Below are 72,089 nucleotides of genomic sequence, written 5' to 3' on the forward strand. Positions count from 1 at the left end.
ATAAAATCATTTACTAACCAACATCCATAGGAAATATTAGAATGGGCTTCCAAAATTTTAGTATGTGTCTCTTGTTTTACATCTTTTCCAAGGAATCCTCAAAAGGGGTCCACACTGGTAAGGAACACCAGTATGCAAATTGTTTATTTCTTATGTACCAAAAATACAGTAGTATTGGAGAGGAAATATATTTCTCCTATCATCTAAAAGACCTAGCATTTGTACTTTCAGTAACTTTGTTACATCAATTGGTTACATTAGTAATTTCAGATATAATGTACAGCATGCGCGCCGCTCTAGATTCAAGCAAAACGTTCATGACACGGGTAAATTTTAAATTTTTGGGGCTATTTTGTAATAATGATATACTCTATTAGCTGCAACGTAATTTCTACTGTTTTTATATGCCTGGTTATTTAATAGGTATGACATAATATTGTTATAATCATTTCTTGATGATATTCTTTGTTTACTAAGTTTTATATATATCTATAGTATTGAGCCAGTTCTGGAACTTTGATTTGCTTAATTGTTCAGTTTGGATATTTTTTTGCTACAGAAATTCCAAAAATGGGGGGTGGGGTAAATGGGCTGAATTGAGTATATCTGTGTCCCCCTGACTTTCCAAGTTTAATTCAATTTTTCATTTATTTGTTTGTGTAGTATCACTAACTATACTAATAGTTATAAGTAAAATTCAAAAGTCTAGGTTCAAAATTCATTGAAAATTTAAATTTTATTTCCAAACTGTTTCAATCTCTCATAATTTTTCTTCAGATCTTCATTTCGATACGAGTACACAGCTTGCAGTAATACCTAGAAGACCATCCATGCAGCGAGCAACTCCATTTTGAATCAACCGTTATGGACATGTAGCTTTTCCCAAAAAATGTAAAATTTTGAAAAATATGTATAAATGAACATTACATAGAAATATGATGCATACCGGATTGACCACTGTCTTCCGTGCTGCATTCAGCTTCCCTTGACAAACACATAACCATTTGACTGAACTACCCAATATTGCATATTGATATTTACGCACTAGGACAATCGGAGTGTTGAAGGTATTTTTGCTTGTATTTTAATAAATATTTGGTAGCAATTTTTAGTATACGAGAGAAGTAGCCTTCATCTCTCGTCTTTGATACACAGACACTTTGATCAACTGAACAGTTGGGTGAGATTTTAAGTTGAAAAAAATCAACATTACACATATGTTTATAATATAGCTTATCACAGGAACACATATCTCAGAGAGTGATTACACAGAAGATGTTTTTGTCACGATTATGACACAGGGGCTTGTGGGCAGGCTATGAGCAAAGGGGTCATAAGGTCAGCACAGGGAGGAGAGGGGGGAGGGGGGGGGGGGGGGAGGGGTACATGTCAAGAAGTCTGGTGACTTAGAATATTTAGAATATGATGTGTATTTTCATTTCAATGATATGTAGTAAACCCTTCTCTGAATTCGCGGTGATACTAACCCTGTGATTATAGAGTTATTCAAGCCTAATAATCTCCTCTTTCCCTGAATCTTATCTATTTATCATAATCACTATTCTATTTATCTGTATATGTAAGTCAAAGAATATTTATATATAAATTCATCAAATTGGATATAGGGTTGTTTGTGTTCTGTAAAATAAAACAGTATAAGTCTTCTTTTTCAAAATTAAATGTTAAGACTGGTCAGGAATAGTTACGGTTAATCAGATTCAGTCTGTAGGAACGGTGGTTTTTTATTTTGATACTCTGGGTTCTCTCTTTCCTCCAAGTATTGACAACATCTTCATTGGCCCTTAACCTCGGCGCATAACTAACCCTACATCGATCTAATATAAAACACTTTCTGTTTTTTGTGTTCCAGGCTTAATTAATCAGCTATTTAACTCTTTCATTTTAGTCATTTATTTATTTAATAATTATACATTTTCTTCTGTTTTCCACGGACAGCCGAGCTTTGACCCATGGTACCCTTTTGGGGACCCGACCTAGTTATGTTTTAAAAAACACCTTTTTTTTTTTCCAGACACTGAAGACAGCGCCAAGGGGAGCGTTAACACCTCATTTCATCATGAAAATACTTAGACTATAGAGTTACCTTTTCCATAATTGACCCTGAGTATTTTAATTGTGAGTTAATAATTTGGTATTGTTTTTTTTTTTTTCTCTATATATATTTCTCTCATAATACCTCTTTGGTTTAACAAGTATCAGTGTTATTAATTTATTCGAGATCGATAGTCGAGTGAATTCATTTCGAGGTTATCTCCCCTTCCCGGTTAGCCATTGTCTGTACATTTGTAGGGTCTCTGGTAAACGGGTTTTTTTTTTTAGCAGTCTGAGATTGGTGCAAAATTTAGAGGTGAATTTTGAGTGTAATCTTTCTTTTCACTTCCAGATCTTGTAACTAACTGACTAGGTGTATACATGCAATATGTGGAATGAAGGAAAAGTTTAATTCTATTTTTCAAAAAAATTCATTTTCTTTCTAATAGCCACGATTCTTCATTCTATCGCATTCTTTCCCCAGTTTTTTTTCGGGTTCAAATGTTTGCTCTAGCATTTGATTTTATCTTGTTCTTGTGGAATCCTCTATCAGCCAGGTTAATCATATTCCCTTTTTATTACATCAATTTGGTATAACATTTGTAATTATTAGAATTCAGCGGATCAGAAAAATCATGGGACAACATTTTAAAATTTTTGGGGCTATTTTTGTATCCATATTTTTATTATAGCTGGCACCGTTAATTCTCATGGGGTTTTCTCTGTGTATTTATATCAGGATATATTATGACATATATGTTCATATATCATTCTTCTTTATGATATTCTATTGTTTACTAAGTTATATTGCTATAGTATTGAGCCAGTTCTGGAACTTTGATTTGCTTAATTGTTCAAGTTCTGGATATTTTTTTTTTTGCCTAGAAATTCCAAAAATGGGGGACGGTTGGGGGTAAAGCATATGAGTTATCTCCCCCTGACCCTCCAAGGTTTAATTCAATTGGTCATAGATTTCCTTGTAGTACACTAACTATTACTATAGTTATAAGTAAAAGTCAAAGTCTAATCTAGGTTCAATTATTTCATTGAAATATTTAAATTTTTATTTCAAAAACTGTTTCAATGTCTCATAATATTTTTTATTCTTACAGGAATCTTCATTGTCGATTACGAGAGTACACAGCTTGCAGTACAGAACCAGACCAAACCCATGTTTTGCAGCGAGCAAACTCCCATTTTGGAATCAGACCTTATGGACATGTAGCTTTCCAAAAATGGTAAATTTGAAAAATATGTAAAATGCTATAGGATGACAACCGGATATGACGTTTCCGTCATTCAGCGTCCCTGGACACCATTTGACTGAACCCAAATTGCATGTATTTGATGGAAATCGAGTTGAGTGTTGAAGGTATTTTGCTTGTATTTTATAAATATTTGGTAGCTATTTTTAGTACGGAGGCCTTTCTGTCTTGATAACGACACTGTAAATGGTGGATTTTGTTGAAAAAAATCACATTACAACATTATTGTAACATAAGATGTTAATATAGCAAGTGATTTCAAAGCACATGAACCAATATCTTAGAGAGTGATTACACAGAAGATGTTTTTTGTCACGATTATGACACAGGGGCTTGGGGGCAGTATGACACAGGGGCTAGGGTCTGGCCCCGGGGGGGGGGGGGGGACGGGAGGGGGGGGGGGGGGGGGGGGGGGGGGGGGGGTACATGTAAGAAAGAAAAGTCTGGTGACTTAGAATATTTTAGAATATGATGTGTAATTTCAATGATTATTTAGTAAACTTCTCTGAATTCGCGTGTGTGATACTCTGTGATTAGGAGTTGATTCAAGCCTAATAATCTCTTTCCCTGTATTTATCTATTTATCATGATCACTATTCTATTTATCTGTATATGTAAGTCAAATATTTTATATATAAATTCATCAAATGGATATTAGTGTTGTTTGGTTCTGTAAAATAAACAGTATAGTCTTCTTGTTTTCAAAATTGAAAAAATGTTTAAGACTGGTCAGGAATAGGTAATAGATTCAGGCTGTAGGTCGGTGGTTTTTATTTTGATACTCTGGGTTCCTCCAAGTATTTGACACATACTTTCAAATGGCCATGAACCCAAAACCCTAAAAATCGATCTAATATATAAAAACACTTTCTGTCTTTTGTGTTCATTAATCAGCTATTTAACTCTTTCATTTTAGTCAGTTTTGTATTTATTAATTTATTACATTTCTTCTGTTTCAGCCGAGCTTTGACCATGGTACCTTTTGGGCGACCGACCAGTTTTTAACAGCTTTTTTTTTTTTCCTGACATGAAAGACAGCGCCATAGGGGAGTTAACTCATTTCATGAAAATAACCTAGACAGTGTTTACCTTTCCATAATTGACCTGAGTATTTAATTGTAGTATAGATTTGTTTTTTTTTTTTTTTTTTTCTATATATTTTTCTCATATACCTCTTTGGTTCAATTATCGTGTTATTTAATTTTATTCGAGATCGATAGTCGAGTGAAATTCGAGTTTTCGCCCTTCCATTGTCTGTACATTTGTAGGTCTCTCTGGTAAACGGGTTTTTTTTTTAGCAGTGAGATGGTGCAAATTTAGAGGTGAATTGTGTAATTCTTTCACTTCCAGATCTTGTAAAAACTGACTAGTATACATCAATATGTGAATGAAGGATAAGTTTAATTCTATTTTTCAAAATCATTTTCTTTCTAATAGCCACGATTCTTTAGTTCTGTCCAGTTTTTTTCGGGTTCAAATGTTGCTCTAGATTTGATTTTATCTGTCCTTGGAATCCTTCAGAGGTTTAATAATTCCCTTTTTTACATCAATTGGTATACATTTGTAATTTTAGAATCATCTGATTCAGAAAATCAGGGACAAATTTTAAATTTTTGGGGCTATTTTGTATCCATATTTTATTAGCTGCACCGTAATTTCTCTGTGTTATATCAGATTATATTATGACATTAATATGTTATAATCATTTCTTTATGATATTCTATTGTTTACTAAGTTATATATCTATAGTATTGAGCCAGTTCTGGAACTTTGATTTGCTTAATTGTTCAGTTCTGGATATTTTTTGCTAGAAATTCCAAAAATGGGGGGGTGGGGGGTAAAGAATATGAGTTATCTCCCCCTGACCTCCAAGTTTAATTCAATTGGTCATATTTCCTTGTAGTACACTAACTATACTATAGTTATAAGTAAAAGTCAAAAGTCTAGGTTCAAATTTCATTGAAATATTTAAATTTTTATTTCAAAACTGTTTCAATTCTCATAATTTTTCTTACAGGAATCTTCATTGTCGATACGAGTACACAGCTTGCAGTACCAGACCAACCCATGCAGCGAGCAAACTCCCATTTTGGAATCAGACCTTATGGACATGTAGCTTTCCAAAAATGGTAAATTTGAAAAATATGTAAAATGCTATAGGGACCGCAGAATCAAACCAAAAATAGATTCCTGGAAATCCCCTTTTGGGCACAAGATTTCATAGAGAGGTGAATGTTTCGGAGCCTGCTGATTGGGTATCCAGGGTGCATCAGTTTCAAAATGTTTAAATGTGTGGGTTGGGCAATACATGTAGATGTAAAATATATAAAGAAATTTTAAAATTCTGTCAATGTGTGTGTCTGACAGGGGGGGGGAGGTAATCAATATTTGAATTTCATGAATATTTTGGTCAATTTTTGGTGCGGAAATCAACATAAGATGGCACCCCCCACACATAAAAGTTTAGCAAGTTGGTAGATCTTTATTTCTTTTTATTCACAGGTATGCGAGATGCCATTCTTCAAAATTAGTGACAGGTGACCAGACTTGAAAACTCCATTTAACCCTTGACAGAGCGGCAAAACGTTAATATATCGTATATAGCGAAATCATTTGGTTTCTGCGGTCTCTATAGGATGACAACCCGGATATGACGTTTCCGTCATTCAGCGTCCCTGGACACCATTTGAATGAACCCAAATTGCATGTATTTGACTGGAAATCGAGTGTTGAAGGTATTTTGCTTGTATTTTATAAATATTTGGTAGCTATTTTTAGTACGGAGGCCTTTCTGTCTTGATAACGACACTGTAAATTGGTGGATTTTGTTGAAAAAAAAATCACATTACACATATGTTGTTAATATAGCTTAGCACATGAACCAATATCTTAGAGAGTGATTACACAGAAGATGTTTTTGTCACGATTATGACACAGGGGCTTGGGGGCAGTATGACACAGGGGCTAGGGTCCTGGCCGTGGGGGGGGGGGGGGGGGGTACATGTAAGAAGTCTGGTGACTTAGAATATTTAGAATATGATGTGTATTTCAATGATATTTAGTAAACTTCTCTGAATTCGCGTGATACTCTGTGATTAGGAGTTATTCAAGCCTAATAATCTCTTTCCCTGTATTTATCTATTTATCATGATCACTATTCTATTTATCTGTATATGTAAGTCAAATATTTTATATATAAATTCATCAAATGGATATAGTGTTGTTTGGTTCTGTAAAATAAACAGTATAGTCTTCTTTTTCAAAATTAAATGTTTAAGACTGGTCAGGAATAGGTAATAGATTCAGGCTGTAGGACGGTGGTTTTTATTTTGATACTCTGGGTTCCTCCAAGTATTGACACATCCTTAAATGGCCATGAACCCTAATCGATCTATATAAAACACTTTCTGTTTTTGTGTTCATTAATCAGCTATTTAACTCTTTCATTTTAGTCATTTATTTATTAATTTATATCATTTCTTCTGTTTCAGCCGAGCTTTGACCATGGTACCTTTTGGGCCGACCAGTTTAACAGCTTTTTCCTGACATGAAGACAGCGCCAAGGGGAGTTAACTCATTTCATGAAAATACTAGACAGAGTTACCTTTCCATAATTGACCTGAGTATTTAATTGTGAGTATAATTTGTTTTTTTTTCTCTATATATTTCTCTCATATACCTCTTTGGTTCAATTATCAGTGTATTATTAATTTATTCGAGATCGATAGTCGAGTGAAATTCGAGTTATCTCCCTTCCATTGTCTGTACATTTGTAGGTCTCTGGTAAACGGGTTTTTTTTAGCAGTGAGATGGTGCAAATTTAGAGGTGAATTGTGTAATTCTTTCACTTCCAGATCTTGTAACTGACTAGTATACATCAATATGTGAATGAAGGATAAGTTTAATTCTATTTTTCAAAATCATTTTCTTTCTAATAGCCACGATTCTTTAGTTCTGTCCAGTTTTTCGGGTTCAAATGTTGCTCTAGATTTGATTTTTATCTGTCCTTGGAATCCTTCAGAGGTTAATAATTCCCTTTTTTACATCAATTGGTATACATTTGTAATTTTAGAATCATCTGATTCAGAAAATCAGGACAAATTTTAAATTTTTGGGGCTATTTTGTATCCATATTTTATTAGCTGCACCGTAATTTCTCTGTGTTATATCAGATATATTATGACATAATATGTTATAATCATTTCTTTATGATATTCTATTGTTTACTAAGTTATATATCTATAGTATTGAGCCAGTTCTGGAACTTTGATTTGCTTAATTGTTCAGTTCTGGATATTTTTTGCTAGAAATTCCAAAAAATGGGGGGTGGGGGTAAAGAATATGAGTTATCTCCCCCTGACCTCCAAGTTTAATTCAATTGGTCATATTTCCTTGTAGTACACTAACTATACTATAGTTATAAGTAAAAGTCAAAAGTCTAGGTTCAAATTTCATTGAAATATTTAAATTTTTATTTCAAAACTGTTTCAATTCTCATAATTTTTCTTACAGGAATCTTCATTGTCGATACGAGTACACAGCTTGCAGTACCAGACCAACCCATGCAGCGAGCAAACTCCCATTTTGGAATCAGACCTTATGGACATGTAGCTTTCCAAAAATGGTAAATTTGAAAAATATGTAAAATGCTATAGGGACCGCAGAATCAAACCAAAAATAGATTCCTGGAAATCCCCTTTTGGGCACAAGATTTCATAGAGAGGTGAATGTTTCGGAGCCTGCTGATTGGGTATCCAGGGTGCATCAGTTTCAAATGTTTAATGTGTGGGTTGGGCAATACATGTAGATGTAAAATATATAAAGAAATTTTAAAATTCTGTCAAGTGTGTGTCTGACAGGGGGAGGTAATCAATATTAGAATTTCATGAATATTTTGGTCAATTTTTGGTGCGGAATTCAACATAAGATGGCACCCCCCACATAAAAGTTTAGCAAGATGGTAGATCTTTATTTCTTTTTATTCACAGGTATGCGAGATGCCATTCTTCAAAATTAGTGACAGGTGACCAGACTTGAAAACTCCATTTAACCTTGACAGCGGCAAACGTTAATATATCGTATATAGCGAAATCATTTGGTTCTGCGGTCTCTATAATGCATTAAGTAGCTAGGCCTAAGGTCACTAAAGATGGCTTCAATTAAAAACACACATGGTTACAATTATTATGGTAGTACTTAGCAAATGGAAAGTTTTATCTTTGTTATCATGTACTTTCAGTCAGCATACATACTTAAGACTTAAAACTATAACTGCAATGGATACTTTATATTATAATACTATACTTGCTCGAGATAAATTAAGTTCCTAATTTTTAAGTTTTTTAGATCGCCTGGCCCAAAGGGCTGGTTAGCTTATCATGTCTACTGCGGCGGGAATAGACTTTGTATATATTTTGGGTCTAAACCCCAAGGGCAGCCCTTTGGACCAGGTGAGCTTATGTATGGTGCAGCATATCCGTCCATCAACATTTCCTTTAAATAGCTGCTTGTCATGGAGTTCTGCATGGATTCTAACCAAATTTGGCCAGAACAGCTATCCTTGGGGGAAGGGGGATAGAGGTTGTACAAATTTGGGCTCTGACACCCAGGGGGGCAGGAGGGGCGGGCCTAATAGGGGAAATAGAGGTAAATCTTTTAAATCGCTACTAGTCAGAGTTCTGAATGGAATGCAGATTGTTACCTAATTTTAACCTTAAGAAAGATCCTTGGGAGAAAGGGAACAGAATATGTATAAATTTTGGCTCTAGACCCAAGGAGGGTACTAGCTAGAGTTCTGCATGGATTCTTACCAAATTTGGCCAGAAACATCCTTGGGGGAAGGGGAACACCTAGAAAAGAAAAAATGAACTTGTATTCATAACATAACTTGTTATTACAAACCAAGTGTATCATAATAATTTGAGTCTAAGCTGTATATTTCAGGAGAATTATTCTGATTTCTTGCATGGATTTGGCGTTTATTTGTTATTTGCTTATGTCAATTAGCTACATTTCTGCTTGTATTAGACTCACTCCTCATGAATTCTAGTATCATTTTCAACCATTTTGATGTTTAGAGCTTAAAACATAACATTAAAACTGATGTGCCTAAAAAGGAACACGAACTTCAAAAACCAGTGACGATACAAACCCCATGTAATATGAGCACAAAAATAACTTTATTCCTTCTTCTGAAAAAAATGTACGTTAACAATTATTCCAGGTAAAGGTCAACTAAGCAGTATTAGAATTACCTAAATAAATGGTCTTTATGACAAAATAACCTAATTTCATTGAGATTTACACCGCAGTTTCTTGTGATTAAATTGAATTGTTATTGTTTATTTATACATGTTTTTCCATGTGTCATGCTTGCACTATGTATACATTTGTATAGATCTGTGAAGTGATATCCATTTTCTGTCCTATTTTCCCCTTTTCTATCTCTTATGTTAATTGTTAATTTATTAGTTTATATACCATCCCTCTTCATACCCTTATCCCACTTAACCTCCTTCCCCCCTCCCCATCTGTTTTTTTTCTTACCCCCCTGCCCCCTTTTCATAAATAATAAAAAAAAAAACAATGTAATTTCTAGTGTATGAGAGGAAAATGCCAGAATGGAAGGAAATTGTAGTAATGTGCATGTATATGTGGCAAATGTAGTCTTTGTTAAAACGTTGTTTGGAAAATCAAAAATTAAAAAAAAAAAAAAAAAATTGTTATTGTTAACCACTTTTAGTTGCTTTATTATAAAATTGTCAGCAAAATATCCACAATTTCAGGAAACAGCGTATAACATTGCATACATCTGTTATTTTATATTTTGGAATAATCACTGTTTCACATACTTGCTTACCATACCATTTTTAGGTCACCTGAGACGAAGGCTCAAGTGACCTATTCCAATCGCCTTTTGTCCGTCGTCGTGCGTCGTGCATCGTATGTCCGTAAACAATTTACATTTTCAACTTCTTCTCCAAAACTGCTGAAGCAATTTCAATGAAATTTTGCACAAACCTTCTAAGGCATAAGGCCAATCCAAATTGTGAATTATATGGTCCCCACCCCCCAGGGGGCTGTGGGAGGAGCCAAAAGGGGTAAAATTGAGTAAAATTTCAAAAATCTTCTTCTCTACTCACAGATGTGGTAGAATCAAATACTCTTCATAGATAGAAAGGTCTTAAGGTCCTTTACAAAAATTGTGAATTATATAACCCTGGGGTCTCTAGTTTCACCCTGGGGAGGGGGGTTAAGTTTACTATAGTTTATATTGGGAAAACACATTTTTGCTCATTATTTGGTCATTTGTAATAGGAAATGAGTCAAATGTAGTCAGAATTATTAGTATGAGATGGCCATTTAATCCTATTAACAAATTTTCTATGACTGACCCCCAGGGGCCTTAGGGGCGGGGTCAAAAGGGGTCAAATAGGCTAAAACTTCAAAAATCTTCTTCTGAAATTCTGGAAATGGTAGAATCAAATACTTTTCATAAATAGAAAGGTCTTAAGGTCCTTTACAAAAATTGTGAATTATATAACCCTGGGCTCTCACGTTTCCCCCTGGGGAGGGGGTCAAGTTTACTATAGTTTATATAGGGAAAACACATTTATGAGCATTTTTTGCTCAATTTTTATTGGAAACGGGTCTAACTAGGTTAGAATTATTAGCCTGAGATAGCATTTTAATATCATATCCACATTGGTCTTGGCCGACCCCCTGGGGGCAAAGGAGTGGGGCTAAAAAAGGGTCAAATAGACTAAAACTTCAAAAATCTTCTTCTGAAATTCTGGAAATGGTAGAATCAAGAACTTTTCATAAATAGAAAGGTCTTAAGGTCTTTACAAAAATTGTGAATTATATGATCCTGGACTCAAAAATATTCTTTTAACTTCTGGAAAGGTATAATCAAATACACTTTATAGATGAAAAGGTCTTTAAAGTTGGTTTATAAAAATTGTGAATTATATACCCTGGGGTCTCACGTTTCCCCCTGGGGAGGGGGTCAAGTTTACTATAGTTTATATAGGGAAAACACATTTATGAGCATTTTTTGCTCAATTTTCATTGGAAAGGAGTCAAACTTGGTTAGAATTATTAGCCTGAGATAGCATTTTAATATCATATCCATATTGGTCCAGGCCGACCCCCTGGGGGCAGAGGGGCGGGGCCAAAAAAGGTCAAATAGGCTAAAACTTCAAAAATATTCTTTTAACATTCTGGAAATGGTATAATCAAATACACTTTATAGATGAAAAGATCTTAAAGTTGGTTTATAAAAATTGTAAATTTTATAACCCTGGGGTCTCACGTTTCCCCTTGGGGAGGGGGTCAAGTTTACTATAGTTTATATAGGAAAAACACTTTAATGAGCATTTTTTGCTCAATTTTCATAGGAAAGGAGTCAAACTTGGTTAGAATTATTAGCCTGAGATAGCATTTTAATATCATATCCACATTGGTCCTGGCCGACCCCCTGGGGGCAGAGGGGCGGGGCTAAAAAAGGGTCAAATAGGCTAAAACTTCAAAAATCTTCTAAAATTCTGGATATAGTAGAATCAAATAATTATAGATAGAAAGGTCTTAAGGTGTTTTATAAAAAATTGTGAATTATATGACCTTGAGGTCTCGCGTTACCCCTGAGGAGGGGTCAAGTTTACTTTAGTTTATATAGGAAAAACATATTTGTGAACATTATTTGCCCAATTTTCGTAGGAAATTAATCAACCTTGATTAGAATTATTAGCCTAAGATATAGCATTTTCACATCCATATCCGTCCTCGATGACCCCCTGGGACCAGAGGGGCAGGACCAAACAGGGTCAAAATGATTAAAATTTCAAAAAATACCTCTAAGTTCACAGGTTTGATGGAAGCAAATACTAAATCACTGAACAACTTCAAGGCCCAGCTTATAGTGTTTATATGTCTTTAATTTGTTTCATTATTTGTTTCATTATATATTCTAACTCAGGTGACCGTTAAGGTCCATGGGCCTCTTGTCTTCTTCATGCTTCAATACTCTCATGTGGTTTAATACAGTTCAGGATTTGTCCATTTCTGTTCACAAACTGGTATAAATTCAGCTTTCCAAAGTAACTAGTCGATACACACCAGACCGGTGATCTTTCAAACTTTACATTAAAATATTTCAGGTACATATGGTCACAGCATCTATATTATTAATTTCATGATCCATCATGGGTTACGTCCCCTTGCATCAACATTACGTGAGGGGTCACGTTCTGGTGACCTTTCAAATATGCTAATCAAATTGTTTCTTCCAGATCGTTTCATGAACATTCCTTAAATTCAAGGATTTCCTTTCCTTAACTTTTAAATTCTGCATAGGAAAGCATTACAGATTTTTTTTTTAACTTAAGATTTCCTATGGAGAAGTCTAAGTTAAGGAAAGTTTGAGATACTGGTACCTGAGAATCTTGGAAGTGAATCTCAACGGACTAGATTGTCTAGTTGGGAAAAGATGTCGGAATTATTTTTTTCGTGTACGAAGTCAATTCGCCCAAAGAGCACAACAAAGTCAAAGCCATTCCTAATCTTTGAATAAGTGTATAATTAGCATTGAATTGTTGGTAAAGACTATGATGCGAATTTGGCATAATTCTAAATTTAAAACGGACATGGTTAATTTTCTGATCATTCATGTTAGGCCATACAAAAAATATTTGTGTTTCCGGTAACCCGACCAACTCTATAAAATTAGAGCCTACTCAAAAACTTTTTATCAGTTTTGTCCTCAAGCAAACAAATAACAACCTCAATTTTGTTTGGTTTTGCACAAAATTAGGAATGTGGGTACAAATGCGGTAAATTTAAGACACTAATAATAACCGGGAAATCAAATCCATGGTTTATATAAGGTTGAATAAAGTCTATTTCAGTTTTTTTACTGCAAGAAACTGGGATGAAGAGAAAAAAATATATATATATAAAAAGATTCAAGGGTGTTACCAGAAACAAGAATATTTTTTTATTTGGCCTTAACCTGACCCTGATCAGAACCTGCAGCTCGTTTGCTGCTTTAACTCACTGCAATTAAAGACAACATAATCAAATTGATGTTGAAATGGTCATTTATTTGATGACGTAGTTATCATCAAAAATTGGTTGTCATACAAGTATTGTAATCGCATTACGTTATAAATGAGAAACAGCAAAGATGGGGTTCAAATCTTGCCATCTTGCTGATACAAGATATATCGTGTACATGTATTCATGACCAGGGCTAAAAACCAGAGATAAAAACTGTAACACAGAAAAAACTCTGGAAAACTTTCTGAAAATAGTGAAACATAAAAAGTTATCTTGCTGATACAAGATATATCGTGTACATGTTTTCATGACCAGGGCTAAAAACAGAGATAAAACTGTAACACAGAAAAAACTCTGGAAAACTTTCTGAAAATAGTGAAACATAAAAAGTTGTCATACACAAAGAAAAATATGTAGTACATGCATATAGAAATATAAATGAGAAGCAGCAAAGATGGGGTATAACATATACATCTTGCCATCTTGCTGATGCAAGGATATATTACTCTTGTATTCTTATCCAGGGTTAAAAACCAGAGAAAAAACTGTAATACAGAGAGAAAAAAACTCTGGAAAACTTTTCTGACAATAGTGTAACCACAAAAGTTGTCGCACACAATGACAAAACTAATTCAGTAAACACATATAGTAAGCACTTCCTAAATATATATAAACTAGCATTAAATTAGGACGCGAGTCATAAGTGTGGGTTAATAAGTAATGAAATTAAAATACAAATTTCTTAATCACCGTACAATGGCTTTTTTCTTGAAAAGTTATCTGCAGACTGGGAAGTGACAATGCCCCCCACATGCGGTATATGTAGACACATTGATACAATATAATCTTTTGTATTGATGTCCGAAATAAAAAACCAGAGATAAAACTGTGATACAGAAAAAAACCTCTGGAAAACCTTCTGACATTAGTGTAACGACAAAAGTTGTCATACACAAAGACAAAAATATGAAGTACATACATATAGATATATAAATGAAAAGCAGCAAAGATGGAGTACAAATCTTTCTGATACAATAATATATCACTTTGTATATATCAGAGAAAAACTGTAATACAGAAAAAAAACTCTGGAAAACCCTGACATAGTGTCGAGGTATAAAAAACCAGAGAATACAAAATGTACAAATACATTCAATGATAAAAAACTCTGAGTTAAAAACCAAGAAAATAGTTTACAAAATATAATAGACAAAGCATTAATAGAGAAGCAAATATGGGGTACAAATCTTGCTGATTCAATGATACAATACACTTGTATTCATGTCTGAGGTTTTAAAAACCAGAGATAAAAAACTGTAATATAGAAAAAAAAAACCTCTGGAAATCATGACAATAGTTTTACCATATAAAAGAGAGGCAGCAAATATGGGGTACAAATCTTGCTGATACAATTATACTCTTGTATTCATGTCTGAGGGTTAAAAACCAGAGATAAAACTGTAATTAATACAGAGAAAAAAACTCTAGAAAACCTTCTGACAATAGTGTTACCTAAAAACTTGCAATTATGCAGTACATACATGTACATATAGAAAACCCTTAGATATAAATGGGATGGGAGTCATTAGGGGAAGGGGGTGGGGGTGGGTGGTATTAAATAATTAATAAGTTATGTTGGTAAATTTCATAATCACTGTACACTGGTTATCTCGTTTTCAGATTTCATTGGTCAAATAATCTGCCGCTGATAATATAATATTGTATCTAGTATTCATGTCCAAGGTTAAAAACCAGAGATAAAAAACTGTAACACAGGAAAATAAACCACCTCTAGAAAAACTTGACAATAGTGTAACCTATAAACTTGTCATACATAAAGACAAAAAATGCATATATACATATATATGGGTGGGTTATTAAACAAACAAGTGTTGGAATTAATATATATTTCCTAATTTAGCCGTACAATGGAAATATCTTGAAAATTATCTGCAGCTGGACAAGCGGGGCCCTTTGATTGATTGATTGGGCTTAACGTTCTTGTTCGGCCCTTAAAAATGAGCAGTCCTCATGTAGTCAGATTTCATGGTCAAATAATCTGCCACTGAAACTTTAACTGACCAATGATTAAGTGCAGGATTCAAGGTTTATTTATTCTCTTGACTCATAAAAGTATGAAGCAATCAAAATATTAGTGCTTTTAGCATATATACATGTACATATATAATTGAAAAGTAATCAAGAGGAATTAGGTCAGAAAGGCCACTTGATAAAGATTGATTTTGAATTAGTTTACACAAATTGTCTAGTCTACCTTTTGTAATCTGTTTTACATTAAATATATTAAACTTTCCTTGCATTAGTTCTTGACTTGAATAAGTATTAGTGCATTTATTTTAGAATAAGATTTATTTCTTAAAACATTACTAATTCCTGTGCTCATTTTAAAAAGATAAAATACATTGCCAATGTTGATTTACATAAATTACAATTTCTCTCATTTTGCAGAATACGAACCTTTCTTCGATTCATGATTCTTCATGTAGATTAATATAAAGCGGTTCTAAATGTATACATAATTTTGCTATCATTTCATTAAGTTCTAATAAAATACTTTACTATGTCAAACTGTGTCAATATCATCATACAGTTTCTGAATAAATTGATGAATTGATCTTAAATTCATCTTTTGTAAACTAGCTATTTGATTATATATACAGTGTATTCAAACATTACTTTAAGTCAGCTCTGGATAAAATATCTTTAACATGTGACATTAATTTAAAAGAATTTACAAAAGTTAATTGATCTAATATCTTTAACATGTGACATTAATTTAAAAGAATTTACAAAAGTTAATTGATCTAATATCTTTAACATGTGACATTAATTAAAAGAATTTACAAAAGTTACTTGATCATTTACTTAATGTTATAAGGTTGTGCAAAACATAATTCTGTATTTTATTTCAATAGCAAGCTCGCCAAAGAGCATGAAATTGTTTGTACACTTTCTTAATTTAAGGATGCCTTTACAAAATTGCAAATGTCTTTTTCTATAACATTTGTATTTTCAAATCTTCACACTTTGTATGGATACATTTTCAAAAGAACTGGCATTACAAGTGAATTGAATATCAACAGGAATAGATAAGTTTCTTTTAGATAGCAAATAGATTTACTTGCTCTTTCAGGAGTTTCCTTGCTTTAAAAAAGCTAACATCAAAATAAAAAAATGTATATACCTAGATATGTATACCCTTCTAATAAATCTAATTCTGTATTAAATAGTATACCTAGATATGTATACCCTTCTAATAAATCTAATTCTGTATTAAATAATATACCTTATGTATACCCTTCTAATAAATCTAATTCTGTATTAAATAATGTACCTAGATATGTATACCCTTCTAATAAATCTAATTCTGTATTAAATAATATACCTAGATATGTATACCCTTCTAATAAATCTAATTCTGTATTAAATAATATACCTAGATATGTATACCCTTCTAATAAATCTAATTCTGTATTAAATAATATACCTAGATATGTATACCCTTCTAATAAATCTAATTCTGTATTAGATAATATACCTAGATATGTATACCCTTCTAATAAATCTAATTCTGTATTAAATAATTGAAGTTGTTGGACTGGTTTACAATTTGAGAATATTATGATTGTTCCCCTTGATTAAAGATGCTCCACCGCTGACAGAGCATAAATGATGTTCATCATTTGAACAATAATTTGTGATTAATCTTGTCTATTTATGCCTAATTAACACAAAAAATAATATAAAATAATTTATTTCGCCTTAAGTGCTTGCGCAATCAGTACTTCATTCCATATAGGATAAAGTGCCACAGAATTTTTTCGGGATACAATTAATTATTTTTCATATTTTTAACTTGAAGTAAAATTAAAAGCTCAAACTTTTCAAAGGTGGTAATGGTGTGAAGTAAGTAACTTTTGTAACTGAAGAAAAATACTAAATCGTCTGCTTCTGTTTTTGATAGTGAAAAAAATACCATTTGTCAGCGGTGGAGCATCTTTAAATAGGATTTGACATTTGAATCTATTTGATGTTGATAAAATGATAATTCATTAATGATCTTATTAAAATGATAATTTATTAATTAGTTTAAATAATAATTTATTAATGACATAATTATAAAAAAATTGGTTGTCATACAAGTATTGTAATTGCCTTACATTTCTATTCAGCATTATAAATGAGGAGCAGCAAAGATGGGTTCAAATCTTGCTGATACAAATGTACAATGATAAAATACTCATGTATTCATATCCAAGGTTAAAAACCAGAGATAAGACCAACATAGTAAAAACTCTGGAAAACCTTCTGACAATATTGTAACATAAAACATTGTCACACCAGAAACATATGTTTTTGTTGACGTAAGATGGACCTCTGGTTTATACATTACAGGCATTTTCCCTCGGCTAACTTTAATTCATAGTTTTGCATCAATACAAAGATTAAACATATCATGGTCATGATTTTTGAAAGCATGAAAATAAGAAAAATTATACTTTAATTTTAGACAGTCAGACATTCAAAACTGGAAGTGCATTTTGTATTACATTATTGTATGTAAGTTAAAATGTTATTTTTTTATTTCCAAAGTCTACTAAAACTATCTGAAAATTATTGAACTTTTGTATCATATCAAAGTTATTCTCCTATATTTAACTATTTAAGAGCATATTTAAAGAGCATATATATCGTTAGCCTATACAGAAGTGCATCTGCCAATCTAAAAATGGCCCATATATATATGTTTCTGGTCACACAAAGACAAAAAATGCAATACATACATAGAAAACTCGTGATTTTTGTAGACGCTTGATGATTCTTAACAGATGCATAAGTGCTTTAATTCTTTTGAAACCATACATAAAAATGATATTGGTCAAGGAAGTAATATCAACAGTTATTTTCCATATAACACTGGATCCTTATAGACAAAGGGACAGATCGCCTTGAAAATTCAACAATCTTTTGTCCACACTGTTAGAATTACTTATTTGCCCCATATAAAAATGATATACAATGTACACGTATTTGTTTCAAAATAAAATTCATAAATCCCATAATTTTGATTTTTTGTTCACTTACGTACTGATGACATCTACAGTACCTGTAGGTGATATTTAGAAATAAAGTGAGATAACTCCTTAATTGAATTTGTTATCAACGACAAATTAAGACAGTATAGTTTCAAATTGATCTATCTTACTAAATCTTATTCCATATCATATTGATTTTTCAATGATTATTTTATTACCACACTTTTTTCAATGCTATTTTCTGGTCTACAAGGCAGATGGTCATAACAGCTCAAGCCAGTATGTGTAGAAGGACAATGTTTTCAAAAATAAAAAAATATAATTTTTGAAGTTTATCTTAAAATTATTGACTAAAGAATATAGAAATTAAGTCCTTTGGAGTGAGAATGTGAATTAGTAGTTTTAGTGATAGGGTCAGTTCGTACGCGCCTCCCACGTCAGTCCCGTCTAGTCGTTTGTGTCCTGTCATTTGGGAGGTTTTTCGTCAATGTCTTGCAGAGTGAGTAAAAGGATTAAAGAACTTTACTTTTCTATATTCATTAATTGAATAATATAAAATGAAATTTGGAAAAAAAAAGAAATTATTCCAAAAACAGGCCACACAATGACAATTTTTCCAAAGATTATGATCAAGAATTATTTTTCAAAACATACTTGTTATTGCAAGAGCAAAAAATGACCCTTCTGGCCTTCATAGACTAAAACATAACATTACTAAATGTGTCATTTTTAGAATATGAAATTCTGAATTATTTGGAAAATATAAGTCAATGTAATTTGAAATCAGAGACAAGAATTTGAATTTTTTATCTTCAGTTGTGCAATGTTAGATTTTTTAGAATAAATAGATGTAATTATAATGTATATTCTTAACCTTAAGACTTTATTTTCAAATGATGGGAGGTTTCTGTTTTGATGAAAAAAAGGCATTCGTCTTTTATAAGAATAAACGTGCTAAAAATCTTTTGTCTCCCTTGACACTAGTTCACTAGGTAAGTCTCTTTATCAAAAATAGTTTTCTCCTTCTACCATCATACTGATATGATCTAGTTGCTAAAAACATAAAGATGATCCACCGCTGACATACAGTATTTTTTCTCTATCAAAAACAGGAGCAGATGAATTAGTATTTTTCTTCAGTTACAAAAGTTACTTACACAATTACCACCATTGAAAAGTTTGAGCTTCTTTTTTATTTCAATAGAAAAATATTAAAAATACTCAATTTTGTCCCGAAAGAAATCCATGGCGCTTAAATAATGCCCTATATCGAATGAAGTATTGATTTCGCATGTACCAAAAGCAAAATAAATGATTTAATATGTATTTTTGTATTAGAGACATACATTATTAACATCATTAACTATCATTTACCGTTCAAATAATAATGGGTATCGTTTATGCTCTGTCGGCGGTGGAACATCCCAGAGTAACAAAATTCAATGAAATATTTCGTAAATGATTTTGGCACTAGTGTGAAAACTTTTTTTATTAAATCGATCCTGGTATTAAGGATCTGCTCTGGTTAAAAGTAAAATTTGTCTGACTATACAAACGATAATCTAAAGCAATATTTTGCAAATTAGTTGTCTGATAAGTTTAATATTCATGAAATTGACAAAACCAAAGTTTGTTTTAAAGCAAAAATAATAACACACTGTCAACCCATATTTTTGCTCAGAACAGCTGTGTATGTCCCCCCTACCCCCTAAATTTTGAAGATGAAAATACCTCGTTTTTGCCAGATTGAACGCTTCCCAGAAAAAGTTCTGATGACTGACTTTTTCTAAGATTTTGCAGCTCAAAGTTGTTTCTAAAACCATCATAAAAACAGGGGGTCAGTGTGTTTGATGTTTTGTCCAATTACAAAATGTGTTATTTTTCAGCTTTTCTTGTAAAAAATTAAAAGAAGTTGATCTTTCACTAAAATGTAAAAAATAAAGACCAATATGTTATAATCCCCCCCTTAAATGCTTATCATTGACATCTCAGTGATCATAACAAAACGATTTACAGCAAAAATTAACTCAATGTATCTAAAACTGTTGTTGCACTGACAAGTTAAGTAAAACTATTGAAGCTAACAAGGTGAAATTTCACCTCTCTACAAATTTAAAATGTAAAAAAAATGCACGTTTTCAAAATGGCCGCCAAATCAAACTCATATATGAAAAATTTACAACAAAAAGAAGTCCACTTCGTAACATATTTTTATATAGCAACTTGCTACAAATTAAATGGTGAAAATTAGTTTTTAAAAATCTTTAATTAAAGATGAATCGAGACTTCAACGAGACGGAAACCTCACCAGAGCAGATCCATTAGTGGTATTCAGTTCGTATTGATAGTGTGTATAACTCAAGTATTGACCTTAAAGTTTAATAATTCATTAACATCTTTATCTCTCTTTAATGAGTGAAAAAAAGAAATTGACTTTGATTTAATTTACTAAATTTCATAACAGTACCTGAATGGAAAGGTACCGGTATCTGCCAATCACTATTTATCAGGGATCATCTGCCATCGGGTGTCACTATCCTGATAATTGACACTATCTTGATGGTATCACTATCGAACATTTTGGATTGTCAACAGGAGTCACCAGACTTCCTTCTTTTGAGATGAGATAAGAGAGCCAGGCACCAAATGAGGTGCGCAGATACTGGAGTTGCCATTCGGGTTGTCACTATCCTGGTGGTTGTTACGATCCAATGGTGTCACTATCTTCATGGTTGTCAAATTCCTGATGGTTATGGCTATGGGTTCGAATCCCATGTGGGGCAGTTGCCAGGTACTGACCACTGGCCGGTGATTTTTCCCCGGGTACTCCGGCTTTCCTCCACCAACAAACCTGGCACGTCCTTACATGACCCTGGCTGTTACTATTCTGATGGTTAATTGCCACTAACCTCATGGTGGTCACTATCCTGACGGATGTCACTAACTTGATGGTATCACTTTTCTCCGATGCCTACGTTTTGGGTTTGCCAACAAGAGTCGCCAAACTAAAACTTCCTTGTCTTGGATTGAACAGCCAATGAGTCCAGTGCCTTGCAGAACCCCAAAAGTGGTCAAGATACTGCAGCTGTCATTGGAGAGAAATAGTGAAATCATTCAGTAAAGTGGAAATCATGATATGACATGTTTATAGTTTCTTTTAAAGATTGCGGTTACAAAATTCCACTAATAAAAGATAGCTGCATGTTAGCTACTTGGCAGACATATTTTTCCCAAATTACTACTCAACAAGGGTACTAGGGAAACATATATACAGATAGTATGTTGATTCGAAATAACATGAGCAATAAAACTGCAATTTAACTTTACAATTAGATGTAAGCTTTACACATGAGGTTTTATAGTAAATGTACCTGTTTGGAGCTCTGCTAATCACTAATGGTCACCATCACGGAACGTCTGCCATCGGGCATCACTATCCTGATGGTTGTCATTTTTTTGATTGTGTCACTATAATCCTGATGGTTGTCATTTGTTTGATGGTGTCACTATAATCCTGATGGTTGTCGATATACTGGTTGTCACTATCATGGTGATCATCACAATCCTAAGATGCCAATTATTTTGAATTGCCAACAACAGTTACAATAATAAAACTTCCTTTTCTTGGGGGGTGAACAGCCACTTAGAAGAGTTATGAACCTTGTAGATCACCAAAAGATACTGCAGCTGCCATTTGGGGAGAAAAAGTAAAATCAGTTAGTTTGGTGAAAAACATATGATCTGATTGAACCCAGTGGTTACAAACTTAACTATTTCAAATTCAAATTAGCTGTCTGTTAGCTATTTTAGACATATGAGCCCCAATATGCAATGTGCTCAACAAGGGTACTAGGGAAACCTTTATTCTTGCATGAAAATTGAGAGAGATCCCTTTGTAGTTTTGATAAATTATCAATGGACACAAGAATTCCACGGAAGTGGATGTGTCGCCTGCACAGTATCACAAAAAATAGTTATTTACAGTTGAAAATATTGTTAATTATTAGGGGAAGTTATCAAGTCTCGTAACTCTTGCAAATATGGATGGATTTGGACCAGTATCAAACCACTCCCAGATCTTATTAACCAATATACCAAAGGAGAAGGTACGTTAAGACTCGAATATGGCCTCAAAATTAATTCTCCTGTAAAGAACAACATATTTTGCCATATAACAGCTGAATACATTTGCTAACACATTACATCTCGAAAATATCCCGCATGTGCCAATTATGTTCACTATGACGTCATCAACATGCAGTTTCCCGCCATTTTTTCACAAAAATACTTGAAAAATCATACTTTTTGAGTGGTTTTCTCTAAAAATGAATGTGGCCGCCTTCGTGGAGCAGAAAGAGATTTTCACACGTTGTGTATCGTGTATTTACGCATATCCATGCAAAATGTAAAGTTGCTCCAAGGTGGCGGCCAAATCCATTTCAAGCCTTTTCTAACCTAAAGATGATGAATTTCTAGCAAAATTTGGCGAGAAGAGAAAAATCATCAATTTGATGACGTCATAGGTGGGACACATAGTGTACATGGTTATAAAAAAAATATGTTTTAATGAATGGCAAGTATGAGAGTATTTATTGATATGAAATAGATGGGGATCAGAGTTATTTTTTTCGGCCTGAAAAATTAAAGGCCAAATACTGGTCCTATCATATCTACTCCTTTGGTTGAAATTGGACAATACCAAAGTTATCAAGTGAAAACCATGGATTTATCTGTTTTGACAATTTTAAAGTCCCATTACTCTTGGAAATATTGATGGATTTTGACAATTATTGAACTCATCCGAGATCACATTGATAAAAAGCAATATACCAAATGGTTGAAATTAGGACAATAAATACTAAAGCTATTGAGTGGAAACCATGGATTTATCTATTTTGACAATTTTAAGGTCCCGTAACTCTTGTAAATATTGACAGATTTTGACAATTATCGAACTCGTCTAAATCTTATCGATATAAAGCAATGAACCTTTGATTGAAATCGGACATTAAATATTTAAGTTATCGCACAGAAACCATTTCCCAGACGACGACAGTGCAGACATAGTGATACCTAAGTATTTCCCTTGCATTGTAGGCGACACAAAAATGATGGACGAACGGACACTGGTCCAAGGATAAAAGATAATTTGAATGACCCACCACTTGATGGTGATGGGCACAAAATACACACATGCAGTTGCAATAACACTGTAGTTTAATTTTACAATTCAATTATAGCTTTTTTTTAATATAAGTTTTTAATAGTAAATGTACCTGAATGGAGCTCTGCTAATCACTACTAGTCACCATTACGTCTGCCATTGGGTGTCATTATTCTGATGGTTCTCAATATTGATGGTTGTCACTATCCTGGTGGTTGTCTCTATCCTGATGGTTGTCACTGTCCTGATTGAATCACTATCCTGGTCCAGATGCTCTGCTAAGCATTATGGGTCGCTATCAAAGAACGTTTGCTATCTAGTGTCACTGTCCTGATGGTTGTCGCATATCTTCATGGATCACTATCCTGGTGGTTGTCTCTATATGTTGTTCAATGGTATCACTATCCTGGTCCAGATGCTCTGCTAAGCATTATGGGTCGCTATCAAAGAATGTTTGCTATCTTCATGGTATCACTATCCTGGTGGTTGTCACTATCCTGATGGTTGTCACTATCCTGGTGGTTGTCTCTATCCTGATGGTTGTCACTGTCCTGATTGAATCACTATCCTGGTCCAGATGCTCTGCTAAGCATTATGGGTCGCTATCAAAGGAGGTTTGTCCTGATGGTTGTCGCATATCTTCATGGTATCACTATCCTGAAAAATATGAAAATATTTGAAATTATTATGACATCAGGATCATGTCATGTATTGCCATTGTGAATTTTTTTATTTACAATATTTACATTTTTATTTACAATATTAACTTTTTTTTTTTTTTTTTTTTTTTTTTTTTTTTTTTTTTTTTTTTTTTTTTTTTTTTTTTTTTTTTTTTTTTTTTTTTTCATTTTTTTTTTTTTTTTGGGGTTTTTTTTTTTTCCATTTTTCATAAAAACACAATTTTAATACCCCAGAACATTTATACATTTGAAAGCTGCCAAGGTTGGGGCCTTGGGGTCAGCCTTTTAAATATAAACAGATGTCCCCTCACAGGGGGGCTTTCATTCGTCACACGTTAACACTAACGATCTTTCTAACTAACTTTCTTTCTAACTTTCTTACAAACTTTCTTAGAAACATTTTTTCAAACTTTCATAAGCTTTCTTACAAACTTTCATCAACTTTCTTACAAACTTCCTTACAAACTTTCTTTCTAACTTTCTTACAAACTTTCTTACAAACTTTCTTTCTAACTTTCTTACAAACTTTCTTACAAACTTTTTCTTTCTTCTAACTTTCTTACAAACTTTCTTACAAACTTTCTTTCTAACTTTCTTTCTAACTTTCTTTCTACAACTTTTCTTACAAACTTTCTTACAAACTTTCTTTCTAACTTTCTTACAAACTTTCTTACAAACTTTCTTTCTAACTTTCTTACAAACTTTCTTACAAACTTTCTTTCTAACTTTCTTACAAACTTTCTTACAAACTTTCTTTCTAACTTTCTTACAAACTTTCTTTCTAACTTTCTTTCTAACTTTCTTACAAACTTTCTTACAAACTTTCTTTCTAACTTTCTTACAAACTTTCTTTCTAGCTTTCATTCCTTTTATTACATACAATTTAATTCTACAACTTCTCTACCTGTTGTCCTGGATTTAGATGGCATTGTGCAGGAACAGGGAGGGAGGGGGATGCAAGGGCAAATGGTTACTTTAGATACCTTAGATACTTTATAAGTAACTTTAGATAACGTGATACTTTATAAGGTCGACCTGAAAGGTCAGGATAACCTAACAATTTCGCAGAAACTTGCCTAAATTTCCAATATGGTCCCAACCAAGTGTTTTTTTCCGGGCCTATGCAAAATCCAAGATGGCCACTACAGTGTCCATTATTTAAAACTACTTCTACTAGTATGATTTAGTAATACTTGTCTGAAATTATCCGGACATGATTTCAAACATATGCTATTTTTTGGATTGATCCGAAATCAAAGATGCCTACCCTGACCACCATCTTCTATCTATCAACGCAACATGTCTAAAACGATCCTGACATTGTCCTTACCAAGTGTACTTTAAAATACATTTTCAAAGATGGGCACAAAAATCGCCATCTTGAAAAAAAATTCATTTCCTTTTTCAATGGAGCCAAGGTTGTTAAATGACTTTATGGTCTCCTGTATTTTAATTAGGGACCTTTCACCTTTTGATGACCAGTTCAAATCCCACGTGGGGCAGTTACCTGGCACTCATTGCTGGTCAACGGCATTTCTTCACCGATGACGCTGGCTGTTAATTTGGTCAACTGCAAGTGTACATATAGAAAGTAGCGGTTAGAATGTTATTTACTAAATGCGTGCTTAATTGTGCTAGGGTATATGGGTAGGGTAATGTGAGTATTGTTAGGGACAGGGACGAAATATTCCTATTAACTACTTTCTGTACACTTCAGTTGAGTCAAAATTAAAGCATTGCAGTCGTATCACTGCAAGTGTTCAGTGTCCTCAAAATCTTAAGTTATACCTCAAATAACAATAATTGGGTCACTGCAAATGGTCAGTATCCTCAAAATCCTGTGATTTACCAAGTCTTGCAGTCGTATCACTGCAAGTGGTCAGTATCCTCAAAATCCTGTGATTTACCAAGTATTGCAGTCGTATCACTGCTAAGTGGTCAGTGTCCTCAAAATCTTAAGTTATACCTCAAATAACAATAATTGGGTCACTGCTAAGTGGTCAGTGTCCTCAGGATCTTAAGTTCTATCTCAAATAACAATAATTGGGTCACTGCAAGTGGGTCTGATTTACCAAGTCTTGTAATTGGGTCACTGCAAGTGGTCAGTATCCTCAAAATCCTGTGATTTACCAAGTATTGCAGTCGTATCACTGCTAAGTGGTCAGTGTCCTCAAGATCTTAAGTTATACCTCAAATAACAATAATTGGGTCACTGCAAGTGGTCAGTATCCTCAAAATCCTGTGATTTACCAAGTATTGCAGTCGTATCACTGCAAGTGGTCCGTGTCCTCAAGATCTTAAGTTATACCTCAAATAACAATAATTGGGTCACTGCTAAGTGGTCAGTGTTCTCAGGATCGCAAGTTCTATCTCATAACAATAATTGGGGTCACTGCAAGTGGTCAGTATAATCCTCAAAATCCTGTGATTTACCAAGTATTGCAGTTGTATCACTGCAAGTGGTCAGTGTCCTCAAGATCTTAAGTAAGTTATACCTCAAATAACAATAATTGGGTCACTGCTAAGTGGTCAGTGTCCTCAAAATCCTGTGCTTTACCAAGTATTGCAGTCGTATCACTGCAAGTGGTCAGTGTCCTCAAGATCTTAAGTTATACCTCAAATAACAATAATTGGGTCACTGCTAAGTGGTCAGTGTCCTCAGGATCTCAAGTTATACCTCAAATAACAATAATTGGGTCACTGTTAAGTGGTCAGTGTCCTCAAGATCTTAAGTTATACCTCAAATAACAATAATTGGGTCACTGCTAAGTGGTCAGTGTCCTCAAGATCTTAAGTTATACCTCAAATAACAATAATTGGGTCACTGCTAAGTGGTCAGTGTCCTCAAAATCTTAAGTTATACCTCAAATAACAATTATTGGGTCACTGCTAAGTGGTCAGCGTCCTCAATATTTTGTGATGTATTTCAATTAATACCTTATTGGGATCACTGCATGAGTTCAGTGTCCCACAAAAACTTTAAACCTTAAAACTATATATATTGTATACCAATTTACAATACCAATAGATCAAAATTTCAGAAATTTCTCAAGAATTTAAAAAGTGGACACTGGCAGCCATCTTTGAATGCAATCCTGGAAAAAACCCTTTATGCACACTCCAAAGAGTATGTCTGTCAAAACCTTATAGCATTACATGATATACCTCAAATAACCGGAAGTTGTATCACTACACATGTTCATGTGTTCCTCACAACCTACCACATAACCATATCACTGAATGCATTCCGTATCCCAAAAAATCTTACAAAAATGTACCTCAAACAACCTTAAGTTGTAATAATAGTAATTTGAAACGGAGCAAAAACAATGTCCCTTCTTCGTTTAGGGTACAAAAGTATGGACCGGAATTTGGGAGGAAATTACCAAATCACCTAAATGGGGACTGATCTTAGATGTTGGAATGATCAACCAATTAATGGTGTATACTACTGTATACATTTTTGGGTGAGGGACAGGAATTGGGACGATTTCTGAGGGGTTACCACATCCTCAAGCAACATCATTCCATGGACAAACAGATAAAGGATATTACATTACAATACATTATATATGACATCACATTACATAATCCTTATGCCAAGCTGGTCTGCGGGTGGCACGACCAGATCTGCGGATAGGAACAGGTGATGCTGGGACTGGTACTGCGGGGACAACAGAGCTGGAGCTAGGCTGGTCAGCAGCAGGGACAGGGAAAACCTCTCCTCGGCAGCAGCAGGTAGCGTACACAACCTGCAAGATCACAAGTACACAGTTCAGTAAACAAGTATAGGCGCATATTACAAAATATTCAGCAGATATACAAGAGAGAATATTGCTGAAATATTGGCCAGATATGTTCATGGTTTATGAAAAAAATGATATCATTTATGAATATGAAAGACTTGTGAGTATGTGAATATGAAGGATATGGATATACTAGTAATCAACTTGAGGGCAAAGAACAATATTTATTTGTACGTCACAATTTATTTTTAAAAACTGTACGTACATTTTTCCATCCCGAGTGCAGATTATCCTTATTCTTCCTACACATACATTAATATGTATATGAAAGGAACCATGGCACAAATAACTTCTCCAAATATTGTATTAGATTTGTGTTCTCAGCCATGTTCCTTTTTGCTCAATTTTGACCTATTGTATTCCATGACGGCCATCGTGGTTTAGGTTACTGGTATATAAAAGTTGCACAAAAAAAGACCTCAAAATAATTTTAGCCGCTAGTAACAATACGATCTATAACTTAAAAACAATAAAAATGAACTTGCTAACGGATCCCTGCTGAGCAGTGAATAAAGAGAGATAACTCTTACTGGTTTTAGAAAATTTGAAACCGTGACAAAATTTGTTATTTTACTCACAATTATGGTATTTTTCACTTTAAAAATTTAGAATTTGATTTAAACATCTTTGATGCTGGTCAAAAAAAATTAAAACGGTCGACACATCTGCAGGTGTCTCCAGAAATGACCTTACAAAATTTCATGGCAATCCAACTTAAAGTTTGAGAAAATGGTCAAAGTCCCGGCAGAAAAAAGAAGACCCAGAAGAAGAATAACTTATTAAGTTAGAAATGTATTAAGAAAATATGTAAGAATCTGAATATAACCTTAACTTGTTAAATAAACTAGATAGACCATTCATACCTAGTCATATTCATATTTTATTTAAAAGTATTAAGGGATGTAAACTTAACGTATTTTTGTCTAATTGAAAAAAATAAATGCTTGGTAATTAACAGAGAGGAAATGGAAGCAACAAGCACGTCTTTAGAAACATGCATACACAGGAAAAGAACAAATATAAAAATACCTTTTCAAAGTTACCAAAGATACATCAATACAATGGTTCCAGTATAGACTACAACACCGTATACTCCCTTTGAATAATTACTTAAAAATTAAAAATATTTCTGAAATAAATTATGTAATATTTGTAATACAGAAGTTGAAACCAAAGAACACATATTTTGGTATTGTCAAAAATCTTTCCAAATATGGCAAGATATGAAAAGAAAAATATATGTAAAAACTAATAATGTTAAAAAACTAATTATGTTATGGAATTTAAATTAGAAACAGTACATGTTTTGGTATTGTCAAAAATCTTTCCAAATATGGCAAGATATGAAAAGAAAAATATATATAAAAACTAATAATGTTGTGGAATTTAAATTAGATACAGTACTCTTTGGTGAGACTGTAAATTTGTCAATACCACTCAATTTTGATATTCTATAATAAATTATGAAGTTTTGTATTTTTTCCTGTATCATGAAAAAAACAAAACATAAATATGGAAGGTTTGATGGAGTTTTTGTTTACAAAATATGATGTTGGAAAAAAAAGCTGTCAATACCAAATAGGTGTATTGAGAAATTTGATCAAATATGGATCAATTGGAAATACATTTTTGAATAGTTCTTGAAATATGCCAATCAATGTTTGTATGATGTTTTATGTTGTAGTACTTAAATATGTATGATTTGAATTCTTTTTGGTTTGTTTGTGTATTGTCTATAATTCTTTCTATGTGTGTCTTTTTTCTATTTTTTGTTTGTTGATACAAACATTACATTCTCTCTAGTTCTACTACAAACATTAATCAAAAACAATAAATTCCAAATCATTGTTATCAGAATACTCAATACACATGTAATTTTTTTTATTTGTTTCTGCAAAAAGTTACATATACATGTCCCTTCAACTAAAATGGCTTTTCAAAATTTTATCTGTAAAAAATATAAATTTATACTTGGCGTGCATGCTTTGGAGGACAATATTACTTGGAAGGAGTTGACCTCAAGGGCACCCAGCTCTAGGCAGCTCTTACACAAGCAAGTTCCCTAGGGACTCTATTGAGGGTTGCAGGGGTGTAGGGGGGGGACTTACAAATTCTGAACTATATGACCCTGGGATCACGTAATCCATAATTTTCTGGGTTGACCTTTTGCGCCATGAGAGGCTTCTGCAAATTTCTAATGAATTTTGGTTAAGTGGTTTAGGAGAAAGTCGTCGAGATATAAATTGTTTATCGCTATACAAACAGAAGGCGATTAGGTCAAGTCTCTTGAGACTCGTCTCACGTGACCTGAACACTTTTTCACGGTAGGGAATAATGAATTTTACATCTAAAATCTTACCACAGCCTCCGCAAGAGAAAGCCCACGGCTAACCACCACTGCGAGCGACGTCGCAACCCGGTCAACCAAACTGCGGAAGGAAGTGTAAAACACAACCTGCAAAGAACAAGAACGACAGAAGTTCAGATAAGATAAAAAAATCAAAGTACTGAAAGTACTGCTGCGGTAAAAACTTCTGGATGATAGGAGTTGATTCGAGTGTTAAAGATTGATAAGTCAATGGTTATATTATCAGTATAACTGCAAATTGGAAAACGATCCAAAGGAAACAGGACTCAAACTAAAGGCTGAAAAACTAATACAAATAATTGTTTTTTTTATTTGGTCGTAATAATTTATCACATTGATTTATTTTCTCACATTTTGTACAGGTCAAGTTATTCTAAATACACATAATGCATTTCAGTGCAGAACCTTCAATCAAAGAGGAAGTATTTATGTTGTCAAGTTTATATAAAGAAAAGTTTCAGCATTATGGTGACTTGTAATGTCAAATTAAATTGATTTTTTTTGTTAAAAACTAAACAGGCATTCTTCAGATATCAAGAAAAAACTTACTGGTTTATATTATATAAAATCTCATATAATGTTTAAGCAATACCATACACGTATTTGACCTTTAATGACTAATATGAATGACATCAAGGATTTCCTGTTTAACAAAAATGTATCTAGCAAGTTTAAGAACACCATACTATCTATAACTACAAAAAATAATGGTTGTCAGACCGTGTAACATATATAACTAACGTATATTGTCATAAAGGATGACTTTCATGCTTCATAACTTCACTAATACTACTTTGGCAACATATCAGGGAGAAAGAGGGGAAAGAGAGGGAAAGAGAGAAAAAAAATCTCTGTCAGCTATCAGCTGTTTACCGGTATATGCTTTATCAAGTTTCAAGTACATCAATGTATATATATTAACTATAAAACTAAATAACCTGAGTTAACTAAACGACATGTAAATGGCAGGAAGGATGTTTTTTGTCAAAACATGTTAATATTTTTTTCTCTATGTCTATCAAGTTTGTATTACATTACAACAAATATACTATCAAACGGTAACGGCACGAGTTACCTAAATGACAGATATTGTCATCAGTGTCCTTTTCTAACTACAATTTGTAAATATCTTCTTATTAAACATTATGGAAAGTTGTTCAGCAAAATTTGGAGCAAGGATAGGTCCAACATTCGGATCGCAAATTCACTCAGAAATTTTACTTTGACATGATAATTTACTTAAATTTGACTATTGGTTCCAAAACTGTTTTCATAAGGCTTGAACATGATAATTTACTTTGAAATATGAATATTGGTAGAAAAACAGTTCTTATAAGGCTTGGTTCAAGAAAAACATAATTGTAGTATATGATTTAATGAAGGATAGTGACACGCTTACTTTTTACTGTTTTGATGAATTGATACAAATCTATCAGATTAGTACTAATTTTGTGGAATATCACGGTTTTATTATCTGCTATCAGAGAATACCTGAATTCGACTGACTCTGAAATATGTCAAATTTGTTTCCTACTTACAATAAATATTTCATATTGATCTGTACAATGTAATGAAAAAATAACATACTCCTACCGGGAGGAGAAGATGGGAAGACTTAATTAGTTCAGTCGAATCATTTGAAATATGGGTTGTTATTTCTAAAATTTCCTTTACAGTAACGAACATTATAAGCTTCAGTGGTTTCAATATATATTATAGCAGATTCACTCAGCAATTTTACTTTGACATGATAATCTACTCTGAAAAAAAAAGCATTGTGTTACAAATTATATTAGTACATTTGCCTAGTACAGAATAGTACGTACATGTATTACAATTTCATTTATATTTTAAACACCTCCGAATTTTTTCATTTAATTTGCATAAACAACCAAACGATAAGATTTCGTTATAAAATGACACTTAACCTTGTGAGTGTGTATATCCAGAGTTAGATGTAGATTTTAGTATTGAGGAAATAGCTGAAGTAATTAAGGCTCTGCCTAAGGGCAAAGCTGCTGGCATCGATATGGTTCTTAACGAATACTTCATTGAATATAAAAAATATGTTTTTACCAGTTTTGTTAAAATTATTTAATACCATGTTACAAATTGGTTATTTTCCAGAGTCATGGGCCCAAGGTGTCATAATTCCTCTGCATAAAAAGGGGGATATTAATAATGTTAACAATTATAGAGGTATAACGTTAATAAGTCATTTAGCTACATTATTTACGTCCTTGTTAAATAAGCGCTTGTTAAAGTGGAGTGCTCGTGAAGATATTGTCACCGATGCACAATTTGGTTTTAAGCCTGGGTTTGGTACTAGTGATGCTATCTTTGCGTTGCAAAGTTTAATTATTAATTCTATAGAGCAAAACAAACGACTATATTGTGCTTTTATTGATTACAGTAAGGCTTTTGATAGTATTAATCATCGATATTTATGGCATAAACTTTGGAAAAATGGTAAGTAGAGGGCGATTACTTAATGTAATTTCATCAATTTATGATAATGTACGTTCATGCGTGAAACTAAATGGTAAACTATCCGCCATGTTCGATTTGCATGTCGGTTTATTACAAGGGGAATCTTTGTCTCCCATGCTATATTCTTTATTTGTAAATGATATGGAAAGTGAATTTATAAACTCGGATTGTCAAAGTTACCCCTTACAGTTACTTAACCTTTTTATGCTAATGTATGCAGATGATACAGTCTTATTTTCCGAAGACGCTACTGACCTCTAGCATATGCTCAACTGTCTACAGACTTATACGGTTAAATGGAATTTAAAAGTAAACACAGATAAAACAAAAATTGTTATATTTAGGAAAAGGAGAAGAATATTACCTGGTGAAAAATGGACTTTCAATGATAAATCTATAGAAATTGTTGATAAGTTTTGTTACCTGGGTTTGGTTTTTAATTTTAATGGAAGATTTGCTGTAGCACAAGATACATTAGCGTCTCAAGGCAGGAAAGCATACTTTCAATTAAAAAGAAAAATGAAAAACTTTAGCCTTAACACAGAAACAAAATTATCCTTATTTGTTACATATGTTACATGCATATTAAATTATGGTTGTGAAGTGTGGGGGCTAGATGTTTCGCCCCAAGTTGAAAAAAATTCACCTCCTTTTCTTTAAAGACATACTTAATGTTAGAAAAACAGTCAATACATCTATGGTGTTTTTCGAAACGGGTAGATATTCATTGTATGTTCAACGTAAGACAGCTGTTATGAAATATTGGTTAAAACTATTGAAAACAAACAATTGCATTCTGAAATCTTGTTATGATGCACTAGTCGAATTGAATAGCAGAAAACCTAATTGTAAAACGAATTGGGTCTATCATATTAAGCACGAACTTTGTAGTTTGGGATTTGGATATGTTTGGAAAAATCAATGTGTTTTTAAATGAAAATCATTTTTTTGCAAATATACCACCAACGTATTAATGATGTTCTTGTTCAAGAATTATATAGTGCGTTTGATGTATCTCCTAAATGTTATTTGTATAAACATATTGTTCATAATTTTTGTACACAGTTCTATTTAATTAAGCCTGTAAATCATAAATTCAAGAAGTTTTTAAGCCAATTCCGTATGCAATGTCATAGTCTTATATCGAATCCGGACGTTATAATAATATTCCTAGAAATCAAAGGACTTGTTCATTATGTGATAAAAATGACGTCGAAGATGAAGTACATTTTGTTCTTCTCTGTCCGGCATATTCTGAATTAAGAGAAAAATACATTAACAGATATTTTTATCATAGACCAAGCGTGCATAAGTTTATAGAATTATTCTCTAGTAAAGATGTTAAAATTTTGAATATGTTGGGTAACTTTTTGTTTCGTGCAACAGAGAAAAGAAAAACTCTGCTCACAATTAATTAAATGATAAAATTGCTTTGTATTTGCCGTCAGCATCAACGTAGGTTCTGTTGTGATCACGTCTTTTATACATATGTAGCTTATTAGTATATTGAAATACTGAAATATTGTCCTCCGCCATCTTATACTTGTATACATTGTATGTCATATTATAATGATAATAATTGTACTGTTCCCTATATGCTTGTTATGCATTTGGATGAAATAAAAACTTGAAAACACTTGAATCCTCTAAACAATAGAACAGCCATCTCTAGATCACTGCTTATTGTTTTGATGTGGTCATGATCAATGTATCACACCTTCACGCTTGGCTGCGCACTGCTACAGATACGAAGAGATGTATATATGGGGGTGGTTATCTATCCTTTAATCTTTGAAATATTTTCTCGAAAACCCAGCTCCCTACCGCTCCGAACCGCTGTAAATGAAAATGTGTATGAGCAAGGGACGTCAGAAACATTATATAACATGTGTCGAGAATATGTATAAACAGTATTTACATTAAAACCTATCTTTCAAAACCACCCAGTGGTCTGAGTAAAAGTGGTCTTAATAGCGAGGTGGTCTTAATTCTGAGGTGGACCAGGTTTCTTCTATGATCATGACGATCAAGAACAGAAACTCTGTATCCTAGCTGACCGGTACATAATATATGTACTGTATTTTTGTTTCAAAATTGAAATTTTATGAAAAATGCAATATACATGTATATATAAATGTATATTATATATATATTTTTTTTTTGTTTTTATTTTTGTTCAATTTTTTGCATTTAACACATTTACAAATACATGGGACATCAACATAAACTTGACATGACATATACATTACATTTATATAAAAAAAACACATAAGAAACATAACATAGCATGCTGAGTATGTACATGTACGTGTGGGGGAAAAAAACAGTTTGATATATTTTGGTTAAGATAAAATTTGCAAATTACTATATTTGATCAATTAGTTTTGTCGGCCATTAGAATCTTAATCATATCATATTTTAATGCATGCGTATCTAATCAAAACCAATAATTTACAAATATTTTTTAAAGTTTGATGAATTATGGACATATAATGACTATACCATTTATTTCTAGAGCATAGACATATTTTTTTCATTAAATAAAGTTAATGGTGTGTGCTTATTTAAATCTTACACTGAATTTCACTGAAGTAATTGTTGACAATCTAAATGAAAATACTTTTTCTAGACATTACTTTCTATTATGTTTTAATTATAATTCAAATACATATCGTTAGTTTGATCAGAGATTTAGATAGTAATTAAATTATCTATGTCTCTGGTTTAATTATCACATAGTATCACCTGAGGTAAATGAGAATCTATGTGTTTTAAAATTGGTATTGATCTGTGTAAATTATTATTAATATTTACGGAAATCGATTTTAATTATCCCGCCATGTGCAATGATTGGTCAAATAATAACTTACGATCACAATCGGTAAAGTGTTTGAAAGACTACTGTGCAATAGTCAAGCGTACTTTTAACTAATGCAAAACACCGATTGTTTACCGCAACAAAATAGATGACACATCTATTGAAATAAGATGATTGACGTACGGTACTTCATAAATATCTGAAATAAGATCAAATATATCTCATACATTAAAGAATTTTAATTCCATTGGCGTTACACGTATGAGAAAGAACTGCCTAAATCGTTCGATCTCGCCACCAGGGCTATCGAAAGAACGTTGCATTACTTGTGGTTTCGATCACGTCAACTGCCAGCCTCCAGCGTCACAAGTATGCAAATGATGGCGATTAACACTCTCCTAGTACAGGTAGTAATAATCTGATAATTAGGTCGACGGAAACAAAAGACTGACTGATGCACCTGCGGGTAGTTGGTCACGGGTTGCTGCGTGCGGGAAGGTGAGGCACAGCGAGGTGTGAAGTCACATGTGCCTGTGGTCATAATCAAAGGGTCAATTAGTGTTAATTTAGTGGTCGTTGGGACTATGAAAATTGGTCGTAAAAACGGAATAAATAGCGGTGTGATTGTATTTCTGAAGAGAAAAAAAATCGGAACTGAAAATAAGTGGCCGTAATAGTGGGATGTTCGTAATTTAGTGTATATGCTATACAGTACATGTCTATGTTTGGAATAAACTTTTGGAAAATAAAAATAAAATAAAACAAAAATAAATATAAAGACAAAATAAAAGAATATTTTCAAGCATGGTGAATTAACAACAAATAAAAATATGAAATAAAAAAAAATAAAAGTAACCTGCCGACGACAAGGATTGAACCCCGGACGTCAGCGTAGAAAGCTCAGGACTTACCACGACACCACTTGTATATGCTGGTTTGCCTTATGAATATTATTAACTTGCTAATGAAATGCAGTTCACTAAATTTTCTTATTTTCTTCGCAATCCACTTAAATTGATATTGATGCTGCTGAATAAGTTTACAGAATGATTCTAAACTAGTTTATATTGTATCTGGGTGCAAATTACAACTACATATACCACAAATGTGTGGTTATTCAGTTTATTCTTCACGACACCAGCCGGGGGGGTAAAAAGCTAGTTCCGGAATTGCGATCCCAATACTGGTAAAACCAAGTTTTACCGTAAAAACCACGACAAACATCAACAATTGCTTTAGATTTATACCGGTCGTGTGTAATATTATGAAAAAACACATGAATAATATCAAGATTTTCTTTGGATTTCTTTGAAATGGGGAGAATCCATTGCTGTTAATTTATCGAAACCCTATACATATATGCTTGCATTCATACCAAGCTGGATACACATTCCCTAGGTGAAGGACACATGGCAAATGATGAGTGAGTGACCTTATAAACCTATTTCATTTGTCTAGGAAGCTGTTCCTGTTATTTACATCACAGGGATCTGAGAATTAGTTACAGATTATATATAATCATGGACCCACCAGAGTACCCCAAGACCATTTTTAAACGTTTTAGAGGTCTATATCAAAAAACGATCATGTGATTTGCATATACATGTAGGGGGAATTGACTTGTAGTCGCGTTTTTTTTTTAATTAATTTCTCAATGGCGGGATATCACAGTTGTACAATACTTATATGAACTGACTCTATAGTACTTCTATATTTCGCTGGTGAACATATATATACAATTGTATCTATGTAGTGTTGAGAGTTGGTGAACATACAATTGTATCTGTGTAGTGTTGAGAGTTGGTGAACATACAATTGTATCTATGTAGTGTTGAGAGTTGGTGAACATACAATTGTATCTATGTATTGTTGAGAGTTGACACTGCAATACAAGGAAAAAAACACCAGCACGTAACGTTACACAACTACATTACAGGATGTATGTACATTATCGTATTTTTTTTTTTTTTTTTTTTGTATTTAATCGAAGCAGTGTGTGCGTTTCTGAAACCGTGTACAATTTACCTGTCCTACATCTTGTATGTATCACAATTTAAAGACCAAATCTATGTACGTTATTATTCATTCATCTTTGTAATCGCAAACATTTACATTGATCGAACATTGTACAAACGATCTAGAATAAAGATGAAAAACAAGTACTATGATATTATTCCGTGCAGATAAACCTACCATATCGAACGGTCAAAGATTGTCTTGTAGTTCAAGTTTGTTAACATGCCTGCCATCTTGAAACAGTCACAATTGCTAAACCGACAATTGCCGAAGAGTTTCGTAGATAGGGCCACAGGGACCTGGCACAAATATCTAACCAACAATAATATATATGGTTGGATTTACTTCCTTGTCCCATATTTACCATTTGAAGTAATACGTATCCAACAGACTTACGTTTGATTGGATCCCGTGTCATCTGGAAAATCCTGTTGATATTACTTCTTTGACCCCTATATATGTATTATAGTATCAAGGGTATGAACTCTACGGTAGAGAAAAACAGACATATTTTTGTATCCGAGCTGTTTTTATAAACGGGCTCTACATATCAGTGACGCATATCTAACATTAAAGTTATATGTGCCGTAACTGGACAAAAAATTTGATATGTTATTTTTTCTTTATTAATCTATTGAAAACCACAAGGTTTGACGAATTAAGCTGTGAAAGTCATTCAAATGACTTCAGATGCCTTATAAATATTAGCCTCAACACATATACTGTAAAGTTGTTGTATTTTAAGCGTTATGTATGTTTAGATGGAAACATACCTGCAATTATAATTTTACAATTACTAATTGTGAAATGAAATTGTAGACCACAATTTGGCTTCATGGTCTGACTGTATGTACTCATTTCAATTCACTATAAATACAAATATAATGATTTTTGGCAGTACTGCCAAAAATCATTTTCAGCTCTTATATGTGCTTGTAAAATAAAAACCTATGGATAGAAAGTAGTGTAATTCTCAAAATGATGGTTACTTTTGGTGATGAATAACAAATTAAAAGCTCATCTTGATTCGTGAGTATGAAAAATACGGCACCTATAACTTTAAAAAGAAATAATTGATACCATAAAACATGTATATACTATTGACTATAAATTTGTGTTAGGTCCCTGTGTTTAGACTTGCACATCTAAAATGTTTGTTTTTCCGTCGTGCGAAGTTGATCGGGTCACGACAATTACGGAAGCGTTTCGTATGTTCACTGGAGTTTGACGTTCTGTCAATAATAGATAGTTGAAAAAAAAATATATATAAAAATACCTCTATATATACTATTTTATATAATGACTTATGTATAGTATAATATAAGAAATACCTCTATATACTATTTTATATAATGACTTATGTATAGTATAAATATATATAAAAAAAAAACACCTTCATCTTATTTTATATAGTATAATAGGAGTATTTTTTTTATATTTTTATACTATATATTATTGACAGAACGTCAAACTCCTGTGGAATGTGCCTTTAGCCTATACACACTGTAGCTACTAGTACATCGATCGGGCCAAGAAAATGTTTTCCCGGAGTTTCCGTGAATTTATTGTGGGCCACATTAATTATTTCATATTTTTTTTCATGACTTCACATTTGGTGTCAGTAACGTATTACCCAGTTTTAGTCAACATTTTATGCAGGGATCTAGAGAACGTGGCAATTTTTCTTGTAAATGTTTGCGATTACAAAAAAAAAAAAAAAAAAAAAAGGCCCAAGAGGGGAAAGTCCGAGATCCGAGGGCCATGCAATTCACAATTTTTGTAAAGGGCCTTATGACCTTCCAATCTATGAAGAGTATCGGGTTCCATCAAATCTGTGAATTCAGAAGAAGATTTTTGAAGTTTTAGTCTATTTGACCCCTTTTGGCCCCGCCCCTAAGGCCCCTTAGGGTCGGTTAGGACCGATATGGATATGACGATAAAATGCTGTCACAGGCAAAAAATCTAACCCAGTTTGGCTAATTTCCTATGAAAAATAAGCAAATAACATTCATAAATGTGTTTTTTTCCTATATAAACTATAGTAAATTTGACCCCCCTCCCCAGGGGGAAACATGAAACCCAAGGGTCATATAATTCACAATTTTCGTAAAGGACCTTAAGACCTCTCCATCTATGAAGAATATTTGATTCTACCAGTTCCAGAAGAAGATTTTTGAAGTTTAAGCCTATTTGACCCCTTTTGGCCCCACCGCTAAAGGCCCCTATAGGAGTCGGTCATGGAAAATTTGTTAATAGGATTCAATGGCCATTTCATAGGGATAATTCTGACAACATTTAACTAATTTTTCTATTAAAAATGACCAAATAATGCTCCAAAATGTGTTTTCACTACATAAACTATAGTAAACTTAACCCCCTCCCCAGGGGAAACCTGAGACCCCAGGGTCATGTAATTCACAATTTTTGTAGAGGGCCTTGAGACCTTTGAGTATTTGATTCTGCCATTTCTGGAATTTCAGAAGAAGATTTTTGAAGTTTTAGCCTATTTGACCCCTTTTGGCCCCACCCCTCAGGTCCCTAGGGGGCTGGGACCATATAATTCACAATTTTGGTGGACCTTTGGCTATGAAAAGTTTCTGCAAAATTTCAACAAATTTGGTTCAGTAGTTTTGGAGAAGAAGTCGAAAAAGTAAATTGTTTATCGCCATACGATGCACGACGGACGACGACGGACAAAAGGCGATTAGAATAGGTCACTTGAGCCTTCGTCTCAGGTGACCTAAAAACTGAAAAGTTACCTATATTGTACCTTTTACAGAGCTCTATCTAAAGTTTACATGGATACTATGATATATTGTCAATCTCCTTATTTATTACATATAACTAACAATATTCAGCATCAAAATTACATCAGCCACCTATTTCAATCATTCGCTAAGTGGAATTAAAGTTATAGTAATAGCACAGGCGTTTGGCTCTATAGACATTTTCTCTATATATATGTATGATACTGTACATTATTACATAAAGAGAGCAAAATGTCTATAGAGCCAAATGTAAAAATATAGCCTGTGGTAATAGTAAGTACATACCTAACAGGCTTTGCAACCTTTAGAAGTTGGAAAATATTTATACATGTACAGTATCATTAAGAAAAAAGCACAGACCATTTCCACGCAGCCTCGCTTTCAATGCTTTCATCTTTTCTTTACTTTAATGGTCAGAACTGGGAAACTAAGCAGAACTTCACCGCCGTATTAATATGTGAGAACTTTTGGAAGGCCAATGAACGCATTTAGACTGGTTTTCTTTGCCCGACTATTCACTTTAAGTGTAATTATTACTTTGTTAATATTAAAATATTTTTAAAATCAGAATCATCTATTATATATATATTGCCGTGAATATGAGAAGGCTTCATAAGTTGAAATAACTTGTTCCCGATCCCATTGTTCTTACACAGATAAAAAATGTTTTAAATAAGAAAATAACTTAAAACTTTAGTCTGGACTAGGAATAAAAACGAACGTTACATACCTTACCACAGTACACAAACTTGCCAAGACACTGAAGGATCACCTCCAATGCCAGGAAGAGCGCAACGAAGAGTTCCATGATGAATCTTGGATAGGTAGCAAAGAGCGTGCAGTATCGTCAGAGAAAATCTGAGAAGTGGGCAGAGATCTGGCGCCAAATTCAGAACCAACAATAGTCCTCGTGCCACGTGACCAGCATATTAATCCAGCCAGTAGGATACTACGACCGGTTAGTGAAAAGTGGTCAACTCACCACATCACGGGGATCACACAGGGATACGAGAATTACTGATTTCTGATTTAGACCTTTAAAACGTCTAAATATGTCTTAGGGCACTCTGGTCTAAAACTGTGACTAATTCTCAGATCCCTGTGGAGGATCTGGAAATTAGTTTAGAACGTTTCTATTATTTTTTTTTTAATTTAGACCCTTAAAATGCCCCATATTCCCAATGAACGTCTTAGAATAGTCTAAGACCTGGCATGAATTTCAAACTAACAGCATAAATATATCCAGGACGTCTTGTGTCTCTCACCTGTTTTTTTAGAGTATTTATCTTACAATTAGAAAATTATATAATTAGCGAATTGACCCACGATTTGTTTGTTTTTAAATCCAAACCATATAATGATGATATATATACCATAGGAATATCCTATCCAATACATATTGTCAAGAGAGAGGAAGTAATTTATATGAAAAAAGTAGCCTAATTCACCCTTTTGGCCCCGCCTCCAAGCCCCCGGGGGTCAGCCCTATCATTTGTGCAATTTTGAATCCCACCGTATATGGATGCTGCTATTGAATTAAGAGTGCTATCCCGTGCATATTTTCTGAGAAGTCGTTTATAGGAAATAGCCAAGTGACCCCTTTTGACCCTGCCACTCACGATCAGTCCCCATGGGGTCAGCCTCGTCATTTGTACACAATTTTGAATCCCCACTCTACAAGGATGCTACCATTGCATGATGAGTGCTCTTCCATGCTTAGTTTCAGAGAAGAAGTCGTTTATATGACGGAAAGTCAACCCCATCTTTTTACTATTTTAATCCCCATCCTATAAGGATGCTACCATTGCATTATGAGTGCTATCCCATGATAAGTTACAGAGAAGAAGTAGTTTATACGGTAAAAGCCAAAATTGATCCATTTTGACCCCGCCCCTCTGGCTCCCGGGGGTCAGCCCCATCATTTGTACAATTTTAAATCCTCACACTATAAGGATGCTACCATTGCATTAAGAGTGATATCCCATGCTTATATGGTAACAGCCAAATTGATCCCTTTTGAACCAGCCCCTCAAGTCTCTCGGGGGGGGGGGGGGGGGGGGGGGGTCAGCCCCATCATTTGAACAATTTACAGTCAGTAATCCATAAGGATTCAATTCTTTAATTCCTTGAACCTTACGGTTCATCAGAAAAAAAAGTGCATGAATATATACAGTGCAACAAAACTTACAATATACAATCACATAGATATTTAACACACAGACACACATACATAGTGTAGATACACCCAACACGTGCACGATCGCTACGCTAGTGTAGAGAGTGTTTCTACATTTGTTTCAAACAGTATTTATTCTTTTGTTCATGGCCAAAACTATAAATTTTCCTAAATTAGATAATTCTTTATTATTCCTTGTTTCCAGAAGTTGAATAAATTTGGCCATGCGAGGATTATTATGATAATATTTTTTGATAAAATGGTTTCTAATATCTAAGTAATTATTGCATTTAATTATGAAATGGTACTCGTCTTCAATGTCATCATTATCACAACATTTTTGAATGTGTCTGTCTATATTTCTATATCTACCGGTTTCTACATTTAATTGATGAGAAGGATGCTATCATTCAAAATTTTGTGAATTCCGGTGAGTGATTATGGGAAGAAGTCGATTGTTGATGGACGGAAGCCGGACGCCACAGTATCGCTTAAAAAAAAAAAAAAGCTTCTCCCAAGCGCTTTCGCGGCTCTTGTCGTTTCTCAGAAATTTCATGGTATTAATAATAAATCACACAGAATAACTTACGTTTGAAGAGAACGTGTCCACCACTTTAGTCTGTCTAAGTGTGGTAAATGCATGTGTATAGCAATGAAAAACGATGTCCAGCCGTCCCTGTCCAGTGTGTGAATGCGAACATAAAGAACGTACAGGTGCACGAACAGGTACACAAATCACGTGACACATTTGCATGACACTACTAAAGCACGAGGACTGCTGGCACAACATATCAAACAAACCGATCGGTTATACCACAGGGATCTGAGAATCTGAGAAGATTTGCGTGTTTATTTTTAAACGGCGACAGCACTTAAGCTTTGTATAGGTCACCGTCTATCATCGGTACACCGGACTCGAAGCGACAGCTCAAAAATACAGCATGACAGGGAATGATTCAGTCATTGTTTTTAATTATACAGCACAAGTATGCAGACTCTATCCTGGTCTCGTCGTTTCAGAAAACATTCGAATTAGATTAAATGTAAAACTTGTGGAATTTTAATGCGTCTTTATTGAATAATCTGTTAAGATATATGTGTGTGTACCTGCTAAAAATTTAGATTACTCACATATTTTCGTTTATTTTGAAATGATTATATGGTTTTAACCCAGTTCACCTCTCTTACTTAAAAGGATATACATATATATTTATTAATACAAAATGTCGGTAACCTGGGTTTCTTCAATGATGTTTAGATATTCGTTTTATAAGGCGAAATCAGTGTACGGCTTATAGCTGTGGGGTGTATGGATACTAGCTAAAATTGTTATTATGGTGTATGGAGTATAGCGTGATAGTAGCAATGATTTAATCTATATTTACGTCATTCAATTGATTAATTCGGTTTGTTTGCTTCATATTGACGATCCTGTTTACACATGTGTTAATATGGCACCCTAGCCCGAGATACTCTGGCCCTAACACCAGACTTAGACATAATGACAGATAGATGTCTGGTTTAGGGCCAGAGCGCAGTAGTACTCGAAAACCTGGAATAAGCCGACACCGTTTGGTATCGGGCCAGGTCATCTCCGTACGGCACCCGTAATAGAAAATGAATTTAAAAACAGTTTGAGTTCTATGTTATCATTTACTGCCGTTCTATCATAAGATTGCACGATTGTGTTACAGTACTAGTGTATCGACTCACTGTAGTAGATTACATCGCTACATGTTACAGGTGAAGTGTCTATGTAACACGCATTGTGATTGGTTGAGTTGATCTAAAAATAGAAGAGAAAAAACGTGTGTATTTCATTTTCTTCTGATATTCAACGAATTTAACAACTTCTTCACTGACCTTTGTTGGTGTCATGATAGGCCGAACACGAAGCAGAGAACCATGCTGTTCCTCGTACAACTTTGCGATGTTTCGTTCGGTGGATTTACAAACGCCGACCGCTTTAGATATATTTCCATATGACACCCCATCATTTTCACTACTGTACCCTTTTGCGTACTTTTAGATCGGTTCGTGGCTTTGACATGTCGACGTATGATCGGTTGAGGACTGCTTCTAATTTTGGCTGTGATCGGTTGAACCGCTTCTAATTTTGGCGCAATTTTAGCGAGAGATTAAAATACGTTAGTAACGTAACGTTACACATGTGTACCGGTAACTTATAAATGCACGCGTAGACAGCTTGGCGATCGACGATTTTTAGTACTTCCACACTTTATTATTCAGTATAAAGTTAAGAGTTTAATTAACATTTTAAATATACCTTACTATAATTTTGAAACTGAACAGTTATGTTTTAGCAGATACTTTCTTCTTGACCTTCATTAACGGTACCAGTATTATTATGTTTAAATCAATATTATGTATTCTTCTACAGCTAGTATAACCTGATTGTGTGTTATCTCTTTCCATGTTTGATTTTTTTTCAATCATATTATTTATATATTTACAACAGCTATTTCAGGAAACTCTGTCAGTCAAGTTCGTTACATGTGCTAGGGTGTACTACGGAAAAAAACACCCGGGATCAAAACAGTCATGTATATTACAGCGCGAATTCTATATATCAGCGTTATTTATTTTTACGGCGTAATAGTTGTATTTTACAAATATTAATTTTTCAGATGTTTATCTATTTGAACATTTGTAATTGTTTCGACGTACTTAGAACGTCCCGATTGCACAAATAGGGGCTATTTTAAACTGGGGTGTTTTCCCGCGGATGTAGAATTAGGTTGTGTAATGTTTATACACACTTCAGCCAATCACAATGCGTGTTACATAGACACTTCATCTGTACCATGTAGCGATGTAATCTACTACAGTGAGTCGATACACTAGTACTGTAACACAATCGTGCAATCTTATGATAGAACGGCAGTAAATATAAAACATTTTTTTTAAAATTAAATCCCAATAGTTTCTGAACTATAGTATGCAGAAGTGAAAACGATTGAATTTGGTATAACGTAATTACTTATGCAATCTTGTAATTCCCCAGTACATGTATGTGTTACAGTGGATATATTTTCTGGTAATGATAGTGCAGTGTAATTGTAAGTTTCTTATTAAAAGAGGTGTGAAGGAAACCAGTCATGTGATGCTGTACATGTTGTTCTGACGATAGTATTGCGTTCCCCCTGTTTAACGTAACGTTATCATGAACATTTGTCGTTTCAACACAGACAAACGAGCAAATCTCCTTCATTCTCTTTGCTGACGGCAGAGGGACCATCGAGTTATAGTCTTAGTTTCCCTTAGCTAACTACTTTTTATTGTATTTGTGCATAAATATAAAGTTTAAACATTATACCATGGTCTGATAAGTATAGTTTTTTCCAAATTAAAATGTTTTAATATGATTTTTGAATGCATGAAAAAAGTTTTTTTACCTGGTTTGTCCAGAACCTGACATTCAAAACCGACAGTGCATTTTCTATTATTGGTGTATAAGTTAATGTATTTTTTTTATCCTACTGCATCTAACTATTTAGGAGTGTATTTAAAAACCCCATGAGGCATACAGAGTTACGTCTGCCGATCGTAACAAGAGGCCCAGAGGGCCTGTATCGCTCACCTGGTTTGTAATGCCAAGTAATGTTCTGAATACAGGTTCATTGTTTCTTTTCTGAAGGAATTTTAATATTAACCTCTAAGTCCCCTATTGGGCCCCACCTCTCCTGCCTCCAGGGTGTCAGAGACAAAGTTTACTGTTCTCCTTCCCCCAAGGATGTTTATGGCCAAATTTGGTCACAAACCAAGAAAAACTCTAGGACAAGTAGCGATTTATAGGATTTACCTCTATTTCCCCTATTGGGCCCTACCCGTCCTGCCCCAGGGGGCTCAGGGTCACCATTTATGCAAAATCTGATCCCCCCTTCCCCTAGGAAGTTTCTGGCCAAATTTTGTTGCAATCCATGCAGTACTTTATGACAAGTAGCGATTTAAATGAAATGTTGACGGACAGACGAAGGACCAGAGCCAAAATTTATACAAGTTCTGTTCCCCTTCCCCCAAGGATGTTTGTGGCCAAATTTGGTTACATTCCATGCAGCACTCTATGACTAGTAGCGATTTAAAGGATTTACCTCTATTTCCTTTATTGGGCCCCACCTCTCCTGCCCCCAGGGTGTCAGAGCAAAAATTTATACAAGTACTGTTCCCCTTCCACCCAGGGTGTTTGTGGCCAAATTTGGTTACAATACGTGCAGAACTCTATGACTAGTAGCGATTTAAAGAATTTACCTCTATTTCCCCTATTGGCCCCGCCCCTCCTGCCCCCGGGGGATCAGAGCCAAAATTGATACAAGTTCTGTTTCCCTTCCCCCAAGGATGTTTGTGGCCAAATTTGGTTTAAATACGTTCAGAACTCTAGGACAAGTAGCGATTTATAGAATTTGCCTCTATTTCCCCTATTGGTCCCGCCCCTCCTGCCCCCGGGGGATCAGAGCCAAATTTTATACAAGTTCTGTTCCCCTTCCCCCAAGGATGTTTGTGGCCAAATTTGGTTGCAATCCATGAAGAACTCTAGGACAAGTAGCGATTAAATAGAATTTACCTCTATTTCCCCTATTGCCCCCCCCCCTCCTGTCCCCGGAGGGTCAGAGCCAAAATTTATATAAGTTCTGTTCTCCTACCCCCAAGGATGTTTATGGCCAAATTTGGTTACAATCCATGCAGAACTCTAGGACAAGTACATATTTATAGGATTTACCTATAATTCCCCTATTGGGCCCCGCCCCTTCTGCCCCCCGGGACCAGTGCCAAAATTTATACAAACTCAGTTCTTATTCTCTCAAGGATATTTCTGGCCAAATTTTGTTACGTTCCATGCAGAACTCTATGACTAGTAGCGATTTAAAGGATTTACCTCTATTTCCCCTATTGGGCCCCACCCTCCAGCCCCCGGGGCCAGAGCCAAAATTTATACAAGTTCTGTTCCCCTTCCCCAAGAATGTCTGTGTCCAAATTTGGTTACAATCCATGTAGAACTCTATGACTAGTAGCGATTGAAAGGATTTACCTCTATTTTCCCTATTCGGCCCCGCCCCTCCTGCCCCCAGGGGGTCAGAGCCAAAATTTATACAAGTTCTGTTCCGCTTCCAAAAAGGATGTTTGTGGCCAAATTTGGTTACATTCCATTCAGAACTCTATGACTAGTAGCGATTTAAAGGATTTACCTCTATTTCCCCTATTGGGCCCCGCCCCTCCTGCCCCCGGGGGATCAGAGCCAAAATTTATACAAGTTCTGTTCCCCTTCCCCCAAGGATGTTTGTGGCTAATTTTGGTTACAATCCATGCAGAACTCTAGGACTAGTAGCGATTTAAAGAATTTCCCGTGAAAGAGTCTCCCGTGTATGCAGTGCGTATCGTGGGTGAAGTGCGAGGTGCGTGTTTTGGGAGACTGCGGTATGTTCGTGTAATGATATTTTGTATGTATTCTTATACGGAAGGGAACTTAAAATTCCCCATGGTGTTATTGGAATACATGACACTGTTGTGCCTTATTATAAGTCAGATAAATGTTGAATAAACCGTACGAGCAAAACAGGTAATCTTGGAGAGCGAATTTAAGACAAGAGGCCCAGAGGGCCTGTAATCACCTGCTTTGTAATGCCAAGTAATGTTCTGAATACAGGTTCATTGTTTCTTTTCTGAAGGAATTTTAATATTAACCTCTAAATCCCCTATTAGGCCCTATTAGGCCCACCCCTCCTGCCCCCAGGGGTTCAGAGCCAAAATTTATACAAGTTCTGTTCCCCTTCCTCCAAGGATGTTTGTGGCCAAATTTGGTCACAATCCAAGCAAAACTCTAGGACAAGTAGCAATTTATAGGATTTACCTCTATTTCCCCTATTGGGCCCCACCCGTCCTGCCCCTGGGGGGCCAGAGCCAAAAACTTATACAAGTTCTGTTCCCCTTCTCCGAAGGATGTTTGTGGCCAAATTTGGTTACAATCCATACAGAACTCTATGACAAGTGGCGATTTAAAGAATTTACCTCTATTTCCCCTATTGGGCCCCGCCCCTCCTGCCCCCTGGGGGGACCAGAGCCAAAATTTATACATACTCAATTCTTATTCTCCCAAGGATATCTCTGGCCAAAATTTGGTTACATTCCATGCGGAACTCTGTGACTAGTAGCGATTTAAAGGATTTACCTCTATTTCCCCTAATAGGCTCCGCCCCTCCAGCCCCCGGGGGGCCAGAGCCAAAATTTATACAAGTTCTGTTCCCCTTCCCCCAAGGATGTTTGTGGCCAAATTTGGTTCCAATCCCTGCAGAACTCTATGACTAGTAGCGATTTAAAGGATTTACCTCTATTTCCCCTATTGGGCCCCGCCCCTCCTGCCCCCGGGGGGTCAGTGCCAAAATTTATACAAGTTCTGTTCCCCTTCCCCCAAGGATGTTTGTGGCCATATTTGGGTTACATTCCATTCACAACTCTATGACTAGTAGCGATTTAAAGGATTTACCTCTATTTCCCCTATTGGGCCCCGCCCCTCCTGCCCCTGGGGGATCAGAGCCAAAATTTATACAAGTACTGTTCCCCTTCCACCCAGGGTGTTTGTGGCCAAATTTGGTTACAATACGTGCAAACTCTATGACTAGTAGCGATTTAAAGAATTTACCTCTATTTCCCCTATTGGGCCCCGCCCCTCCTGCCCCCGGGGGATCAGAGCCAAAATTTATACAAGTTCTGTTTCCCTTCCCCCAAGGATGTTTGTGGCCAAATTTGGTTTAAATACGTTCAGAACTCTAGGACAAGTAGCGATTTAATAGAATTTGCCTCTATTTCCCCTATTGGTCCCGCCCCTCCTGCCCCCGGGGGATCAGAGCCAAAATTTATACAAGTTCTGTTCCCCTTCCCCCAAGGATGTTTGTGGCCAAATTTGGTTGCAATCCATGAAGAACTCTAGGACAAGTAGCGATTAATAGAATTTACCTCTATTTCCCCTATTGCCCCCCCCCCTCCTGTCCCCGGAGGGTCAGAGCCAAAATTTATATAAGTTCTGTTCTCCTACCCCCAAGGATGTTTATGGCCAAATTTGGTTACAATCCATGCAGAACTCTAGGACAAGTACATATTTATAGGATTTACCTATAATTCCCCTATTGGGCCCCGCCCCTTCTGCCCCCCGGGACCAGTGCCAAAATTTATACAAACTCAGTTCTTATTCTCTCAAGGATATTTCTGGCCAAATTTTGTTACGTTCCATGCAGAACTCTATGACTAGTAGCGATTTAAAGGATTTACCTCTATTTCCCCTATTGGGCCCCACCCTCCAGCCCCCGGGGCCAGAGCCAAAATTTATACAAGTTCTGTTCCCCTTCCCCCAAGAATGTCTGTGTCCAAATTTGGTTACAATCCATGTAGAACTCTATGACTAGTAGCGATTGAAAGGATTTACCTCTATTTTCCCTATTCGGCCCCGCCCCTCCTGCCCCCAGGGGGTCAGAGCCAAAATTTATACAAGTTCTGTTCCGCTTCCAAAAAGGATGTTTGTGGCCAAATTTGGTTACATTCCATTCAGAACTCTATGACTAGTAGCGATTTAAAGGATTTACCTCTATTTCCCCTATTGGGCCCCGCCCCTCCTGCCCCCGGGGGATCAGAGCCAAAATTTATACAAGTTCTGTTCCCCTTCCCCCAAGGATGTTTGTGGCTAATTTTGGTTACAATCCATGCAGAACTCTAGGACTAGTAGCGATTTAAAGAATTTCCCGTGAAAGAGTCTCCCGTGTATGCAGTGCGTATCGTGGGTGAAGTGCGAGGTGCGTGTTTTGGGAGACTGCGGTATGTTCGTGTAATGATATTTTGTATGTATTCTTATACGGAAGGGAACTTAAAATTCCCCATGGTGTTATTGGAATACATGACACTGTTGTGCCTTATTATAAGTCAGATAAATGTTGAATAAACCGTACGAGCAAAACAGGTAATCTTGGAGAGCGAATTTAAGAAAATGTACCAGACAAATGGACGGATAAATTAATATTGCATGCGATATCCCCTGTTTCGGTAAAAAGGGGGATAATTAAAAGTCTGTAAATGTCTTATATTGTTTCGAAATACTGTCCAAAGACTATTACCATTATCATGTCATTAATAGTTTCCATTTTTAGCTCTAGAAGAGAGGGGATTTATGGAATCACTTTGGCGTCGGCGTTCGAAATCCCAGGTTAAGGTTTTGGTGCAAGTGTTGCCATACTGCTATCCGTCACAATTGGCATTAATTTCTACAATCATTTTGTAATTGTTGTGATGGGTATGAAAAATCATTTAGATAAGCAAAATGCTGGATTTTGAGAATTTCAAGAGGCCCAATGGGCCGAAAAGTTATGTTATGTAATGACATTACTATATTTTGTAATACTGAAAAAAAATTACAAAGAACCTTAATTAAATCAACAAATCAATGCTTTATTTGTGATTGTAAATCCAACTATGATTATTTTTTTAAAGATAGTAAATTCCCAAAAACGAACACGTTTTAAAATGTTTTAAACTTGCTATACTCCGTAAACCTTCCCTGCTATACTCCGTACACTTGTTATTTTGAAATGGCTATACTCCGTACACAAGACGACTAAATTACGTATTGAAAACGGCATTTATAGTACAAATCATGTTGTTATATCGGTCTAATTACAATATTATAGCAATTATACATATTGCTAATGTACAATAAAGGTCATCCAAGCCGAAGATTTGCAATAAAATGAAATTATTTTCAGATTTCATCATCTCGCCGAAAGTACACGCCATGAACACCATACATATTGTCAAATAATTTTATAATGACTCCTTCAATTTACAAAGTTTATACCTTTAACGAATCTAGAATAGTTTGTGAAACACCTAAACCAGGAAAAGACAAGCAATATTAATTTTTATATAGCTGAAAACATTGATTTGATTATCGGTGTTTTGTGCTGTCGCTTCGAGTATAGCTATATCCGGTGTACCGATGATAGACGGTTGTGTGAGGATGATTTCGCTTTTTCCAACGGTAGAACGAATATACGTACCCGGCCTACTATACCTTTCGGCCGGGTACGAATAGGTTCCTATGTCTCGTAGTGGAGCACTGCCTCCGAAAATCACTCGGGCACAGTTTTCTATACTTTTTTGTAGGTTTCCAATTATTTTAAGCGTATACATGCATTTACATATTATTTTTGTCTAAAACAAACATAACTACCATTCTTAATATATACCGTATCGCTCACAAGACGTCAAATTCACAACTTGTGGAATTGCCGTATAAATTCCCTTCAGAATGACTTTCATATGTATTATGTAAAAAAAATTAATGATCGATGAGAATTTGATATTTTATATAGCTCAGTCCTATTCCCTACTAGCTAGTAGGTAAGCGATATCAAAAAAGTACGATAAAATGCAAAAGAAACGTTTTATAATGGTTTGTAATGTATAATCATTACTTTGCTCCATTAGCAGTAATAGGCACCAATTGTAGCTCTAAAGACGACACCATTTTCTGTCTAAAAGTCTTTTGAGCTACAATATTGCAGCTATTTCCAACGGTAGTAGCCGTTTTTGTGAAGACGTGATAGAAATGGGATTTTTAGCCACTAAAGCTAGGTTGGGTAGAAGTTTTGTGTCGGGGAGCTTGTATAGTAAATGTAATGTATGATTTTTACCGATTTTTTTTATCTAGACCCCTAAAACAGTCTATGGGCATCTGGTGGGTCCATGAATGATATAAACTGTAATTAATTCTCAGATGGTTCCAGGGTTGAAAATATTCGAATACGTAATAGATTACATAGAATCACCTCAGGACCACAGGGATCTGAGAATTAGTTACAGATTATATAATCTTGGACCCACCAGAGTGCCCTATAACCATTTTAGACGTTTTAAAGGTCTAGATAAAAAACGGTAAAAAATACTCTATATAGTACCATGTAGTGTAACTTGCAGTCGGCCGGAAAACACAGAAGGTCGGGTATATACATAGACCCTACGGGACATTAGTTGTCAATGGCAACAAGCATAAAATGATAAAAACCATGTTCCAAAAAACTGCCAGAGAGGTACATGGGAACCTATTTCTCCTTCCCCACTGTTAAGGATGATGATGTAGAGAATCAAATAGTGTAAACATGCTATCCGACAATATTCTATGAATTAAAGAGAAAGGTCGAGTATTAGATCTGAATAGACGATTTAATAAGGGCGCAGCCCTTCGTGCCCGAAGCACTTCTAAGGTAACACATACACGAAAATACAAGGAAAAACCACAATCTTCAAAATTCAATCCTACACACTGATAGCTTCAGTTTGCGGCCGCGATTTTTTCATTCATATGGGGTGGTAGACTGGATTACCTGCCTTAGTACCAATTCTCTCCGCTAGCTCATAAATACTGTGTCGTGCATGATTTTAATGCCTTGCCTTCAGTCATATTACCCCTAACTCACTAGCACCCCCAGTTATGGCAAGCCGTTTTGATATTTAATACATAATAGCTTAAGTTAAAAAGTTATTTAGCTTAAGTTGAAAAGATTTCAACTTAAGTTAAAAAGATTTCAACTTAAGTCAAAAAATGGTTTTTTACATTATCACTTTTTTTCACTTAAGTCAAAAAAAATCTTTTTGACTTAAGTTGAAATCTTTTTGACTTAAGCTGAAAAAAGTGATAATGCAATTAACCTTATTCAACTTCAGCTAAAAAAATCCGGTTGTAGATAAGTATATCGTATTTCCAATATTCCACCTGCCATCCCCTTATATTTATAATGGGTTAGGCTAGTCCATCTGTGTTCCCGACAAGCTTGTTTAAGGATTAACTTGAATAGATTTTTTATGTTATGGAGATATAACACAAAAATCTTAGTGTACTCTAAATAAACCGCGAAGCGGTTTATGATGAGAGTACACTCAGATTTTTGTGTTATATCTCCATAACATAAAAAATCTATTCAAATTAATCCTTATAATTCAATTTACTAAAGCTAATCTCTTCAACATTTAAAATTTATTTTGGGACTCTTTTGTCTATGAAATTATTACGCCGTCATCTCAGCCAATCAGAAGCGACGTTACAAACGGCGACGCCATTTTTTCCTTTATGGGCTGATAAAGTAAATTTTTAAGCCAATGAAAATGCTCGTAACAAGCAAAATTGAATTATACAGTCATATTGCGAAAAAGAAAATGGCCGACGACGTGCTATCAGCAATTCAGAGAAATATTCGAACGGTATCAAATCAACTACTTCAAGGTAATCCCAACAGGCATCACCTTAGAGACATTATTAGACACTCCAAGGAAAACTTAGACCGTGTTTCCTCCACAGATGCTTTACAGTTTGTCGATGTCCACGCTGCCCTGGATGATTTGTTAGCTCTCGTCGATCGCGATCATTCCACATCTGCCGAACAAGGTTCCGCCGTTGAAGAAGTACAACTTGAAGAAACGAGTAAGTTCTTTATTAGAATGATATTGTTTTTACTCAAATATGATCATCATATCACCCAACGACTGCTAGAACCACCGTATCAAACGTTTTTCACGTTTTACTTTTTGATAGGATTTTCAAAACTGGCGCTGCGCATGCGTCCTAGACCAACTCAAAACAAAAACAAAATATTTGGGAAAAAAAATAAATTAAAGATGTTCCACCGCTGACAAATGGTATTTTTTCACTATCAAAAACAGTAGCAGACGATTTAGTATTTTTCTTCAGTTAAAAAAGTTACTTACTTTACACCATTGAAAAGTTTGAGCTTCTTATTTTACTTGAAGTTAAAAAAAATATGAAAAATAATTAATTGCATCCTGAAAATATTCCGTGTCACTATATCCTATATAGAATGAAGTACTGATTGCGCATGCACCAAAGGCAAAATTAGTTATTTTATATTATTTTTTTTGTGTTAATTAGACATATATATTTATACACGATTAAACACCAATTATTGTTCAAATGATGAATATCATTTATGCTCTGTCGGCGGTGGAGCATCTTTAAAGCGGCTAAAAGCGGTATTAGCCCTTATCTTAGCTGGTGCTCAGAAAAGATTTGATAATAATTCCAACCAAGATAAATATATGGGATAAATATGGGCTATCTACAAATTAAAGCCGCTTTTTAAAAGGTTTTAAGGGGGAACAAGTCTCAAATTTTACATTTTTTGTCACCTGCTAAAAATATTTAAATATCCGTATTAAGTTTTGTTTTATATACAATCAATTATTTTTGCATGATGATGTGCAGTGTATAGGTATATCAACAATATTATAGTAAGAACTGTGTCCCTTTGGCCTATATTTTCCATTAAAACATTTTTTCACAATCATTGTCATTTTTACAGTTGTCCTCGAAAAAAATCCATAACAGTAACAAATCCATACTCCAATTGGGGTATAATACTGTAGTTTGCGTATAATACGCAAATTGGTGGTTTACTGTAACGTCTTACTTTCTGAAGCGGGTCGTCATTTCATGAGCTGTCATTTTTTTTAAATGAAAATTTACATTTCCTCAAAATCTTCTGTCCTTAAAACAAGGACTAGACATCATGAAATTAGTAAGCTTTGTCTTTACATTCATATTTCTTTTGACTCCATAAGACAAGTATATTTGTTGAGAAAAACAGTTTTTATTCTGTAAAGAGAGAGTGACGAATCCTTCATACATATAAATCCTTTACAGCTAGTATAAATGAAAATATTTGTGTTTGCTACAATAATTTTCAGTCAAAGTATGAAAATACATTAAAAAAGAATTGAATATATCTGAAGTGTCATATTTTTCGTTACGCACCATCTCACTTATTTAAACAGGTTAACGTTGTGGACACTCTCGCATAATTTTATACTACTTAAAATTATTATATAAATGATCCCTCAAAATACAGGACTGCTATATATACTTATATTATAATATTACTCAAATGCAGGACTATCCCGCATATATAGGAGTGTCCCCAACCTGATAAAATAAATACTTCTGAACTAGCTAGGTTATGTTCTGTGAGGTTCTGAATATGGTTATGTTTTCATTTAACCTTACAATTAATAATACATTAACCTATAAATACTAGGTAGATCTTGTTTAACTTGTAACTCAGTTTACCATTTTTTATTTTTTCTATTGATATAGGATCACACAGAGCACGTGGCCGTCCTTCAAAAGAAATTGACCTCCAGTTTGTGAAAACGCAGCTTCAACATGGCTTCACTGCTAAGGCAATTGCACATCAACTGAATTGCAGTCCGGTACTTATATATAAGCTACTCAAGTCCCATGGCCTGTCAGTACGAGATTTGAAGTATTCAGATATTAGTGATGCTGACTTATACAACACAGTTGAGACTCTTCATAATTCTCATCCAAATTCTGGAAATGAGGTAATTGTCATTGAATTATGACATGCATATGTCTATCATTCTCTTCACCTACTAGCTTATCTGTTCTTTCTTAAAAGTAGTAAAAAAATGGGTTACAGGGATTTGAGTCAGTTTGCTAAATACATATATATATAACTTGCAACTGCTAAGTTAAAATCTTTGTTTTTTTTGTTCATTGTTATTACCTATGTGTTTTAATTCAAAAAATAATTTTTCAAAACTAAACATTATCATTAGTTCTGAAACAATAACAGAAATGCCAGCTGTTTAACCAGATCAGATTTGCCAAACTGCCATCTGATTAAACTACAGATCCTTATAAATATAACCTCTGTTAAATAGAGGATCTGACAACATCCCATAAGGGATGTATACTTAAAAATCACATGCATTTTCTACATCATGCTACATCAAATGAAATAAAACTATGTTTCTTCCAAGTATACAAATTCAATTAGCTTTGGGGCGTGATGACTACGTACACGAAAATAACTGTGACATTTTTTTCAAACTATTTCTTCCCTCTGAGATTCACTGTCAAGAATTTGCAGGTAACAATTTGATTGGCCATTTCCAAAGGTCACCGTGACATGAACCCTAATAGGATTTTCTCAGATCCTCTATCAAACTTCGTGATAATAAGGATCTGTATTTTAATCAGATTGACCGAACTGTAACCACTTTACCCAGTGATTTACTTACTCAATAATATCAGGGCCTATATATACCTTTTCAATTTGGAAAACACTAAATTGCATCTTTTTTAAAACATGTATATTTTAGACTTTGAAGATAATTTGAGAAGATTTTTACATTAGATTGGGAAAATATAACAAAAATTACCGGAGAAGGGGCCTGTACTAGTCCCCAAATGTACCTAAAAAATCACTTTACCAGAAAATTAGGTTACAGCTGACTCAACTACCAACCTAGATTCCATAACAATTTTACATATATATATATATATATATGTTTGACTATGTAGGAATTCCATTACTTTCAGAAGCATTTTTGACATATTAAATGTGTAACCTGCCAGTTATTTTATACAAGGCTTTTTCTCACTGCTTTTGGAATGGGGCCTGTGTCTTTGAATTTGGTAAACGTGCGACAAAACCAAGATTTGGGAAAATTATGAAATATGAAATAAAGCATAACAATAAAGATATATACTTTTCTGAAGCTAATTCACAAATATTTAAAGCCTTAACCAACTAAGTTCATGCAATGTTTTTGGATAGTTTTCAAGAAACTTTGGTTTTGGGAAATTTACGGGTTGAATTGGGAAAAAATTAGAGGTTTTGCCATGGGGAATGGGGCCGATTTTCGGCCCCAAATCATGCTTGGAAAAAGCCCTGGTATAGCAATAATGGTAATAAGATAAAGGCATAAACAGAATTGTGATCTGATTATCCTTTCAAGCTCTGAATATATATGTCCCATTCACAGAAATCAGAATGCAATAGTGAACAATACTATTTCATTTGTAGACTGCAATAGTAAAAATTGTATGTGACTTAGACACCGATTATCATAAACATTTGGACACTATTGGTAAATACATTTTTTAAATACCTAGATGATGCATGGATTCTTGATGGCAGAAGGGATCCAAGTGCAAAGAAGAAGAGTGAGAGAAACCCTGACAGCAGTTGATCCCTCAGCTGCAGCCCAGAGGTGGAGTCAGTCTATACGTCGTCGAGTTTACCGTGTGCCTGCAGTCCCCAACAGCCTTTGGCATATAGATGGACACATGCGTCTTGTTAGGTGAGCTCACACATCAAAAAACTTGTTGCTCACAATTGCTATTCAAAAATAACTCTTGTTTGACAGATCACTCAACATGTGTTTATTATCATAATGTTAAAACTCATGTACTGTTTGCCATTACATAGTGGTGTCATGTGCATGCCAGTGGAGTAATTAATAATTCAAACCAACTTTTCTCTAGATGTGCGTGAGGAGTTGTGTGTGTGGGTGTGTGTGTGTGTGTGTGTGTGTGTGTGTGTGATAAAAAACAGAATAAGACTCTATATATATATATAGAATGCATGAGAAGGATTCTAATTGTGGATGAACAAATTATATCTAAGCTTACTGCTGTATTCTAAGAATGTATACGGAAAAAAAATTGAAAAAGTTACAAAACTTTTCTCTAGAACTTTTCAAAACACTTGTTTTAAAACATGTTTACCTTGTTAGGTGCATGATATTGTCTGAAAAACAATTTAATCAGCTAGTCCAGTAGTTCAACTTAAGTGACACTGGCTCAGGTATGGGTATACCAAACAAATTGTTCCTGCTTTATTTAGCATACAATTTAGATTTCCAAGAGTAGAAAATATTTAACACTATCATAATTAATGATTATGGGATGGGTTAATATTTTTTATGTTTTATTTTTCATAAGGAATGTGTTGAACATTATTATTATTCTATATTTTGCTATATGATTTTGTAGTCACAGAATAAGTCTCATTGCATTGTCCCTTTTCAGAATTTTTTTTAAAACATAATTTATTATATATATTCTGCATTTGCCTATAACAGAATTATCTACCCTTGTGAGTAGGTATTGATTGACATTGTTTGCCATTGTAACGTTGTACTTTTCATAGAAAATACCGTGAATTTTGCCCACAAAATAAAAGACATCACAATGGATATGTACCCTCAAGGGAGCTAACTCTGTAATATGGAATATCCTATTGAAAGGAATTTTGGTCTTAAATCGATTTTTTCTTAATTTGCTTTGTTTGTTAAAGTTGACCTCAGTGTTTTTCCTGGGTATTTTGGGAAATTGCCACCTGGTGAAAATTGGGAATTTTTGTGCGATAAAAGTAGGAAATTGGGAAAATTTTTAACTGTGTTTATGGAAATTTTGGAAAAGGTAGAAATAAACAATTATCCTTCTCTAAGAAACAAGTATAAGAATGTATGATAAAATACAATGTTCAGACTTGGGATTTCCAGATTTTTTTGGTTTCGTCACACAAAATACGCTTCAACTCACTGATTTGGGAAATTTAGGCATAGATTTTGGAAAAAATAACAAGAAATACAATTGGGAATGGGGCCGAATTCCGGCCCCAAATATATAGGCAGGAAAAACACTGGACCTCAAGCTGTTTTGGAAATTTTTTTATGCTTATGTCTGTTAGCAAAGAAGAAAATGAACATATGAAGAAAGAAAGCATAATTGTAGGGAAAATTTATTGACAGAATTGAAACATTTTAATAAAATAAAGTCATCTTTTTAATTTGTAGATGGGGAATCGCTACACATGGGTGTATTGATGGATTTTCAAGACTGATCATCTATCTCAGGGCTGGAACAAATAACAAGTCAGCTACTGTTTTGAGACTTGTGGTTGATGGAGTATTAGAATATGGACTTCCATCACGCATCAGGGCAGATAAGGGAGGAGAGAATGTCCAGGTAGCGCTCTTCATGAACTTAATGAGGGAGGGAGAGAATGGCTGTCTCACTGGACGTTCTCAGCATAATCAACGTGTTGAACGGCTTTGGAGAGATGTCCACAAGGATGTAATTGAACAGGAATAGGACCTTTTACGAATTAGAAGATGAGAAGGTACTTGACCCTGACAATCCGATTCATATCACGGCCATCCATCTTGTTTACTTGCCCGAAATCAATTCTGCACTAGATCGTATGAGGACGGCGTGGAACAATCATAGACTGAGGACAGAGAGAAATCGCTCTCCAAACCAGATTTGGTTTGAAGGTATGACAGATGAAAGATCTTTGGATCATACTCCTGTGAGGGAAATTTATTCAGGGAGTGTGATTAGAGACAGCATTGCAGAGAAATTGAATTCCTTTGGTTTAAGCCTTCAAGATGTTGAGCCAAGTAGTTCTAACCAAATTGACGATATGATCGTGTTGTGATTGAGACAACCGGTTTAGACTTAGTGGAGGACTTTGTTGAACGAGTAAGGAGGGAAGCCTCCAATAGTCCCAATATTGTATCTCTTCGGGAAAAATATTTGTTTTTCGTTTCGAGGATAAGTGACCATGATTTTAACAATTAACGTTGATGTATATATATATACCTTAATGCCTTTGGCTGACCATTAGAGTAGATGGGAAATATACAGAACATTATTTGATATTCATGATCACTGCGCAAGTATTAATGCTGTTTTTGATATCCGATTATCATGATATGTATCAAATCTCGGCCATTGACAATGCAATGTATATATGTAATATAGTTTTGGCCATGTACATAAATGTATATTTGCCATTTGCAAGATTTGGGACTGAAATTCGAACCCATTTCCAATGACATCAAATATTTTTTTTTTCCAAATTCAAGCCTTAAATATCCCAAAATTGAAATTAAATCATCCAAAAATTTTGTATGAACTAAGATAGTTAATTAAGGCTTGAATATTTTTGTATTTACTTAAAAAAGAACATAAATTTAAACTACAATGGAAATATTAAGGGCTGTTCCAGAAAAACATATATGGTAGGGGGGGAAGGCACTTTGAAATTGGGAGACCCACAGATAGAAGCGATTTTCAATTTTGTTGACCCCTCCACATATCTCTTTTTTTGTGAACGAGACTATGGCATAGAAGCGATTTAATTTTTTGTTTTGTTCCAACATCTATTTTTATTTACATATTTTAATTTCTAGCATCACCGAATAGTCCTTGGACAAAATTGCGCTGTTTATGGTGCAGTGAACTATTGTTTGATGTGCTGCATCTATAACTAAATTTGTACAAAGGTACAATCTTCCTAGAACTAGTGGAAAATCTGTTAAAGATACCGAAGGGTAATGCAAGAGTATGCGTAGACATCTGGACATTCACACTTAGCTTGTGAAATGCCACTTTTTCCTCGACTTAATACCAGTGAATCTAAATAAAGATCTATTGATGACAAATGTATTTTACCAAAACTGTTTCTCTGTACTATTGCCAAGTTTGATTGAATATAATATGTTTTAAATAAATAGTTATTTTTGTAGTCAGGATGACTGACAGGAACATTATAAAACACAAATTTTGCATTTTATTTCAAGAGGTTACAAATGCTTCAGATCGACCCACCCACAGAAGTGATTTTATTAAAACGTCACCCTGGCACAGAATTGATTTTGTTTTGAACCCACCATGGCACATACTATTTTTTAAAGTGCCTTCCCTGGGTGCAAAATATGTTTTGCTGGAACAGCCCTAAGGCCTTACATATCAAAATGATGGCCAAGTTCTACTTATGTTGATCAGTTTTGAACATTGAAATTATGGAAAAAAAAGCCTATGTAAATTTAGCACAGTTCTAAAATTAACGCTTTGAAATAGAGGCTTCTTGGAAATGTTAACACTGACAGACATAGTCAGTCTGAAGGACATTATATGATAAACTTCTTCGCATGCAGAGCAATTTTGACATGAAATTATATTTTTCTATTTCAAAAGAAATTATACTGGATATATTAATACACTCTTACTGATTTGTGTCTTCATTTTCTCAACTAATCACTATAAATTATTTTCCCAAATCTTGGATTTTTATATCATATTTTCCCAAATTTAAAGTCATGGTCCACATTTGTAGTGGGAAAAAAACCCTCAAAAAAAGCCTTGTCATATATATATGATTGATCATGAGGATGTTTGGCAAGTACATGTACCCCCCAGTCGGTACTACAGAGTACAGGGGTTTGATTGATTTAATGTGGATTGAATAGGTAACTGTTTGATTACAGGAGACTTTTCTCGTACATGTGATAATTATATGTATACATATGATTTGAATAATATTTAAAGTACAGAATGAAGACACAGTTACCTGGTACATAAAATTTGTTGATTTTGAGATCAAGGGAAAAAATTCAAATTGGTTATATGTCACATGTCCTTTTGTAATTCTGGAGAGACTGGATGTAATTTTTTAAGGATTTTGGATATATATAAGATCTTTTAGAGTGGTTAGTTAAATCAGGTTATTTTTATCTGTTCTCTAGATTTGTACTTTCATTTTACATGTAATTTCCAAATTAATCAGCTCATTATTACAATTAGTGGGTTATATGATAGTTACATGCTGTGGATTTGGCTATCAAGATACTGTGCAGCTTTATGGTACTTAAGCTTTATATTTATGTATTTAATATTGTTTTTATTGACTTGATATAGTTTCAATGAAACTTTTATTGCATGTAATTTATCAATTTTTAAATTTCTCTATTTTCATTTCACACCAATTAGAAGATATCACAGCTAGGGAACATCTTTATGTAGTTTCCTGGCACTTTGTTTTATAAAAAAAATGCAAATTAAGAAATAGAGTTATTTAATAAACTGATAAACTAAACTACATGTACATGTACAATATTCATGTAATCAATAAACAACAATGCATTCATTATCATACTCATCAAAGTTTGCATATGATTTGTGTATTTATAATGCAATAAATGATTATATATATATATATGAAGATTTTTTCTGTTGTCTTTGTTAGCTCACATGATCCATAGGACTATAGTTCTCGAGTCAATATTATCTTTAATATGATAATTAAGTACAAATGCTTATACATACATGTATATTTTGATGCACATTTGACAAATTACTGAAATTTGCAAAGTGCTAAATATATATTCATTACATTATGTCACTGGCAACAAATTGAAGATTTATAGGGTATCCTTATTATTTTCAACCCTGGAATATTTCATATCAAAACCGAAGGCAATTCAGTAGGAAAAAACTGCCAATCACTGCAGGCATGCAGAGACTTTTTTGAAGATTACAGTCGGCCATACCCTGATTCAAAGCTACACAGTTAACCAGTGTATGGTTATTCTTTTGATGAACATATTCTAATATAAACTGTCTGTCTTATCTGGTGTAGCCAAAAAAGTCTTCAGATTTGTTATAAATTATTCGGGGGTGCATAAATGATAGTGATAGTAACTCTGCCATGTAGTGTCAAGGATGGAAAATATCCTGCTTAAGTAACATCGTGATGTATCATGATGTATCATGGTGGTGTATCATGATATATCATAGTGATGTATCATGATGTATCATAGTGATCTATCATGGTGTATCATGGTGGTTTATCAAAGTGATGTATCATGGTGGTGTATCATAGTGATGTATCATGGTGGTGTATCATGTTGATGTATCATGGTGGTGTATCATAGTGACATATCATGGTGGTGTATCATGTTGATGTATCATGGTGGTGTATCATGGTGGTGTATCATGTTGATGTATCATGGTGGTGTATCATGGTGTGTATCATGGTGGTGTATCATAGTGATATCATGGTGATGTATCATGTGTGTATCATGTGTGTATCATGTGTGTATCATGGTGGTGTATCATGTGTGAGTATCATGTGTGTATCATGGTGGTGTATCATGTGTGTATGTGTGTATCATGTGGTGTATCATGTGGTGTATCATGTTGATGTATCATGGTGGTGTATCATGGTGGTGTATCATGTTGATGTATCATGGTGGTGTATCATGGTGATGTATCATGTTGATGTATCATGGTGGTGTATCATGTGTGTATCATGTTGATGTATCATGGTGGTGTATCATGGTGGTGTATCATGTGTGTATCATGTGGTGAATGGTGTATCATGGTGGTGTATCATGGTGGTGTATCATGGTGATGTATCATGTGGTGATCATGTGGTGTATCATGTGTGTATCATGGTGGTGTATCATGGTGGTGTATCATGGTGTGTATCATGGTGGTGTATCATGGTGGTGTATCATGTGGTGTATCATGGTGTGTATCATGTGTGTATCATGTTGTGTATCATGGTGATGGTGTATCATGTGATGTATCATGGTGTGTATCATGTGTGAGTATCGTGTATCATGTGTATCATGGTGTGTATCATGTGGTGTATCATGGTGTGTATCATGGTGATGTATCATGTGATGTATCATGGTGGTGTATCATGGTTGTGTGTATCATGGTGATGTATCATGGTGGTGTATCATGGTGATGTATCATGTTGATGTATCATGGTGGTGTATCATGGTGGTGTATCATGGTGATGTATCATGGTGGTGTATCATGGTGATGTATCATGGTGGTGTATCATGGTGATGTATCATGGTGGTGTATCATGGTGATGTATCATGGTGATGTATCATGGTGATGTATCATGGTTGATGTATCATGGTGGTGTATCATGTGTGTATCATGGTGATGTATCATGGTGATGTATCATGTGATGTATCATGTGATGTATCATGGTGGTGTATCATGTGATGTATCATGGTGGTGTATCATGGTGATGTATCATGGTGTGTATCATGGTGGTGTATCATGGTGTGATGTATCATGTGTATCATGTGTGTATCATGGTGATGTATCATGGTGGTGTATCATGGTGGTGTATCATGTTGATGTATCATGGTGGTGTATCATGGTGATGTATCATGTTGATGTATCATGGTGGTGTATCATGGTGGTGTATCATGGTGGTGTATCATGGTGATGTATCATAGTGGTGTATCATGTGATGTATCATAGTGATGTATCATGGTGATGTATCATGGTGGTGTATCATGGTGTGTATCATGGTGGTGTATCATGGTGGTGTATCATGGTGATGTATCATGTGATGTATCATGGTGTGATCATGTGGTGTATCATGGTGATGTATCATGGTGGTGTATCATGGTGGTGTATCATGGTGGTGTATCATGGTGGTGTATCATGGTGGTGTATCATGGTGGTGTATCATGGTGATGTATCATAGTGGTGTATCATGGTGATGTATCATGGTGATGTATCATGGTGGTGTATCATGGTGGTGTATCATGTGTGATGTATCATGGTGTGTATCATGTGTGTATCATGGTGATGTATCATGGTGGTGTATCATGGTGTGTATCATGGTGATGTATCATGGTGTGTATCATGGTGATGTATCATGGTGGTGTATCATGGTGGTGTATCATGGTGATGTATCATGGTGTGTATCATGGTGGTGTATCATGGTGTGTATCAGTGTGTATCATGGTGTGTATCATGTGTGTATCATGGTGGTGTATCATGGTGTGTATCATGGTGTGTATCATGTGATGTATCATGGTGGATGTATCATGTGGTGTATCATGGTGGTGTATCATGTGATGTATCATGTGATGTATCATGTGTGTATCATGGTGGTGTATCATGGTGGTGTATCATAGTGGTGTATTGATGTATCATGGTGGTGTATCATAGTGGTGTATCATGGTGGTGTATCATGGTGGTGTATCATGGTGGTGTATCATGGTGGTGTATCATAGTGGTGTATCATGGTGGTGTATCATGGTGATGTATCATGGTGGTGTATCATGGTGGTATGTATCATGTGTGTATCATGGTGTGTATCATGGTGATGTATCATGTGTGTATCATGTGTGTATCATGGTGTGTATCATTGTGATTGTATCATGGTGGTGTATCATGGTGTGTATCATGGTGTGTATCATGTGTGTATCATGGTGGTGTATCATGTGATGTATATCATGTGTGTATCATGTGGTGTATCATGTGATGTATCATGTGTGTGTATCATGGTGTGTATCATGGTGATGTATCATGTGTGTATCATGTGATGTATCATGGGTGTATCATGTGATGTATCATGTGGTGTATCTGTGTATCATGTGGTGTATCATGTTGATGTATCATGGTGATGTATCATGGTGTGTATCATGTGATGTATCATGGTGTGTATCATGTGTGTATCATGTGTATCATGTGTGATGTATCATGTGATGTATCATGGTGGTGTATCATGTGTGTATCATGGTGATGTATCATGGTGATGTATCATGGTGTGTATCATGGTGTGTATCATGTGATGTATCATGTGGTGTGTATCATGTTGATGTATCATGGTGGTGTATCATGGTGATGTATCATGTGTGTATCATGGTGGTGTATCATGTGATGTGTATCATGTGTGTATCATGTGTGTATCATGGTGTGTATCATGTGATGTATCATGTGATGTATCATGTGTGTATCTGTGATGTATCATGTGATGTATCATGGTGAATGTATCATGTGTGTATGTTATATGGTATCAGTGTGTGTATCATGTGATGTATCATGTGATGTATCATGGTGGTGTATCATGTGATGTATCATGTGGTATCATGTGATGTATCATGGTGTGTATTATATGGTGATGTATCATGGTGATGTATCATGGTGGATGTATCATAGTGATGTATCATGGTGGTGTATCATGGTGATGTATCATGGTGATGTATCATGGTGTGTATCATGGTGATGTATCATGGTGTGTATCATGGTGGTGGTGTATCATGTGATGTATCATGGTGGTGTATCATGGTGGTGTATCATGGTGATGTATCATGGTGATGTATCATGGTGATGTATCATGGTGATGTATCATGGTGATGTATCATGTGTGATGTATCATGGTGATGTATCATGTGATGTATCATGTTGATGTATCATGGTGATGTATCATGTGATGTATCATGTGATGTATCATGGTGATGTATCATGGTGATGTATCATGGTGATGTATCATGGTGATGTATCATGGTGATGTATCATGGTGATGTATCATGTTGTCATGGTGGTGTATCATGGTTGATGTATCATGTGATGTGATGTATCATGTGATGTATCATGGTGATGTATCATGTGTGTATCATGTGATGTATCATGGTGGGTGTATCATAGTGATGTATCATGGTAGTGATGTTGTGTATCATGTGTTCATGGTTCATTTGATGTATCCTAGTGATGTATCATGGTGTGTATCATTTGATGTATCAGTGATGTTCATGGTGTGATCATGTTGATGTATCCTGTGGTATTGTGATGTATCAGTGTGTATCATGGTGGTGTATCATGGTGATGTATCATGGTGGTGTATCATGTTGATGTATCATGGTGGTGTATCATGGTGATGTATCATGGTGGTGTATCATGGTGATGTATCATGGTGGTGTATCATGGTGATGTAATAAGAATGACTTACCATAACCACATCTCTGAAGACGGTTGCTTTCTGCATGTGATGGCAAAAAGTCTGCATTGGCTTTGGATAAGAGAAAGACCAGAAATTTCCACTCTCTTCCCTTCCTACCTCTTGTTTCTGGAAAAAATGTGTAAATTTTATTTCATTACCACAATCGCTTTTTTGATACAAAAGGACAATTTAGCCTTAATGGTTATTTGACTATTAATAATATGACAAGAGGCCCAGAGGGTCTGTATCACTCAACTGGTTTATTAAAACAAGAGGACCAGAGGGCCTGTATCGCTCACCTGGTGTTTTTTTGGTTTTTTTTTGTAATTATCACAAAGACTCTTACAATTAGAAAAAATTAGTAAAATTGACTCCAAAATTTATTTAATTTTGAAACACAACCATATAATAATGCTATAGATACCATACAAATATGCTATCCAATACAAAGGTTCAGAGAGGAAGTAATTTATATGAAAATAGTAGCCTAATTGACCTTTTTGGCCCCGCGTCTAAGGCCCTAGGGAGTCAGCCCTATACTTTGTACAATTTTAAATCCCCATCCTATAAGGATGCTACTATTGCATTATGAGTGCTCTTCCATGCTGAGTTGCAGAGAAGCAGTTGTTTATATGACAACAGCAAAAATTGCTCCCTTTCGACCCAGCCCCTCAGTCCCCGGGGGGATCAGTCCCACTATTTGTACAATTTTGAATCCCCACCCTATAAGGATGCTACCATTGCATTATGAGTGCTATTCCATGTTTAGTTTCAGAGAAGAAGTCGTTTAAAATGGAAATAGCCAAATTGACCCCTTTTGACCACACCCCTCAGGCCCCCCGGGGGTCAGCCCCATCATTTGTACAATTTTGAATCCCTACCCTATAAAGATGCTACCATTGCATTATGGATGCTATTCCATGCTTATAGTTTCAGAGAAGAAGTCGTTTAAATGGAAATAGCCAAATTGACCCCTTTTGACCACACCCCTCAAGCCCCCAGGAGGTCAGCCCCATCATTTGTACAATTTTGAATCCCCACCCTATAAAGATGCTACCATTGCATTATTGATGCTATTCCGTGCTCAGTTTCAGAGAAGAAGTCGTTTATATGGAAATAGCCAAATTGACCCCTTTTGACCCCGCCCCTCAGGCCCCCAGGGGGTCAGCCCCATCATTGTACAATTTTGAATCCCCACCCTATAAGGATGCTACAATTGCATTATGGATGCTATTCCATGTTTAGTTTCAGAGAAGAAGTCGTTTAAATGGAAATAGCCAAATTGACCCCTTTTGACCCCGCCCCTCAAGCCCCCAGGAGGTCAGCCCCATCATTTGTACAATTTTGAATCCCCACCCTATAAGGATGCTACCATTGCATTTTGGGTGCTATCCCATGCTTCATTTCAGAGAAGAAGTCGTTTAAATGGAAATAGCCAAATTGACCCCTTTTGGCCCCGCCCCTTAGGCCCCTGGGGGGTCAGCCCCATCATTTGTACAATTTTCAGTTAGTAGCCCATAAGGATGCTACCAGTCAAATTTTGTTGAAATCCTACCAGCGGTTATGGAGAAGAAGTCGATTGTTGACGGATGGACGGACGGACAGACTGACGGACGACAGACGACGGACGCTACAGTACGGCATAAGCTCACCTTGGTCCTTTGGACCAGGTGAGCTAAAAATTATTAGTGTTGGGAATCAGTCAGACAAATCACAATCGATTAATCGGACATTAAAACTGATCGATTATCGTTAGTACAATCAGTTTCAAGACATTTTTTAATTAATATTTAAATGCCCACTACCTTTCCAAAATGATTTTTAATTTGTAAAATTGAAGTGCAAAACATGGTTGATAATTTTGTAGAGTCGTAATGTTATTGGCTAACTGTTAATACTATACTCATCATATTCTTCTGAAAAATTTAATCAAAATCAATAAAATGTTAATTTTTATAACACGGGTCGTCTTAGGTATCCCGTTGTCATTCTAAATACCACGCAGTAGTTGAAAATTACTGCGCCAGTCGGCAAAACTAAGAAATTAATCTCCACAGTTATCATACATTTCGCAGGAAATCTTACATATGTTGGTGTTGTAACCTCATCATAGGCCATCGATCTGTATTTTCTTATGTCATTAATGTTTTAAAGAAACCTTTACATTTAACTCAATATATTTACATTCTTTGTTATCATTTTCATTTAATTTTTATTTAACAAGCCAATTGATGCTGATTTCATTTGCATTAAGCTCATGAAGATTTCTGCAGCAACAATTCTGTTCAAGTATTGCTTGCATTTGTCAATCATGTTACACTAATACATTTCAACTTGAAGATAACATGCATGAAAGTATCTTTGCAAAATTGTAATCAAACATTGCTCACATTGTCACTCCTGTTAACATGTATACTATCTGACAGTAGATTTGTAGTTATTTTATTGTCTCCTTCGACGGCTGTTTGAATGTTAAAAAGAGAAACAAGAGGCCCATGAGCCTTAACAGTCATCTGACTATTAGCAAAATACAACATAGTTGTAGATTTTAGCCTATTTGACCCCTGTGACCTTGAATGAAGATCAAGGTCATTTATTTGAAAAACCTAGAAGCCCTTCATCCCAGCATATCACGGGCCCAATATGAGTATCCTGGGCCTTCTGGTTCTTGATAATAAGTCTTTTAAAGATTTTAGCTTATTTGACCTCTGTGACCTTGAATGAAGGTCAAGGTCATTCATTTGAACAAACTTGGTAGCCCTTTCTCTCAGTATGCTACAGGCCCAATATGAGTATCCTGGGCCTTTCGGTTCTTGAGAAGTCCATTAAAGATTTTAGCCTATTTAACCCTGTGACTTTGAAATGAAGGTCAAGGTCATTCATTTAAACAAACTTGGTACCCTTTCATCCCAAGATATTGAACAATGTGTAAACAGAGACCTAGAATCTCTGAACGTTTGGGCTAAATCTTGGCTAGTGACTTTCAATCCTAACAAAACTGGTAAATTCTTAAACTTTACGGACAAACATAGACACCTTGGTGTAATAATTAGTTCAAATGCTAAATGGGGGATTCATGCGAAATATATCATTCTGCTATGAAAAAAATGTTTAAAAAAATTAAAATTCATTTTAAAAAAAGATGCTCTACTCTGTATTTATAAATCTTTTATTTTACCCATTTTAAAATATGCATGTGATCTTTGGGATGGTTGTTTGCTATCAGATTCTATAAAATTAGAAATAGCTCAACATGATTTTTTTAGCGGCAAGAATTATTACTGGTTTACCTTCATATGTAACTGTTTCAGCTTTATACTCTGAAACGGACCTTGAAACACTTTCTGAGAAATGCAAAAGAAGAAAACTTTGTTTAGTCTACAAGATTGAAAATAATTTAGCACCAAACTATCTCCATTCACTTCTTCCTCGGTTATACAACATGTAATAACTATGCTTTAAGATCTAACACTAATTATAGAATTTCTCTTTAAGGATTCCGATTATTTCGTGTAAACCTAATCTACAGCTTGAGTTAAAAAACTTTTCTGCTAAAGTTAATTAAACAAGAGGCCCATGGGCCTTAACGGTCACCTGAGTTCAGATACAGAATGAAACAAAGACATATAAACACTATCGATATTGGCCCATCAGGCCTTGAAGTCAGTCAGTGATTTTATAAATTTGACTTTTTAATCTATGGTATTTGGTTCCATCAAATCTGTGAATTCAGAAGAAAGATTTTTGAAATGTTATCCATTTTGACCAATTTTGCCCCGCCCCTCTGGCCCCTGGGGGTTGGCCAGGACCAATATAGATATGGTGTTAAAATGCTATTTCAGGCTGATAATTCTAACCCAGTTTGACTAATTTCCTATGATAAATAAGCAAATAATGTTCATAAATGTGTTTTTACCTATATAAACTATAGTAAATTTTACCCCTCCCAGGGGCAAATTATGACATCCCAGGGCCATGAAATTCACAATTTTTGTAAAGGGTCTTATAAGACCTTCCAATCTATGAAGAGTATCTGGTTCCATCAAATCTGTGAATTCAGAAGAAGATTTTTTAAAATTTTAACCATTTTGACCCCTTTTGGCCTCGCCCCTCTGGCCCCTGAGGGTCGGCCAGGACCAATATAGATAAGGTGTTAAAATGCTATTTCAGACTGATAATTCTAACCCAGTCTGACTAATTTCCTATGATAAATATGCAGATAATATTCATAAATGTGTTTTCCTATATAAACTATAGTAAACTTGACCCCCTCCCCAGGGGGAAAACAAGAGACCCCCAGATCATATAATTCACAATTTTTGTAAAGGACCTTTCCATCTATGATGAGTATTTGATTCTACCACATCTGTGAGTGGAGAAGAAGTTTTTTGAAATTTTAACCAATTCTATCCCTTTTGGCCCCTCCCACAGCCCCCTGGGGGATGGGGGTCATATAATTCACAATTGTTTAGGGACAAACTATGCACGTCATAATGAGGAAAAACGGTATAAAGCTAGTATATTAATAATCCGAAATAAAAGGCCAAAATAAATAAATTCAAAGTAAAATCAAAATCATTTCTATGGAATATATATTCAGCCACTATAGGGCCTTCTTCAGTCCGAAATAACACTAACACAACGTGTTCGTCTACATGTTTGTTTACATCTATTGTGTGCAGGTACGAAATGTCTCGACCCGTTTGATGTGGGGTACGGACAAAAGCCCCCCCGGACAAAAGCCCCTTAGGACATAAGCCCCTAGGACAAAAGCCCCTTGGACAAAAGCCCCTCCATACTAATGGAAAAGAGGACAAAAGCCCCTTCATTTTTCAAAAAAAATAAATTCAAAAATATAGTAAAAAAAAAATATAAAATATTTTCTTATATCAGTTTTTTTTTCTTCAAATATACATGTAGTTCAAAATAAGACACAATGTAATAA

The 72,089-nt window shown here is 34.7% G+C and overlaps 1 protein-coding gene, 5 long non-coding RNA genes and 1 pseudogene across 10 annotated transcripts; 3 read left to right on the forward strand and 4 right to left on the reverse strand.

The window, feature by feature from the left end:
* The first annotated feature begins 4,404 nt into the window (after positions 1-4,404).
* Positions 4,405-5,883, forward strand: LOC138311838 (uncharacterized). The gene is made up of 3 exons (XR_011206762.1): positions 4,405-4,435; positions 5,335-5,446; positions 5,820-5,883. It is a non-coding gene; the product is annotated as an uncharacterized lncRNA (long non-coding RNA).
* Positions 5,884-6,015: 132 nt separating this feature from the next.
* Positions 6,016-9,464, forward strand: LOC138311845 (uncharacterized). Its single transcript, XR_011206766.1, has 3 exons — positions 6,016-6,052; positions 6,809-6,950; positions 7,830-9,464. It is a non-coding gene; the product is annotated as an uncharacterized lncRNA (long non-coding RNA).
* A 3,932-nt stretch (positions 9,465-13,396) lies between these two features.
* LOC138311841 (uncharacterized) lies at positions 13,397-14,415 on the reverse strand. The gene is made up of 2 exons (XR_011206764.1): positions 13,710-14,415; positions 13,397-13,586 (listed from the first exon to the last, which is right to left on the reverse strand). It is a non-coding gene; the product is annotated as an uncharacterized lncRNA (long non-coding RNA).
* A 3,113-nt stretch (positions 14,416-17,528) lies between these two features.
* On the reverse strand, positions 17,529-23,944 carry LOC138311840 (uncharacterized). Its single transcript, XR_011206763.1, has 3 exons — positions 23,707-23,944; positions 21,802-22,117; positions 17,529-21,515 (listed from the first exon to the last, which is right to left on the reverse strand). It is a non-coding gene; the product is annotated as an uncharacterized lncRNA (long non-coding RNA).
* Positions 23,945-24,101: 157 nt separating this feature from the next.
* LOC138311842 (uncharacterized) lies at positions 24,102-25,268 on the reverse strand. The gene is made up of 2 exons (XR_011206765.1): positions 24,892-25,268; positions 24,102-24,811 (listed from the first exon to the last, which is right to left on the reverse strand). It is a non-coding gene; the product is annotated as an uncharacterized lncRNA (long non-coding RNA).
* Positions 25,269-26,344: 1,076 nt separating this feature from the next.
* LOC138311843 (uncharacterized) lies at positions 26,345-43,485 on the reverse strand. 5 transcript variants are annotated; one of them, XM_069253010.1, is made up of 4 exons: positions 43,306-43,485; positions 30,440-30,535; positions 27,014-28,026; positions 26,345-26,463 (listed from the first exon to the last, which is right to left on the reverse strand). In XM_069253010.1, the coding sequence occupies exons 1-3, from the start codon at positions 43,468-43,470 to the stop codon at positions 27,853-27,855; spliced, it is 435 nt and encodes a 144-aa protein (XP_069109111.1). In that variant the 5' UTR covers positions 43,471-43,485; the 3' UTR covers positions 26,345-26,463; positions 27,014-27,852. The 5 variants fall into 5 exon arrangements, with proteins under 5 accessions (XP_069109111.1, XP_069109113.1, XP_069109114.1 ...); XM_069253012.1 differs by lacking the exon at positions 43,306-43,485 and adding an exon at positions 41,271-41,610; XM_069253013.1 differs by lacking the exon at positions 43,306-43,485 and adding an exon at positions 37,950-38,730.
* A 10,435-nt stretch (positions 43,486-53,920) lies between these two features.
* Positions 53,921-62,575, forward strand: LOC138311839 (uncharacterized; annotated as a pseudogene).
* The last annotated feature ends 9,514 nt before the right edge of the window (positions 62,576-72,089 follow it).

Source organism: Argopecten irradians, unplaced genomic scaffold, assembly GCF_041381155.1.
Source record: "Argopecten irradians isolate NY unplaced genomic scaffold, Ai_NY scaffold_0133, whole genome shotgun sequence".
In the NCBI taxonomy this organism is placed as follows: Eukaryota; Metazoa; Mollusca; class Bivalvia; order Pectinida; family Pectinidae; genus Argopecten; species Argopecten irradians.

What these genes read in the sequence shown, in the direction of transcription:
- LOC138311843 (XM_069253010.1), bottom strand. Translation starts at nt 43,470, where the DNA reads ATGCAAATGTGTCACGTGATTTGTGTACCTGTTCGTGCACCTGTACGT. An exon ending in TGGACACGTTCTCTTCAAAC is followed by an intron (nt 30,536 to 43,305) that starts GTAAGTTATTCT and finishes TGTTCTTTGCAG; the next exon opens with GTTGTGTTTTACACTTCCTT. An exon ending in TTTCTCTTGCGGAGGCTGTG is followed by an intron (nt 28,027 to 30,439) that starts GTAAGATTTTAG and finishes GTGATCTTGCAG; the next exon opens with GTTGTGTACGCTACCTGCTG.